At 45.1% G+C, this 63,086-nt stretch overlaps 1 protein-coding gene across 1 annotated transcript; it reads right to left on the bottom strand.

Moving 5' to 3' along the window:
- Nucleotides 1–17,138: 17,138 nt before the first annotated feature.
- On the bottom strand, nucleotides 17,139–61,122 carry LOC132247276 (hydrocephalus-inducing protein homolog; the record flags this gene model as incomplete). Its single annotated transcript, XM_059720156.1, has 9 exons — nucleotides 17,139–18,028; nucleotides 22,406–22,570; nucleotides 23,584–23,719; nucleotides 26,701–26,801; nucleotides 28,937–29,172; nucleotides 34,895–34,962; nucleotides 51,319–51,542; nucleotides 54,638–54,756; nucleotides 61,023–61,122. Coding segments are annotated over 9 exons (1,341 nt in total), but the record flags the coding sequence as incomplete, so codon positions are not given.
- Nucleotides 61,123–63,086: the final 1,964 nt, after the last annotated feature.

Raw genomic sequence — 63,086 nt, 5'->3', positions numbered from 1 at the left:
TCAAGAGACATTTGGATGTTTATCTTGCTGGGATTCTATGATCCCTGCTGACTTCCTGCCCCTGAGACAGGGGGCTAGACTCAATGATCTTCCGAGGCCCCTTCCAGCCCTAATGTCTATGAAATCTATGAAAATCTATGAAGATGCCAACATTAGTAAGTAAATACAAGAGCCCCAAGGTAGAAAGAGCAACAGACACAGAGCAAGTATTAAATGATCAAAGAAAGACTCCTTTGCTAATAAAACTACCCCTTTCTGTAGTGCAGGAGAATACACATTAATTAATCAATACAGTGTTTTGCAATTGTAAATATGGCAACATCATCAAACATTTAAGCGAAAAAAAGGGTTGATGATACAAAAAGGAAGAGAAATGGTCACCCTGCACAGTGGGCCTTATCTCCCTCCAGGCAAAGTCATATTGACTCTTTGACTCTGACCTATTTCTCTATCCTTTTTATCCAAAAAGTGGAACTCCATGCTGGATTCAAAGACTTTTGCAGCCTTTATCTTTAAAATTGCCATACTGTCAGCAGCTGTGGAAAAAGATGCTGTGACTAAAAAAAATGCACAATATACGTTTTGGCTTATGAGAGTAGTGAGGATGCACAGAACCATACATCATACACCACCAAACTTGGGTGACTTGGATTATGCAGTGGCCTACAAGCTCAGTTACACAGTGGTCAGATAATTTACTGATGAAGGCAGGGAATATTGCAATGGGTAGACTGACGGATAGAGTGCCACATTTTCTGGACATTCTGTCCTTATATTTGAATTCATACACATATTGCCCTAGTCATAGAAAGCCCCAAGATCACATCTATTTTATCCAGTGGAAGGAAGCACCTGCATTTACCAACTGTCCTTGTATCAACCCAAAGCCAACCATTCTGTGCCCCAATATTCATTGCCCTGGTTTTCTTTTGTGTTTTCATTTTCCATTTTCCTAACTAAATCAGCTGGATGTTGCCATCAAAAGAATCAAGAAATTAGAGATGAGGGGAAATCTATTCTTTCATGTAGTCCATCCTCTTTCCTCTATTAATACTGAACTGTCCTCAGATTTTCCAGGATCTTTGTTTTGTCATTGCCTTAAATATCTTAGCTCTGGGGTTTCAACCACTTCCCTGTGGTGCTATTTTTTATTATTGGGACAAATCATGGAGTCCTGACTCAGATAAAATACTTCTTGAAATTAATATGGTTTTGAAGTCAATGGGAAATTTTCCTGAGTTAACAACTCGGGATTTTTTATCAGAATAATTATTTTTGCTGACTGCCTATGGAGCTAACGAAGCTGGAGTAGTGGTAGATTGGGAAGTGGCAGCTCATAGATCTCAGTGTCATTTGGAGGTGGCAATATTGGTCTCACACTAGGCAGCTGTTCTGGATTTTTTGTTATGGGGAAGATATGCTGGGTTAATGGTTTTTTGCCTTCTCCATGGCCTGTCTGTGCTTCCCAGTGTCTCCTGTATTCAGATCAGTGAATGTGACATGTCTTTTGGAAACTCTACTAGAATTAAAAAAAACAAAACCAAAGCTTACTGTTGGCTCACACAGAAGGTGTTGGTTCCCTCTTCTTGACTCATACTACTCTCACTGATCTTATGCCTTTGTTATCAGGTTCCTTTGTTTTATTTATTATCTGTGTCAATGTTTTTAGGAGGTGCATGGAGACAGGAGAAGTGCCTGAGGGATCACAAAATTCTCTCTCAGCACACAGCAGGGATAGCCCTGGCTTATATAGAAGCAATTTGTTTGAAACACAACAAGCGTGTCAGCATCTGCCTCCTCTAGCACACAATCTGAAAGGGCTTTTGTTCCATGGTTGGCTCAGGAGTTCAAACCTAGGTGTGGCAGGCTACAGATAAAGGGTAGAGCTCAACTCAGCTGCACCATTCCTTCACAGAGGTGCTTCTGGGAAGAACCATTAATATGGCTGCTAGGGTAAAGGAAGAGAGGAGAGGAAGGAATGGCCAAGATGGGTCTGTATTACATCTGTGGCTGGAGAGTTTTCAGTTCTTTTTCTTCCTGTACTGACCTATTTGCTTGTGTGTAGTAAAAGAGTCTGCTGGCTGGCTTTCTGTATTCTTGAGTCACTGCTATATTTGGCAACTGTTGATCCATTGGATCATGGTGTACATGCAAGAGGTCTGTGACCATCACACCAGGACCTTCAATGCATATGCCTAGGCAAGAGTATGGAGGAGTGGAGGGTGCCCTAGACCCACCTTCCCCACTTTAGATCGAGACAGAGTCCAAAGACCCGACAGAGTCCAGACATTCAGTCCCTCATTGCTACTTATCGAGTTAAATGAAGGCCTACTGAAGTAGTAACACTTTATACAGACCCTCCTTCTTCTGAGTCACTGCTACTGACTATGTTAAATAGAAACCAGTTGGAGAAGTAACACAGTGCATTAAGTCTCCTCTTGCTCTGTCATTGCTACTGATCAAGTTAAAAGACTACCAGAGAAATGTATTGAGCCTCATACTGGATGCTTGGACATCTGCCATCAGGGACCCTGAGCTACAGAGTGAGAACAGGATCCCACAGAGGGACTCAAGACCTGGTGCCTCTGTTCCATGCCTTCTATGCAGGTCTGTGTTGAAGGAGGAAGAAGAATCTGAAGAATCAGTGGACTGTGCCTGCCACTTTAAGGGCTGAGCCAAGCAGCCGGCAGGTGCTTGATTGTGGGGGCCATTTTAAATCTCTGGGTGCCTACATGAACAGAACAGTTCACTTCTGGGAGGCAGGCAGTAACACTGCCTGGCTGCAAGGCTGCATGCAACATCCTGAAGGTAAGGGCAGGAGCTGTAGGGGATGGTTCGGAGGCTCCTGGTCCTGGGCATGACCTAAAACTGCACCCTGCTGGGAGCGGGTGGCCTGGTGGGGCTTCCAGTGACGCGGAAGTCTCCAGGAAATTCCAGGCCAGTTACCACCCTGGTGAAAGGTGGGTCGGGGCACCTTAATAACCCCAGCTCCCACAACCAGGTGGGTCACCCCATAACAGAGACAAGAAGGCGGACCCAGGTAAGAGAGTGGGCTATAGACTCAGAAGCCTGACTTAGAATACCCTCAACTGGTCAATGCTGGGGTCAGAACCAGAAGGGTCAAAAGGACCAGGGGCCCACTGCGAGGGGTGCCCAGAGCTGAGGGCCTGGGGTTTCTGACTGGCCTGGGAGGTAAGGCCAGGGCCTGTGTGGCCAGAGGTCCCGGGGGGACCACACCCGAGAAGGGAAGGAGTTCAGGGAGCTAGGCAGCCCAGAATGAGGGTGGAGGAGGCCGCCTGATTGGAGGGATCTAGTTGGGATCTGGATTGGAGGATTCTGGGGCCCAGTGTGGGGCCATGAGGTTAACATCTGTGGATGCCATCTACAAGGCTTGGGCTGCGGTGTAGGGGAGGAACGGAGCCACAGATAGCACCCCTCTGGCATCGGTGCAAGAAATGGGCAACCTCCTGCCTAATTAACATCCTAATTAGGTATCATCAAGGCATGGCAGGAAAGAAGGTGGGCAGTTGGCCCCGAAACAGGTGGGTGGGCCAATGGCAGATCAGCCCCAAGAAGGCCCCCGTTACAATCACCAAGGAAGGGAACATGCTTGTAAATACAGCAGTGCAAAGGAAGACACCCTCTACTTCCTGTGTGTGCAGGTACCTAATATTTATCGCTGGAACTGCTATACAGACACAAGGTAGAGCACCAGTCAGTGAAGGTCAGGGGCTGTCTCGCTGCAGAGAATCCTGAGCTTCCATTGCAGAGTTTGCTTCCACTGAGGTGCCTGTTCTTCTTCTGCTTGCCTGTTTGGCATGATTCCTTATGTTGATGGCTCCCCTGAGAGCATGGACTGAAATGGTGACCATTTAAATAGCGTACACAATGGAGGATGTTACTCACATACCGCCTCTCCCCCCTGCAGAAATCCTGACATTCCACCCCTTGCATAAGATGGAAGGATCTGTAAAAAGCCTACCCAGAGGACATGTGGAAACTGAGGACATTCAGTTATAAGGCTGAGGTTTTATATTTTCTCATGGTATGAAAAAGAGTTGCAAGTCAAGTATGCTAACACGCAAGGAATTTTTTGTAGTAATCCAAACATCCCAGCCACTTGATTCCAGTTATTTTTTAGGATGGCATTCTGTTGTTCACACTGACAGAATAAGGCTTCACTGACATAGCATCATTTATTTAATATTTAGTGTAACCCATTAACTGTAGTCCCTTAAGAAGGTGCTGATAATAACTCCATAGTTAAAACTGAGCAATAAATCTTGAGCTTTAAAACAAGTTTTCTTGTTTGTGATTTCACATACTGTTGCAGAATACACATGTTCAGAAACTAAATTAAACACATTATGCGTTTTGTGCTTTTAAACTGACATTTTTGGCACACAGGGGCTTTATCTCTTTACTGATCACAGCTAAGAAAAAAATGACTTCGCATCCTATGCCTTGCTTCAAACCTAAATGTGAATTGTTTGGACAACTGTTTAACTTACACACAAAATTATATTTGTATAACACTAACATTTCTACCCAAAATTTAGGGTTCCAGTGTTAAAAAGGAACTAAACTTGGAATCTAAATGTATTCTCCCAAGCCTAAATTTGCACATGTACACCATAACTGTATCACAGACTGTGTATAACCAGTCACCTGCTCTGAATATACAACCTTGAGGCCAGTTATAGAATTTGAACCAGATCCAACTCTTCCCCAAGCCCGTGTGGGGGGCAGCACCTGGTCAGCTTCCAGTGCGGGGGCTCAGAGAAGAGTTGGATCTGGTGGGTATTGTCTGCGAGCTGGGACAGCACCCACGCAGCTAGCACTCAGCCCGGGTGGCCCCAGGGGCCACGGCAGAGGGAAGGACTGCTGCCCCCCCCCACCCTGCAGCTCAGGGGCTACATAGCCCAGCGGCAGCTCACAAAGGCAGGCTCTGCTGAGAAGAAAAAAAAGTGGCAAGGGGCCTGATCCTTTTTTTTTTGTTTTGCTTCCTGAGGAGCCTGCCTACTTTTCTCATGGCCAGCAGGAAAGCCACTGGTAGGACCTGAGCTGCAGGGAGCCCCGGACCTTCCTTCCGCAGCGGCGGCACTCCTGGGGCCACCTGGTGGGTAGCTAGCGGGCAGGTGCTGCCTGAGCTTGTGGGTAACACCTAGTCAGACCCAACTGTTCCCTGAGCCCGAGGTAGGGCAGCACCCACCCCCTAGCAGCCCGCCTGGGCAGCCCCGGGGGGTGTCGCCACTGAGGAAGGAAGAACTGGGGCTCTCTGCAGCACTAGGGCTTCTCTGTGCACCAGCAGCTTGTCTCCCAGCTGTGGGAGAGGTGGGCAGGCTCCAAGAAAAAAAAAAAAAAAAAAAAGGATCAGGCCCCTCACTGCTTCTGCCTTCAACCTGTCTCTCTTGCAGCAGGGGGGTGAGCTGTCAAAGGCTGCAATCTAACAAATAAATACCTGAGTTGCAAACTAAACTACATGCGGACATAGTTTAGTTTGCAATATAGCAAAATCATTTAAATTGTAAAAAATACCCCCACACATTACAGCGTGACAATTAAATTGCAAAAAGGGCCAATTTTCATCACATGTACAAGTGCCCATAATGATTTCCCTCCCAATGAAGCAAGCAAGCATGCTTTCGGGAACCTCAGTAGTCAGGTGTAACAGGAATCACAATGTGCATATTCCAGATAAGAACAAAACTAGCAGGGTGAAGCTGGATGAACACAATAAGACATTTTCCTTTTACATCTTGAACGTGATCACCTGTCTTTTACTTCTCCTCTTGTTGCCACTAAATCTAATCTTATTCAATCAGTGGAGCTGCCTGTCTGAACCCAGCAAGGTCACTGACCCATCACTGTTCCAAAAACTTCAATCAATAGCTTTTTCTCCTAAAGTGTATGTTATAATCCTTAGGTATTACTGCAAAAATGCTGGGATTCATGATTAGTTACCAAATAGGTGAGAGGAAGTCACAACTCTTTTTTGCAGAAAAATCCAAACCAAATGGTATCACTTAGCATCCTCCAGCCACCAAAGGAAGCACTGGGTTACTTCACAAATTTTGAATGTTATTGGAGTGGGGAAGGCATTGCCAACTGCTCTTTGCCTATTTTTCTCCAAAGACTGGTCTCAATCACTATGTAGGTAACTATGAATCCCACCACATAAGATCTTTGTCCAGCAGGATAGGTGAACAAACAATGCTAAGGTCATCTAACAGCTAAGTTAACTAACAGTCTGTGCACGTTCTGCTCTCAGATACAAGTGTACAGTTCCATCTGACATCAAAATATATCAGAGAGCAGATTTTAGCTCTTTGGCTAACAGAGAGTCATTCAGTCATTTAACTCCTTCTATTCTATTACAGATATTTTGCATGATCTGCACAACAACCTGTCAACTCACCATGAGGTCCAACTTTTAGTCACTCATCATGAATCTTCCTCCTAATGCTACTATCAAAACAAACAACTACAATGTTTTCTGATCAACAAAATGCATACAGCCCAGATTATGTCCATGTGACACACTTACTGCACTCATAATGGCATCCTCAGCCATTCCATGCTGCTTTGCAAAGGCTGCCTTCTAAACTGGAATCACTGTGCTTGAGCACATAGTGCTGTGCACTGTAAATTTACCATGTTGACATGGGCAGAGAGAAGAGTTCCTATGGCTCAGTTCATTAATAGGGAACAAGCAACACTGGTTAAATGCAGTTATTCAAACAGCAGCAGTCATTAACTTTCAAATTGTAAAGCAGGGTGTGCCAAAGCCTACATGCTTGTCAAGGAAAGCTGAAACACACCCATAAGTCTCCAAAACAATGCTGAAGATGACTGCTACACAGTGCTAGAGCACAGCACGTCAAGCATGTCTTGTCACAGAATTATCACTGCAATTATATCTGTCAGGGGTAGCATGGGCAGCCTCTGCGTATGGCACATAGCAGATTGGGTAGGGAGCAGCAGATCAGGCAGGGGAGAGGAATCAGAGTGGCATTCAGGAAGGATGCGGGGCTTGCTTCAGGTCTGCCAGAAAGGTTGACCCCTGCTGACATGGGCAGATGTAGGACTTTGAAAATGTGGGTGCAGATAGTGTGCATCACCACATATGACATTTTCCTCCACTTAAAGAGAAACTAGAAGATTTACTAACATGCTAGGGGTTCGGTGCTATATTATTCAGTTTAAGCAAAAACAAATATAACTTTATGAGAATGTTCACCGATTTGCTAGATTCGATATTATCTTTAAAAACACAAGAAACTAGAGGCAAAAATGGTCAAAATAGTCATTAGTCCTGTAGTCATTATAGTTAAATGTACATCTCTTATTCAAATTTGTAAAGCAAAGTCTACTCTTCTTGAGAGTGTCGACAGTGCTTCCAATACTTCGCCGTCAATCATTTCTACACCTGAGTTAATGTTACTGCACCTGACTTAAGTTTTTTAGTTTGAGCATGAAACAATCTGCAGGGCTGTGAAATAGAAGAGATATTACCAGGAATCAAAGGAGGGTGAAACTGCACCACTTCATCCCACCTGGATCTACCCTTGCCCACTGGTATAAGTGAAATACCACAAAATTAGAGAATCCTTACACAGAGCTCCCACTGTAGAGGACAAACCTTTTGAAAATGTTTCCACAACTCCCTCAATGACACTTAAAGCTTTTTGAGACACTGAGCTGCTGCCTTTGCTGTCCATTGGACCTCTGATCGCAGGTAGCATTGTTCTTAGAGGTTCTAGGACAGTTTTGATACAAGGAATCACAGAGCTCAAACATGAGGGCTGTGCATTAGCAAAGCATGCCATCCATGCAGGGCAAAAAGACCATTGCTAATCACCCAATTTTATTGCTCTTATTGATTCTTCAAAATATTTGTAGGGATTGCTATGAATTGGACCTTATAAATCAGGGCAGCAAGTCACTGGAGAGGTTGAAGCAGGAGCACTGTTAGCCCACCTGGCACTAGCTTTAAAATCTGGCACCCATATTTCTACAGATAGCAAAAAGGCGACATAGGTAATAACATAGCAAATGAACTGCTTAGAGGGCTGTCAATCCCTAACTAGTTATAGGAACCTGGAAGAGACAGGTAAAAGCCAGAAAGTGCAGAGGATGGAGACTCTGGAAGTGAATTTCCCCTCCTTTAACCCTTTTGTAGCAGAAAGCCCCCTTTCCTCTTGCCTGCAGTTGCTCTCCCCTCCTTGGATATGTTTTTCCTCTTCTACCTTTTCTTCCTTCCTCTTTCTTTCACTTTAAGATAAGGAATTGTGTTTTAAAATTTGTATGTGTGCATTTTGTATCTCCCCGTGTATTTTGGTATTTTTATCTATTTGTGTGCCATGGCATTTGTAGCTTATATTTTATACCCCTCGCCTTTCAACTTTCAACTATAAATGTGTTTAGTAACAATGTTAACAAGGGCAGGAGTCAAACTGCCACTTCCCTGTATCAGGAGAGCCCCTGAAAGAGCCAGTAAATCAGTGATTGAATGTGTAACACTGTAGCAGCAGGCAGCAATTAACACCTAGGAAACTGCAGATCAACCAACAGAAGAACTCAATAGAAGACAATGTAGCAACCAGGATATCTCTAAACCTCACTGATTAAGGGCTAGAAGCCCTGGCCTGAGTTAATCAATGCCGGGGACCAACTTTTGGGCTGAATATCTCCAGATCGACTGCTCCCAGAGCGCTATTCAAAATTCATCAACGGACTCCCAAACCTGCACCTACATGCAGACGACCCCTGGGACTGACAGATGCCATCCAGTAGCCACCGAGGGGGGAAGTCCCACGAGGGTCAACAACCCCTGGATTGGGCAAACCTGAAAACTGGGGAGTCACCAAAGTCTGCCAAGGACAGATAAAAAGCAGTGAATAGTGACCCTCAGTGGCACCCTCTTGATCTTCAACTCGACCAGCACCCGACCTGTCCAGCCAGAAGGACCAGCCGGCGACCCCCTTTTGGAGGATAACACCACGCTGAAAGAAGCCTCGACTGGCCATCGACGGCAGACTCCAGCGCTTGTAGGACAGGTATGCCTGACTCTTGTAGCTTGCTACTGTGCGTGTGTGGGGGGGGCAGCCCCAAGGTTTATGATTTAACTTCATTACAGTGTTTCAATCCGCCTAATAAACCAGAATTTTAAGGATCCCAAGTTGGACATTTGTAGCCAACATTATTTGGTGGAGAACGCAGGCATTATTCTAGGATTATTAGCAGATTGGCAATTGGGGAGACTGTGTCTCCAGATAGAACCCACATCCACGGAGGTGGGTGGGCAATAGTCACCCAAGGGGGTGGACAGACTCAAGGAGGGTCTGGATTTAGAAGTCACCCAAGGGGGTGGACTAGGATTTAGAGTCACCCAAGGGGGTGGGCAGACCCAAGGAGGGTCTGGATTTATTAGTCACCCAAGGGGGTGGACATAACCCAAGGAAGGGATTTGGTTGTAGAACTGCAGGGGCAGGGCAGAGTTGTTTGGGAGCGCGAGGGCTCAAGGAAACTGACAGGCTTGAGGCATGTTGAGGAAAATGTCTTTGTTTAGGAAAAAAAACCCTAAGGTTGGAGCAGGAGGCCAAGAAGATAAGTGGGTACAGAGGGAGGAAATTTCCCCTCTCCATAGGGAGATTCTGAAGGCTGGACCCAGCCCATGGAGGGAGGATGTGTGCACCCCAGGCTTTTCCATAGGGGACAATGAATCCCAATTTGAAAGATTTTGCCTTTGTGAAAAACCCTCGGTTCAAAGGCAACACAGTGCCTTGGTCTGGCTGCTACGGCATGCTGTAAAAACAGCAGTTGAGGAAAAAGCTCAGCGAGCCTCTGAAATTGAGGAAAAGGAGGAGCTAATCCAAATTCTAAAAGATAGATGTGTCCAATTGGAAACCAGTAATCAGACTCTAAAGGGGTTGTCTCGGAACTTGGAAAATGAAAATGAGCAATTGAGAAAAATAAATCAAGACAATGCCCAACAATTGGAATTATTGGACCAAGAAAAGGCTAGCCAAGAAGCCTTGTAAAAATTGGTAAAGACAATGGCTAAATATCAAGACGAGAAGGGAGCCAAGGTCAACCATGGCCCCTGTCTAAATACCACTAACCGTTTGAAAAAGGAACTCCAGGAGCGCAGCTTGCAAGTAGCAGCTATCATCCGGGAAGACCAAGCCAGGGATCCAGACATCCCCTTCAATCCAGGAGAGATTTGGGGTGGGGAGATGTGGAAAGATCCAGAGGATACAGGGGAGCCCTCTCCTGAAGACCCCAAGTCTGATCAGGAAAGGACCCTGGTGCCTGAGGTGAGCGCAATCACGTGGACCTCACTCACTCGGGATGCTCAGAGAAAACCCACAGAAACCACACAGGTAACAGTCTCCCTCAGGGGAGCTGATCTAGCAGCCCTGGGCAAGACCCTGGGATCTGCTAACATTAGGAATTTGGGACAGTGGTTGCAGAAATCCCTGAATGTAGTGGACTGTGAAACCCTGAGTGTCCGGGAATGGCACCGCCTACTAAGGGCTTGCGCCACCCCAGAGATTCAGGCAGCTATGGATCAGGAGGACAGCTTTGGGGGAGACAATATTCTCTGGAGCATAGTGGGTTTGGGGATCAGTTTGGGGAGAAAGACATTTAAGGGACAGTTTGGGGCTAGCCACCAGACACCTGGGAAACCTGTTAGGGACTATGTGATCTGGTGTGTTATGTTGGGATTGCTGTCAGGGACGGTTCTTCCCCTAGACAAGGAGAACAAACGGACATTGGACATAAGAAGCATAGATTACCCTCCTGGGTTTTGGAAGGAGGTACAGGAAGGCATGCATCAGTCCATAATTGGACTGATGGGGCTGCTCCGAGAGACCGGGAGATATGTGCTGGGAGAAGTCCTAGCCTGGGCTCAGGATGCAGAGAGGTTAGTTGGACATCAAGGTGGGGCGATTGCAGCCACCCAGTTCAGAGAAAAGCTTAATGACACACCGAATTATATGGTTACTATGCTAATGAAAGTGCCTACCCCAAAACTGATAGGGGGGTTGGGGGTCCAAATTATTGCCCCAGCCCACACTGGGTTAACCCGAGGGTATCAAAGGAAAGAGAGGGGGAAAACGGGATTCGGTCAGCAGCGTGGAAGTTTTTAATGCAGCATGGGGAACCAAAAGGGAGATGGCATGGAAAGCCTGTAGCCGAGCTGCTTATCAGAATGGCAGAGCTGACTGGGGAGGGAGCAACACCTCCCCTTTCTAACAGGGTAGCAGCCTCAGCCCCGGTCTCCGAGGAGCACTGACGGAGCCCCCGTAATGGGAACCCTGAGCAAAGCCCTGGCTCATGGGAGAAATTGGGGACTCTCAGTTGGGATCCAGGAGGGAGACCCCGAATACCTGTTACGGTGGGAACTCAAGAGCATACCAGTGCACTCCTGGACACCGGAGCTGCGCTAAATGTATTTGGGAGGAAAATGGGACCTAAATCATGTGTCCCAACTGAAACTGCTTAAGGGGGCAGAACAGATTTAACCCTGAATCTAGCCTTGTTAATAGGATTCCTTGTGTCATGAGGAGAGCATCCCAGTGACTCAGCTTGGAAAAAAAAAAAAAAAGTGAGCCACCAACCACTTGACCCTCGAGAAACAGGGTAACCAATCTCTTAATCCTGCCGGCCACCCTTCTTGGCTAGCAGGAAGGAACGGCTCTGAGTTGTTGGAAAATACACATCGGATGGGCTGATCAGTGCCCACCCCGATGTTGAAGCAGGAAAAGGCCAAAAAAATCCTCAACTTAGGATGACCACCCTCCTGTAGGTAACTGCTCCACTTTTTCAGTATAAAAGAAAAGCACCCAAAGAATGGAAAATGCTGTGTGCACTGCCACTGCACATGTCAGCATTGCACTTTGTAAATATGAATAATCAGCCACTGCAAGGAGTTTTCCTTGGCAGGTTTGTGCGTGTTTGTTTTCTTTTGCAGAAACCAGGGTGTAGTCAAAGGTGACCGACAAACCACGAGGCTTCATTACCATCAGCAGCATCTTCCTCATCACAGCCATGGCAAAAATTGTCTTGTCTGTTTGTGTTGTCTTGTTATATGTTTTGTGTTTGTTTGTTTGGTTTAAGTTGTCACAGTTTAAATACATATGATATCATAAAAATATAATAAGAATAATTGGTAATACCCCCTCTAAAAATTAAACCTGTCTGTGGATCCCAGACCAGAACACTTCCATCCAGTTGGACTGGAAAGTTGTTCTGATATTTGAAACAAGGGCAGCAATTCTCAAAAGGTTTTATATTCCACTTGGTTAGCAAAACGATATTTATTAAAGGTCATGTGTACTTTGTTTTTTGGGTTTTGTTTTGTTCTTTCTCTGTACTTCTCTAAAGGATTTAAATGCTATTTAGAATATCAATATAACAAGATGTGTGTAAAAAACTGAGTTCAAAGTCATATTTTAATAAACAAAGAGACAACTATACCACTGTAACTGTTCAAATCAACCTTGTTATGTTATTTTCTCTCTCCCACCCCCCAAGGCTTTTCTCTTTCTATTTCTTTTAACTGCCTAAGTTTTGTTTTAACTTCAAACCAGCTGAAGATGACACACCTCCTGTCTATATAGCTGAACAATGGTGTTCAAACAGTATAGTGACATCGCACTTGTGTAACGCCGATGTCGGGGGGGGGAAATAATGTAGCAGAAAGCCCCCTTTTCCTCTTGCCTGCAGTTGCTCTCCCCTCCTTGGATATGTTTTTCCTCTTCTACCTTTTCTTTCTTCCTCTTTCATAAATTCATAGAGGTTAGGGTAGGAAGGGACCTCAATAGATCATCAAGTCCGACCCCCTGCATAGGCAGGAAAGTGCTGGGTTTAGATGACCCCAGCTAGATGCCTATCTAACCTCCTCTTGAAGACCCCCAGGGTACGGGAGAGCACCACGTCCCTTGGGAGCCTATTCCAGACCTTGGCCACTCGAACTGTGAAGAAGTTCTTCTTAATGTCTAGTCTAAATCTGCTCTCTGCTAGCTTATGGCCATTATTTCTTGTAAGCCCCAGGGGCGCCTTGGTTAGTAAAGCCTCACCAATTCCCTTCTGTGCCCCCATGATGAGCTTATAGGCAGCCACAAGGTCGCCTCTCAACCTCCTCTTGCAGAGGCTGAAGAGGTCCAGGTGCCCTAGTGTCTCCTCATAGGGCTTGGCCTGCAAGCCCTTAACCATACGAGTGACCCTTCTCTGGACCCTCTCCAGGTTATCCACATCCCTCTTGAAGTGCAGTGCCCAAAATTGCACGCAGTATTCCAACTGCAGTCTGACCAACGCCGGAAAGAGGGGAATTATCACCACCTTGGTTCTGTTCATCATGCATCTGCTGATGCACGATAAAGTGCCATTAGCTTTTCTGATGACTTTGTCACACTGATGACTCATGTTCATCTTGGAGTCCACTAGGACTCCAAGATCCCTTTCCACTTCCATGCCTCCAAGCAGGTCATTTCCTAGGCAGTAGGTATGCTGGACATTTCTCCTCCCTAGGTGCAGCACTTTGCATTTCTCCTTGTTGAATTGCATTCTGTTGTTTTCTGCCCATATGTCCAACCTGTCCAGGTCTGCTTGTAATTGTTCCCTGCCCTCCGGTGTGTCCACCTCTCCCCACAGTTGTGTCATCCACAAACTTGGACAGAGTACACTTCACTCCCTCGTCCAAGTCGCTGATGAAGACATTGAAGAGTATCGGTCCAAGGACCGAGCCCTGCGGGACCCCACTGCCCACACCCTTCCAGGTCGATACCGACCCATCCACTACGACTCTCTGGGTATGACCCTCTAGCCAATTCGCCACCCACCGGACTGTGTAGTCATCCAAGACACAGCCTCTTAACTTGCTCACCAGTATGGGGTGGGATACCGTATCAAAGGCCTTCCTGAAGTCTAAGTAAACAATGTCAACCCGTACTCCTGCATCCAGGTGTTTTGTAACCTGATCATAAAAAGAGACTAGATTAGTTAGGCATGATCTACCTGCTACGAACCCGTTCTGGTTTCCCCTCAGCATAATTTTTCCTGCCAGGGTCTCGCAAATGTGAGCCTTGATAATTTTTTCAAAGACTTTGCCTAGGATGAAGGTGAGACTGACTGACCTATAGTTGCCTGGGTCCTCCTTCCTCCCCTTCTTGAAAATGGGGACCACATTGGCCCTTTTCCAGTCCTCCGGGACCTGGCCCGTGTGCCACGAGCGTTCAAATATTCCCGCCAGTGGCTGCGCAATGATGTCAGCCAGTGCCTTCAGTACCCTCGGATGGAGCTCATCCGGGCCTGCTGACTTAAAGGCATCCAGTTCCTCCAAGTGCCTCTGCACCATCTCAGGGTCTATGCTTGGTAGTCTGGTGCCTTGCTGCTGCCTCTCTACAATCCCAGTGAGAGCCTTGTGTTGCCCCTTGCTTAGGAACACTGAGGCAAAGAACTCATTGAGGAGTTCAGCCTTGTCCCCCCTGTCCATCACCAATTGCTTATGCCCATTTAGTAGAGGTCCTATTCCACCCTGGGCCTTCCTTTTACTCCCTATATATCTAAAGAACAATTTTTTGTTTTCCTTAGCTTGGGATGCCATCCTCAGCTTCATGGTAGCTTTGGCCTGTCTAACTGCCTCCCTACAAGCGTGAGCAGCGGAGGTATACTCCTCTTTAGTAATCTATCCCTGTTTCCACTTTTTATATGCCCCCCTTTTAGCCTGTAGACTGCTCTGGATTTCTCTGGTCAGCCAAGGAAGCCTCTTGGCCCCTTTCCCCCTTTTTCCCTGCATCGGGATCATCTCCCTCTGTGCCCGAAGGATCATTTCCTTAAGGCACAGCCACCCTTCCTGGGCTCCCAACTCTTGAAAACTCTTACTCTGCAGTGCGTCCTTGACTAAACACCTGAGTTCATTGAAACCAGCTTTCCTAAAGTCTAGCACTTTCACCCTATTAGTTACATTACCCACTCGATGTCTTATGGTGAATTCTATTATTTGGTGATCACTGTCCCGCAGGTGACCACCGATCTGTAGGTCTCCTACCATGTCATCCCCCATTGCCAATACCAGGTCCAGTAAGGCATTCCCTCTAGTGGGACCATGTACCTCCTGCGTCAGGTGGAGGTCCTGTACACAGGATAGGAACTTGCATGAATGGTGGGACTTTGCTGTTTGCGTCTCCCAGCAGATGTCTGGGTAGTTTAGCTCCCCCATGACTACCGCCTCCTTAGTTTTTATGGTCTCCGAGAGCTGCCTCTGGAGCCCCAAATCTCTCTTTCACTTTAAGATAAGGAATTGTGTTTTAAAATTTGTAGGTGTGCATTTTGTATCTCCCCATGTATTTTGGTATTTTTATCTATTTGTGTGCCATGGCATTTGTAGCTTATATTTTATACTCACCTTTCAACTTTTAACTATAAATGTGTTTAGTAACAATGTTAACAAGGGCAGGAGTCAAACTGCCACTTCCCTGTATCAGGAGAGCCCCTGAAAGAGCCAGTAAATCAGTGATTGAATGTGTAACACTGTAGCAGCAGGCAGCAATTAACACCTAGGAAACTGCAGATCAACCAACAGAAGAACTCAATAGAAGACAATGTAGCAACCCGGACATCGCTAAACGTCACTGATCAAGGGCTAGAAGCCCTGGCCTGAGTTAATCAATGCCGGGGACCAACTTTTGGGCTGAATATCTCCAGATCGACTGCTCCCAGAGCGCTATTCAAAATTCATCAACGGACTCCCAAACCTGCACCTACATGCAGACGACCCCTGGGACTGACAGATGCCATCCAGTAGCCACCGAGGGGGGAAGTCCCACGAGGGTCAACAACCCCTGGATTGGGCAAACCTGAAAACTGGGGAGTCACCAAAGTCTGCCAAGAACAGATAAAAAGCAGTTAAAAGTGACCCTCAGTGGCACCCTCTTGATCTTCAACTCGACCAGCACCCGACCTGTCCAGCCAGAAGGACCAGCCGGCGACCCCCTTCTGGAGGATAACACCACGCTGAAAGAAGCCTCGGCTGGCCATCGACGGCAGACTCCAGCGCTTGTAGGACAGGTATACCTGACTCTTGTAGCTTGCTACTGTGCGTGTGTGTAGGGGGGCAGCCCCAAGGTTTATGATTTAACTTCATTACAGTGTTTCAATCCGCCTAATAAACCAGAATTTTAAGGATTCCGAGTTGGACATTTGTAGCCAACACTTTTAAACATGCTTGATGAGGCTTTAGTTTTGCACATGGTGTGGACAGACAAAATACATCAATGTAATCAGCATACTACGCATTTAACAAGTAGCAGACAGACGGAATACATCTCTAAACTGAGGTAACTTTACCCAGTCCAGAGAAGAATTAGCCCTGAAAGAATCAGGTGTTATTCTTTACTGATACAAGGTCAGGTTTCAGCTGTCTGATCCCATCCTAGGGTAACCTAGCTCACTGCATACAATTGAAACAGTGTAGTAGCACATACCACTTCAGGGCAGCTGCACAATCTATTCCTGATCCTGGTATATTTTTACATTAGATTGATATATTAGTGTAATTATCTTAGAGTATATGAATGTCTGCCCAAACCCAGTTGGACACAACTTCACAGATAGTGGGTCTAGTTAGGCTCTATCAAACTCCTCAGGCCATATCTAGTCTGGATTTGGGACTCTTTAGTATGGAGAAGAGAGGGCTCAGGGGGGACTTGGTGCTAGCCTGCAACTTCATAGGAGGGGTACATCGGGACTTGGGAGAGCATCTGTTCACCAGAGCTCCCCAAGGGATAACAAGGTCTAATGGCCATAAACTCCAAGAAGGCCAATTTAGACTGGATATTAGATAAAAGTTCTTTATGGTGTGTGTGTGTCCAGGGTATGGAACAAACTCCCCCCACAGGTGGTGCAAGCACCTACTTTGGATTCCTTCAAAAAACACCTGGATTTATTTCTTGCTGGGTTCACTTGATCCCAGCTGACTTGCCCTGAAGCCAGAGGGGTGCTAATCAATGTGACTATCTTTTTCTGATGATATTCCCCAAAGACATGGAGATACTCTGGGATACTAGATTCCTAGTCTTCCCCTTGGGTGCTTTGGTGAACAGATATTCTCCTAGCCCCTAATGTTTGCTCCTTATATACTTAGCTGCCACTAAGTCCCCCCAGAGTCTTCTCTTTTCCAGGCTGAACAGTCCCATGTCCTTCAGCCTCTCCTTGTATAACCTCTAATCATTTGTGTGGCCTTCCTTTGGGCCACTACAAAATACACAGACCCTGTATCAACTTCTTGGTTGTTCACTGTTTGTATAGTTTAATGTTTAAACACAAAGTAGCTTCTATTCAGTGACCCAGATGCCAAGACCCTCAGTACATGTAGAATCAGTATACATCCAGCTCATCTCCCCATCATTAATATGTGGCAGGTCTTTCATGTCCCATGTAGCTAAAGCTCTGTGCGCAAAGTTGGAGCACAAGCCAGAAGTCATGTGTATGGCCCCAACAAGAGAATCTATGTGGACAACCTTTTTAGGAACAAAGAGATAAGATGTCCTCTGACTTCATCATATAGGTACATACACACAAGTAGCACAGCTAAACTCCCTGAGCTACATCAAAGGCAAGAGCATGATTATAAAGATGGGCAATGGCCCAATTCTGCTCTTACATACTCTGTGACATTAATGGGGGTTGCCCAGGTACAAGCAAGAGCAGAACAAGAGCTGTTTTCTTGGTGTACAGTCATGCACATTTTGCTTTCTCTTTGAGATAATTTTGAGAAGTATGCATATAAAAATCAGGTCACAGGCTGTCACAATCAAAACATTCCAAGTCACAGTTTCATTTCAAAATAGCCCCACAGCACACTTACCATCTGTGCCCGAAACCATGCAGGAATAACAGTCTGATTAGAGAGGTGGAGTGTCCTGGAAATATCCTTTAAAACCTGGATGTTGCCGAAATCTATCTGAGCGGGATACACATAGATAACTGGGCCTTCTCCAGTACTCACTAAATGGATCTTCTGCTCCAGGAAACAGGGAAAAACAAAAATATGAAAGGTTGAAAAGGAACATTTCATTCACATTATATTTCTTGACTGTAGCTGTGTTTGCAGTCCCTCAACACAACAGATTGGCAGGGAAAGACAGAAACAGATCTAGAATTTTAAGTGATCTTAATGTGAAGGTTAGATTAGTAACAGCTGAAGACAAGGAAATCTATTGCCCTGTGTTTGCCTTACTCCACCATGCCATCCACATTTGTTCTCCAGCTTCTCTTCTCCACCTATTTGCCTCTTTCTCCTCTTTCTCTAGCCCATCTCCACCCATTCTTATTGCTCCTTCATGTTCTCCCAATACTTCCCTATAACTTAGCTTTTCACTTGTACAGCATATGTGTAACTTGGGAGTAACTCAGTTAAAGTTGATGGTTACACTAGTGTAAGCAAGGACTTTAAGTTCTCTGCTGTAAGAATCATGCCTCCTATTTGTCTCTGAAGTGTGCAAAAGCATGAGAAATTTAAATGGTACCACCTAACTTGTAGATTGCTCTTCTGTAAATCTGCTGTCCTGAAAATCTCAACCTTGATGTAACCAGGTTTGTGCTCCAGGGGTGGCTGCAACGCCCCCTTGTGGCCATGAGAACCTTAAGCTGCTCCAGCTCTATAGTGCCTTCCCTTCTTACTTTCCTGCCATACCTTGATGTAATTGTTTGATTGGAAGGGAGGCTGCCTAATGGGTCCTAAAGCAGGCCCCAGATGCCAGCTGGTTCTTCCTGGCTCCTGTTGGTCTCCACCCTGCCCTCATTAGGTGGACCCTGATGGCCTGTCAGTGCCCTTCCCCAGGGCACCTGTTAGCCTGAAGAGCAAATCATGGCCTCCAACCTCGCCAACAACCATGACCATGCCTCACAGGTGATGTCACTTAATAATTTTGGTGGGTACTGAACCCCAGTCTGATACCTGGACACCTCAGACCTTTACACCTTGATCGGAGCTTCACCCTTCCCAGCCTCAGCCCCTTTTCTCTCGCTGGTTTCCTTAACTTACGCCTACTGTGCTTAGCCTGGCTTCTGGATTCCAACCCTTGATTGCCTCATTTGGCTTTGTCTTTGCCCTGTCCTGGGAAATACACTTGCTGAGCCTGCTTGTGTTCCTGGTCCCCTGACCCTTGTCTGTCCTTTTGTGCACAGGATCCCCTGGCACTGGCTCTGCTCTTCCTGGGCACTAGGCCCCCTGGCCATTGTCTGGCTCCTGCCCAAGTTCGGCTTCAGCCTTTCTCGCTTTCTGTCTCTAGGCTCCAACTGCCCCCTCAGACCTAAGGTATGCCCTGAATGAAGGCCCCTAGCAAGGTCCTAAACATTGACATGACCCTGGCACTTTGTTGTAGATAAAATTACCATGTGCCCCTCAGATGCCTGGCTATGGCCCCCACACACTCCCCTTTCAGCCATGCCCAAACCGCTGGTTGAAACTGGCTACAACACAAACTAAATCCCTTCTTGGTTTGAACATAAACAATGGCCACCTGCCTGCAAAACAAGGCCTCCCCTTACCCTAGGTAGTATCCCTTTGTAGGGCAACAGCATTCTGCTTGCCTTCAAGATAGCCCCAGTGACAGCTAAGAGCTCTCCTGCATTGCTCCTGCTCTGGAGCTCTTGGCTGGAGGGCCAGACTGCCTCTCCTGACTCAGGGCCTGTGTTTATACATCTCCCTGGCCTGGCCTCCTTTTGGTCAGGGGACTCCCTGAGCTGTTGCAAGTGTTTCCTGATTTAACTTGCGCGCTCAACCCTAGGGTGACTTACTGCTGCTGGCCTCTACTGTAATGATACCTTGTCTCCCCTGCAGGGCTCTAGCCCAGCATGCTACTGTAGCACAGCTGGTTAGGCAGTATTTGTAGCAGGTAAATCCCTGATCCCTGACAGCTCATAATGAGCAGCTTTCCCTGCCTGAGGCTCTTCATGCTGCTCTTTCACCCCAGTGTAACAGGAGCCTTCTGCTCTTTGTTACACTTGGGTCAGACCAGTAGAACAGAGCGGTTGAGTGAAATGGTGATACATATTCCAAGTCATCTTCCCAGTGAATGAAAGGCAACTAATTATATCAATAGTCTTGTTGCACTAGGCTACAGAGTTCATGGGCTCAAAATATCCTCTTCCTAAATTAGAATAAAAATTTAAAAAGCCCAACTGCTGACAAGATGCCATGGAAATAAGAAAGCAAACAATATTGCTTAAATGCTAAGAGACAAGGGGCAGGATCCAGTTTTACTTTATGCACCCAAATAGCATTAACTTTGGCACCCCTGCCCAGATTGCAATGCTATTCCATGTGCAGTGTCAGTGCTCAAGTAGCTATTGAGCACAAGCAGTAGACTGCACTCTGGCATGACAAGTACATGGCTCTATACATACACATACCTCAGTGAGTACAAGCCCTGAAATTGTTTGCAGGTACAAATGCATGGCTAAGTGTTAGATGCCAGAGAAGGAGAGTGCACCATCCATGTTTCATCCCAACAGCCGAGCAGTTAGGGAACTCATCCAGGAACCGGGAGGCTTAGTTTAAGTGCAGCCAGAACTTGCATGTTTCCTACTTCCCAGCACAGTGTTCTAATCACTCTGCCATAGGTAAGACATTATCCACTAGGGCTGTGTGAAATTTCACCAGCAGTTTCATTTCAACGCTGTTTCGACTCATTTTGATTTCGAAACAGCCAAATTGAAATGAAACAGAGAGCTTCGAAACAGCCTCAAAACAAAACAAGGCAAGTTGAAACATTTAGAAAATTTCAAAACGTTTCGAGTTTCAATGCTCAAGCTGGGCTTGCCTGCAAGGAAACAGAAACTAATGTAAGGGAGGGGGAAGCGGGGGGAGGGGAAAGGACTGCTCTCATTATTGACTGTGTAGCTGGCCAGTGACTGTGATCCTTCCCTGAGGTCCCTTCCAATCCCAGTGCTCTGGCAGAGGGATGGAAAAACTGCATAAAAGGCAGCATTGTTTGAACTGCCCTGTTTTGTCTTGGTGTCAGTTGAGTGAGGGTGCACCTTAACACACACACGAGTTTTGCCTGTTAGCAGTCTGAGGTGCAGGGCCCCAGAACCCAGACTCCCCCTGCACCTATCTCCTTAACAGATGGCAGGCTTCATGGCCTCAGCAGGGCCTAGCAGGCCAGCAATTTTCACCCCCCTGTGCTCCAAGACGGACACAGTCCCACAAGCACCCATGTCATGAGTTTTGCCTGTCAGCAGCTAGAGGTGCAGGGCCCCGGAACCCAGAACCCCTACACCGATTTCCTCGACAGCTGGCAGGCTTTGTGGCCTCAGTAGGGGCTAGCAGGCCTGCAGCTTTCATCCTGCTGTGCCTTAACACACACAGTGTCATCCATGTCATGAGTTTTGCTTGTCCGCAGCTTGAGGTGCAGTTTTCCCCAAACCCCTGCACCTATCTTCTTGAAACTTGGCAGGCTTCATGCTGTGAGAAGGGGCTACCACTCCTGCAGGTTTCATCCAAATCAGGACAGAAGTGACAAAGTTATAGGCTGTTTCAAGCTTCTCCATTATAGCCTATGGGCAAAACATCAAAACAGCCTTGAAACAGCAAAACTGTTTTGACAAAACGAAACAGAACGGCAGTTTCAAATCTAAATGAAATTTGAAAAGAAATGTGGTTCCGTTGAAATGCAAGTCAAAATGGAACAGTGCTGTTTCACACAGCCCTATAATATCCACATCTCTTCTTGAAATGGAGCCATTGCATCTTGCCTTTGTTCATTTATTCAATGAATATTGGATTGCAGGAGAGAAGTTTCTGCCCCCCCTTGGAGCACCCACCCAGACTAGAACCTGTAGCAGTAAGGATGAACTCCCTGATGAATAAGCAGTACTAGAACCTGTAGCAGTAAGGATGAATACCACTGAATCCCCTTTTGGACTATAGAAAAGGGAATACCAAAAGACCCAATTTATCATCTCTGCACCATGCACTCCTTTATAGGAAATGATCTTGCAAGGACTCGAGCTTCCTCCACTCCTTTTGACTTCAACAGAAGTGAAGAGTCCTTGGCACTTCCAGGATTTGTCCCTTATTCATCTTTTCTGCAATCCAAGTAGTCTTGGTTTTTTCAGTCTATCCTCACTATTGATGGGGACAGTGCAAGTAACCTAAAATTACTTAAAGTGATATTGCAGTGGTATTTACATACTAATTATGCAAGTTGCTGTTACCCTAGCTTTTGATGTTGCTGGAAAATGCCTGGAAGTGCAAAGAACTTAAATGTTTCAATACAAATATATTTCATGCACCATAAGAACAACAATGGCTGCTCCCAGCAGAGACCTTCACACTCCTGAGGGAACATTAATTCAAACCAACAAAAGACATATTTCATTATGGTCTTACCAGTGGGGATTCTTTGCTCCCAAACACAGCTATGTATGCAGTAGTGTCCTGCTCTCCAGTCACCTGGGATTCTAGTGCTAAAGGGATTTCTACAGAGCTGTGAGGCTGAATAATACCACAAGGCACAGGACTGGAATACAAAACAGTGGGATTCTCCTCAAATTCCTGCACAAAGACATAACCAAAATTTGTCTTCATAATTACTTTTGTAGAAACTCTCAATTTCTGGATACTCTTTTGGTGAGCAAAGTCCATGCTAATGTTCAGTAGATTTAGTCTAATGTGTAGTAAGGAGCATCACCAAAAAAAAAGTTAATCTGTGCTAATGTGCACTAGGGCTGATTATGGCACATAAAATTAGTACCTGTCATTACAGGTACTAAACTTAATATGTGCTGTAATTACAGTGCATTAATGAACATGTAGATGAGCCCTAAGACCCATTTCAAGCATATGCAGGTTTCGTTAGAGAAGATTTGCTCAGTCAAAAGGAAGAGAAGACAGATAGTTGTATTTGCTGGTGCCTCAGAAGATACAGGACAGCATCAATGTGTGGAAACAGAAAAAAGAGTAAGGAAGTACATTTTTGTTTATGATCCTCTAAGACTGTGTCTGCATGGTAAAGTTACTGGGTTTTTTGTTAAGAATTGCTAATTAGCCCACCCAAAACACCACACAGTTGCATCTATGCTGCTTCCAGTTAAGGAGGCAACCTCCTCTTGGACAGGATCTAAAGAGGTATTACGAGCATCAGAGAGTAAGAAGCAAATGTTATGGGCTACATTCAATGGTATGGTATTGTACAGATAGTAAAAAACTGTTGTAAACAAAACTAAATAGATTATAGTATGAATTATTAGAGCATGCCAAGGCACACACCACCAGCTATGGGCTCAATTATCAGCTTTCATCCCTATTTCCCTATGACTTTTAACCTCTCACAGAAAGACACCCCTGCTGGAGATATAGCATTACATCTTTAAATTAATGACTCCTGATTTCCATGCTGTGAGATGCCCTTTCAAGTGACCATGTAAGCCCAAAGACCAAGGATGTTTGAGGCAGGAAACACATGGCACTCAGAGTTGCCTATCATTGTCTAATCCGGAAATCCTCCTCCCATGCTCTAACAGTCCCATGAAAATGGCCAGAGATAAGGGAAGGATGAGATGACAAACCTGAGGGAGAACTCCATAGCATGCTGAAAGGTCGTTGTCATTTATGAGTGTCACCATTTGCTGGTAGGGGTACTTCAGAAAACACCGCCCAAATTTCACAACAGGGTTAACCACATGGAGCGGTGGAACAACACATCTAGCCAAAAAAAAAAAGCATTATATATACCCAGAGAATAGAGAGTTTGTTTATTCCCAGAATATGGTGAACGAAGCATAACACATTTGTCATTGTCACATGGAAGCTTTACATCCATAAGGCCATTGATCATCTTAAAATTCTTTTTATTCACTTTTTAATCAACACCCTCTACTAAAGGACATACGAGGAATCAGCTATGGGTCTCTACACAACAGTGCTCCATCAGTGCCAGCAAGCATTCAGGCAGGGTATAATTTCTCCCCATGGCCTTGCTGGCATGCTGAGCTTCCTTACAGAAGGTCCCTTCACACAAGGCCTCTGAGGAATCTGGCAGTGCCAGCTCCTCCACAGCAATGCTTTCATGATGTATTCTGAGCCCTTATATAACAGTGCCCTGACAGTACCAGCTGGGGCTCCAACCATGTGAAATCCTTCCCAAAAGAAACAGACATAATGACATTAGATAGGACTTGGGGGGTGCAAGATTCCACACAGTATCTGTATAGAAGCAAATTGCTGTTCTCTTGCAGACTAGTGGCCTTTTCTATAAATCTGTCATAGTCACAGTTGAAAAGAACTGCCACATGATCTTACCACTGTAAATGATCACCCATTATCAGTTTCTATAGCTATCTTGATCTTTCACTTAAATAAGTTTGAATATTGGTCATTCATGTTTTCATCTATTTATTTCACTTTACAACAGTGCACCAGCCAGTGACAAGAAGTCTTTGCTGAGTGAGACAGTGAGTGCCATTACCAACCCCCTCATCTCTTAGTCTGTCTCTCAGCCCTCTTCAAATTCCTTGTCTGAAGCCATTTGTTATCCTCACTACTTCTAAGGTGCTAGCAGATTAACAAAAGCTAGCATGCCAAAATTCAAAAATGAAGGAAGGGAGCCAAATTAAGCCAGGCAGTAATTCAGCCTGTTGAGCTTCTGCTGTCCACTTTCAACAAATCTCCTGGGATCTCATCAAATCTTTTTTCCCCAACCAGCTCCCTAGAGTTTCGTGAAGCTAAGACCTCTAATCACCAAGTCATTTCTACAATCAGGTCCCATTAGCTCCTGTGGACCTGGAAGGCCTACATGTCTTTTGTACATGTCTTTATGCTCCATTTTAGCACTTTACCTCTTTCACCTGAACTAGCCTTTTCTTCTCTTTAGCAGAGCTCCACATTTCTAGCATACTGTGATAGACAGTTGGTGCTTCATGGAAGGGAACCCAATCAACTTCTGTACACTATGCCAGGAGTGCTTTTAAGAAAGGTTTCCTCTAAGCCAAGCAATGGCCTGGGAACTTGGTTAATGCCCAACCAGATTTCAACTTCCAGTTTAATGAAGCATTATTAGTTAATTAAGTATAGCCAAGCCTATCGAATCAAGATCTTAAAAGAAAGTGGTCACTCTCAGCGAGGAGAGACAGACAAGTTCTGCTGAGCCATTCTGCCCTACAGGGATCCTGAGACTGCTACTGAGAAACCAGCCCTACCTATTCACTCTTATTTTGCATGTGCTGTTTGCCAGAAGAAGTTGTGTAACCACTTATGGCATGTGCCCAAAGATGCTCTGCCAGGATCTCAGTCTCAGGCATGCCCCAGAGAGTGGTTCTAGGCATGCCTAGCCCTGCTCTAATAGGGACCACGTGACATTTTTTCAGCATCCAGTGCATGCAGAGGAGGCTTGTTTCTCAGAGGTGTCTCATGATTGCTGTGGAGACACTACAGAGATACCCCAGCAGTCAGGACCAAAAGCACAGGAACTACCCTGGCTTGCCGTACGGTTGAGGCTTTTTGCTGGCATCCATCTGAAATAACCTAGAGTTCCTACCATAAGATCTTGCTTGGAAAGGGTGGCCTTTGTTTCTTTCTGAGCTTTTTCTTGTCTTCTCATTCTGCCTGTGGCCCTGCATCGCCTACACATTATCTTCTGGATCATTACACCAAAACATGAATCAGGATTTAAGACTGATTTAATGACAGACAAGAAAATGCATTAATTAATAAATTGGGGCTCAGAGACCCCCAGGGTATTGAACATTATGTCCATTACTGTTCCTATATGACAATCTCAAAAATTATCTTACAGAACTAACTCCAGCTGGGACTTGCTAAAGCACTCAGTATTGGCTAAACTCCACTGTCATTGACAGCACTTATGGTAGCATTAAATCTGTAAATCACATACATGTACATATATAGATGTATGATGTATGTCTGTGCATATTTTTGGGTGTATAAATGATTAAACCAGACGGCCAAATACATCACTGCTGTAATTCAGGGAAGCTGACTGAGTTACAATGAGGCTGAATTTGCCCTACAGAATCTCCCTTGGAAAGAATGAACTCTCACTTAAATGTGCGATGCCAGAAGACCAAGAGGACTAGAGGAATGCTGTTGAACTTGAGCTCTTTCTTTAAAATGAACAATGATTTCCTTCTGTAATATCTTTAATTTGTTCTTTCTTAATAAAAATTCACAATTTGGGCCTAAGTCTCTTCTCTCATGCTTTGCATGCTAATCGACAAGTTAGCTTCATCTCTCATTTGGTTGCCATTCATGTCTCAAACAGCTTTTCCACTGCAGGGAACAAATGTACCACTTTTGTTGCCACCCCATTCAAGTATAATACTTGTGAAGAAATGGGATGGCTGTTGGTTGCTTGCACCTTAAATCTGTAATGCTGCATGTACTAAAAGTCAAGCCAACAATGAATATGATTACTCTTCTCGTTCTGAAAAATGTTCACGGTCCTTCCCTTATCTATAGGACAAGTGCTTTTTTGTGTGTGTTGTTTTCAATATTTTGTCATTCCCCTATCAGATTTAGCTTTAGTGCTCAACTATGCAGAATAATCTCATTAATTTATGCTTATTACTTAGGGATGAAAGGCTAAATCCTGCAAATTGTGTATATGGCAGCACATTGCAGGTAAAATGGGGACAAAGGGGGAACAGCTGCAAGCAAAGTACCAATACCTTGCTGTAATTAGGAGGGCTAGCACTTCCTCTCCAATGCCATCTATGTCTACCACCAGCGCCGTTTCATATTTCTTCACAGTGTTGGAACATAAGGTCACCTACCAAAGGAAAAGAGGAGCAAATATTTTATTTTCTGAAGTGCTCTCCCTCTTTCTGTCAGTGTGATAATTCAGTGAACTCTAGCATCCCCTGTTTGGGATTTCTGGAGATCAACCACTGGGTAACAATTTGTTGAATAAGGCTGCACTAGTTTACATTATCAGTGATTCCCAATGGTGACTCTTTGGACTATCAGTTACTTAGGTAGCATTTCCTGGGAGTCCATTGATGAAGCATTTTGCAACAAAAGTTGTAAAAATTTGGGAAATGTAAGAGCAGAATTGGGAGTCAAGGGATTTTTTCAATAAAAACACCCATGTAATAGAAAACTCCAGAAATTAAGGCTTTAACAACCCAAATTATTTACAGTATTTTTCTCTCCCTCAGGATGTTCATTTCAAATGACAATAGTCATTTACACCAACTTGAAAAGTTATACTACTGCAAGTATATTACTACAAGTATAAAAAGAAAGTTATATTACTGCAAGTATATTACTGTTTTTTCTGCAAGTTCTGCAGTTTGATACCAAGTATTGCAGGGCTGATCTAAGTTTGCTGTTATTTAAGCATGAAGCAGATCAAGGAATCAACCCTGGTCATTGTTGGTTGGTCAAGCATACTGCTTCTAAGTACCTTCCACACTGCAAGCACATCAAAGGTGATCTGTATTGCTACGGGGTTTAATTCATTTTTTTTAATTTGCTGTTCAGTGAAAAAAGTAGTGCATGTGTCTGCTTCACTTCTTTGGGAATGAGTTAAAATTCCCTGAAGAGCAGATTCAGTGTGAAATATTCAGTGAAGAAAAGAAAGTTCCTAAGCAAATGCACCCATTTGTTACTTTTTTTTTTTTGCTTTAGGCAGTAGAATGATGTAGCTGAAATGCTGTACACAAGACCCTGGCTGGTATTTGGCAGGTGGTGAAGATGTTTATAGGCAGGCTCCTCTGTTTTTATACAGCAGTGATTCCAGGCTAGAGTTCTACTTCTTACCAGGCTGCAACAATGGCTCACCACACTAGTATATGTTCTGTCTTGATAGGGCATGGTCATCTGGTTCATAGTCTCATCAGTCCCAAGTGCTCTCTGAGAAAATGCTATCGCTGTTTGCAAAGACAAGCTTGGGGACAAAGTGAACCTGCACGTTTATCTCCCCCAAAGTTTGAGCTAACCCATAAATAGACCCAAGACTCTCCCTAACCACACTGGTATCAGATTTTTGCTGAAACATCCTTCTGAAAAAAGATCCTGACTTTCCAGTTAATGTTACAGTTAGGGTAGAAATCCATTCCTGCTGTCATTCTACAATTAGTCTGTGTGCTGACACCATGGATAAATCTGGCTCATGAGTTTCATTTCACTATCCAATGAAGTAATTTCACAAGTCAAGAAGGACATGAATGAGACTTGTACCACATTTTGGCATTTGGCAGTTATACCCTAACACTACTCACTGCCATGAGACGGAGATAAAGTCTTTGTTTTCCATGTTATGTAATAACTGATCAGTTGCAAAAATGAATAAAACAAGAGGACTAAGCTTTTTTCAGGCTTCCATGGGATTTAACTATGCCACATTAAAACAAAGAAAATTCACATTAATATAATTACTCCAGATTTATAATGAGTTATTGACAGAAAAATTTGGCTTAAGAGCTGTCAGGAAAGCTGAGTGCCTTAGCTTTCATTGTCCCTGTTAGAAATCACTAGCTTTCATTAGCTTTCATTGTCCCTGTTAGAAATCACTGCTTTGATTAAGACACTATTCTGTGGTGAAAATTAAACTGAGAAAAAAAGCAATACATGTTTTTTAAACACAAGTATTCCTTTTTTCCAGTTACTACTTTTTGTCCTAATTCTTCTTCCTCCTACTTTAAATCAACGACCAGCTGCTCTCAGAAGTTCTGTAGACCTATATCTGAACACTCATTAAGAGTTTTTGTGGTTAAAATTCATGGATACCTCGCAGCTTTGGAAACCAAACTGGAAACAGTCAAGCTTCTTTTTATAACCGTGGTCAATGAAAACTGTTGTTTTACTCATATTATACTAAAACCTAACAGTGAAAAAGCCCTGTTTTGAATTTTATAAAGCTTTACCTCCACCTGCTGAACAGCGGTTTGATGTACATTGTACCTGGATGTCCAGGAATCCTTGAGGACGGATAGTCCCACTGCTAGGCAATATGGTAAATTCCTTTGACTTGACATTTCCTTGGGGTCCCTTCCTCCAGGATGGTCTTGTGATGTCTGAAATCTGAACAAAACTGGTAACACTTGGATCGCTGGGGCCATCTCCGGGGATACGAAGGTTAAAAGTCATTGGAACCAAGGATGTATTACAGAGGCAACATGATAATGTACGAGGAAATCCTATAAAGTAATGGCACCAAATATAAGTTTATGCATGAACTATCCCTTGCATCCTAGAGTATATTTATGATAAAAACTGTACTTGGAATTTAGCTCTTTTTTATTTTAATTACAGCTAACTGAGAAGCAAAGCAATCTTCAATCAATAATTAATCTTCAATCAGCTTCTTTTTACATTGCTCACAGAGGTTGCTTCTCTAGAAATACTACTTTCCCTGTTGCTGATCACCAAGGCCACTTGTACACATGACGGGGGTTCAGTCCTCTAAACTGAAATGGTGATTTTTTAATTGTGATGATTAAAAACCCACCATTTCAATTTAGGGGCTACCATCACTGTGACAGTGAGTGGCCCAATTCTTTTTTTTTTTTCTTCCCTTGTGGAGCCTACCTGCCTCTCCTGAAGTTGGGGGGAGATCTGCCGCCAGGCCACAGACCCTGAGCTGTGGGGGGCCCTGGTCTTTCCCTACACGCCAGCAGCACTTCCCGAGGCTGCCTGGGCAGGGTGCTATCTATTAGGGCTGGGCGAAATAGCACCATTTCATTTTGACTTCTGTTTCTTCATTTCAAAGGGACAGTGTTTCATTTTGCCATTTTGTTTCATTTCAAAACACTGTTCCATTTCATTCTGTCTAAACTGTTTCGCTGTTTCAACGCGTTTCACCCATAGGCTATAATGGGGAATCATGAAAATGCCTGTAACTTCGTTATTTCTTGCCTGATTCAGATGAAAATTGCAGGGATGGTAGCCCCTTCTAAGGGCATGAAGCCTGCTATGTTTCAAAGAAAAAGGTGTAGGGGTTTCTGGAGAACTGCACCTGAAACTGCTGAAAGCAAAATTGGTGTCACCTGCTGGCAGTGGCAGCCTGCCTCCTGTCATCCTGTGTGGAGATCTGGGGGCCCACACCCCCAGGAAGGCTGTGGCGCTGTGCCAGACTCCTCTGCACAGCCTGTCCCCAGCAACAGGAAGACTGGTGCTGCAGCTGGCCCCAGGCAGCAGTGACAGCCTCCTGTGACCCCAAGTGCAGATCTGGGGGCCTGCATCTCTGGGAGGAATCCAGCAGCCCTGGGAAGGTAGGTTGAGCTCTGTGGGGCTGGCAGAGCTGCTCGCAGTACAGTCCTGCTTCTCCCCACCTTCTACCACTGGGTTGCACTCCGAGCCTGGTGGTGGGAGGTGGCGGACAGCCAGTTTCAGGGTCACTTCCAGAGTGCAGCCCTGGCTCCAAGTGCAGCCCTGGCCAGTGGCTCTCCCCGACCTCCCGCCGCCAGGCTCAGCTCTGTGGGGCTGGCAGAGCCACTCAGACTGCAGGCCAGTGGCAGGAGGCAGTGGAGAGCCAGGGCTACTCTCCGAGTGGCTCCACCAGCCCCATGGAGCTCAGCCCAGAGGGAGGAGGTGGCAGTAGAGCCAGTGGTGGAGCCGCTTGGAGTGCAGCCCTGGCTCTGAGCGCAGCCCTGGCCAGTGGCTCTCCCCTGCTTCCCACTGCCAGGCTCAGCTCCATGGGGCTGTGGAGCCTCCAGACACTGGGCAGTGCTCACCAGGGCTGCGCTCAGAATCAGGGCTGTGCTCCAAGCAGCTCCGCCATCCCATGGAGCTGAGCCTAGTGGGGGGAGGCAGGGGAGAACCACTCACCAGGGCTGCACTCCAAGTAGCTCTGCCACTGGCTCTCTCACTGCCTCTCACTGCTGGGCTGAGCTCCATCAGGCTGGCAGAGCTACTTGGAACGCAGCCCTGGCTCTCCCCCGCCTCCTGCCACTGGGCTACTTTGAAACTTGAAATATTTAGAAACTTTTGAAAAATTTCAACTGCCCTCATTTAATTTCAAAGCTGTTTCAAAGCCTTTTGTTTTGTTTCAATTTTGCTGTTTTGAGATCGAAATGCGTCAAACCAGCTTTGAAACGAAATGCTCATCAAAATTTTGCGCAGCCCTACTATCCATGCGGGTGCTGCCCCAACTCATAGCCAGCACCTGCTGAATCCAACTCTTCCCTGAGGCCGCTCGAGAAGCAGTGCCTGATAGGCTTCTAGCATATGGGCTCAGGGAAGAGTTGGATCTAGCAAGGGGCCCAATCTTTTTTTTTCCCCACAAGGCCTGCCCGCCCCTCCTGTGGCTGCGGGGTGAGCTGCTGGTAGGCCCTGAGCTGCAGGGGGCCCTGGAACTTTCCTCCATGGTCGTGGTGCCCCCCAGGGCCACCCATTGGGCAACTAGTGGGCAAGTGCTGCTCTAGGTCACAGGCAGCATCCAACCATGTCCAACTGTTCCCAGAGCTCGAGCTTGGGCAGCACATGCCCACTAGCAGTCTGTCCAGGAAGCCCCAAGGGGTGCCGCCACTATGAAAGGCAGGACTGGGGCCCTCCACAGCTGGGGGCTGCTCAGACCACGGGCAGCTTGGCCCTGGCTGTGGGAGATGTGGGTAGGCTCCTTGGTGAAAAAGAAAAAGGATCAGGCTGCTCACTGCTTCTGCCTTTAGCCTGCCTCCCCTGCAGTGGGGGCGGGGGTCAAAGGTGGGCAAGGTGTCGAAGGCTGCAATGTTACAAATAGCTATGTTGCAAACTAAACTACATGTGGATGTGGTTTAGTTTGCAATATAGCAAACTCATTTAAATCATTAAATCTGAAGACTGTGCCTTCTGTTCTCTAGCCAGTAAACAATAGGAGTTGACCTATCCTGATTCTCACCTCTTCACATGAATTTTTAGATAGTAACAGCCTCCCAAAACACATTTTTTGCCTTCTATTAACCAATAATTTTCTCACATTCATCTCTCAAGCAGATCTCCACTTTGCCGTACAATAATTTCTTGTAGCATTCTTTATAGAGAGTGACCTTGAATTCCACTTAGAATTGAATACAGAGTACCGCTTGCTTGATAGATAAAACATGATGGTGAATGTATGTTATATTGATATATACATTGTGAATCCACTTCCAGGTGAAATTCTAGGCTCTTTTTACTATCTAAAACACTCTAAATACCTGTTACCTCAGATCCTGAATATCCTTTAGGCCTCAGTAATATAACTGTTCTTGGCAGAAATGTTCTGTCCCTCTATAGTTTATTGTGCAGGCATAATGCAGCGGAAGATGCATTAGCTTGCAAGATCAGAACCTAAGCTATTACAGAAGTCAGCTGCTTACTTCACTAGCTAATCCTATAGGAATGAAGATGGCACATCCTTCACTCTCCAACTACAAAGCATTAGATGATATCAAAGTAAAGAAAAACCAGCTGGAGATATAGGATGTTGTGTACATATGTTCTTCAACTGGAACACTTTCTCAGACAATTGCTACAGGAATTTAGTATTAGAAGGCATTTAGCAGGAAGGTGGGATGTCACTGTGAAGGACACATGTACACTGCATAGAAACTAAAAAATGAACAAAGTCACCAGACAATGACAATAATTAATGGTATATATTAAAAGCAGCAAGGATGAAAAAACCTTTGTTTGCTGCTGAATGGGCCTCATTAATGAAAACCTCCTTAAAGAAAATGAAGCTAGTGTTACATAACTGGTTTTGTTTTTTCCATGGAAGATGTCTGTTTTTTGGGTTTTTTTGGTTTTGTTTTTTGTTTTTATTCAAAAGGAAACAGAGAAATTAAAAGCCACAACAGTGGCATACAGAAAGGAGGATACTATTTAGGAAAGGTAAATGAGTCTTCTTAAAAAGTCTGTGGACAGCATGAAAACACAGAGATATCCCAGGCACAGAATGATAATGTGCCTTCAATCAATCCACAATTGATTTCACATTTAAACTTTCAACCGTCTCTGTAAAAAGCCTTTTGTTCAAGATGGGAGAATCAGAATCTGCATTTAAATAGAGATGTTCTGAATGCACAGACATGGGAATGTGTCAGCAATGCTGTGCTTTCAATGGAGGAAGAGAAGATGCCAGTGATGAGGAGGATATCAATTCCTACTGCAGAGCTGTTTCATGGCTATATTAACTAGTAAAAAATAATGAGATGTCCTCACAGAAGGAATTAACTTTTCACACAAAAAGGACAGGAGGATAGGTAATTTTATTGCCTTGCAATTCTAATAGCAGGACTTTTATCGACTAGTGACACAGCTAACTCTTCCTCTCTGTGCAATGCACAGACCCCCAGGGAGAAGTTAACTTAACACTCCCTTCCCTCTGTCCTTCGGGGGCAACCATGGACAGTCATGCTGGTGCCAAAGAGATTACAAGTCTTGAGTTAAACAAACTACTTACAGATACTAGATAACCTTAACACCAGCTAAATTGTTTACTTCCTCCTTGTATGAAATGAAATACAAAAAGCTCTCATTATTCCTTACTGTATATGGCTCACTTGTAAGGGTCTATAGTGCATATTATGATGCAGCTTTAACTACCTAGGGGACACGTTTACTAATATCCCGAGAACTCTTTTTTTCCCCATCTTCATTTAAAACTTTTCAAAGGCTTCAAATACCTCATCCCTTTTAGCTGCTGCTAGATGGTTTTGTTTTTTTTTTGTTTTTTTTTGGTTTTTTTGGGGGGGTAAATGAAAACTCAATAAATTCAGGCTTCTGTTCAACACAGTGTTCCATTAATACATGTGCATTTATGACTAAGGATTGGCCATGCTCTGTGAGGGAAATCTGGGCTCTTCCAACTGCAGTGATCAGGATTGCCGTTCTGGCACCATGATCCATAAGCAAAGAACTACCTGCATCTATATTGTAGGATTTCAACATATGTATCAGTCTTCTGGAAAGAATGTTTTATTATATATTAAGCATGAGCAAACATGCATTTGAACACTCCAAAGTTCACTTTAGTTTGGAGTTCTTCAAATTCAGTGATTTTCAAGGCCATGTAACTCCAGTCAGGAGGGGTGGAAGCAGGAATCCCTGCGTGCCTCTTGCCCTCTGGTCTCCAGAAGTTCCTGAAGACAGCCGAGCACACACACTGTCCACATTTGGCTGCTGCCAAATCTCTGAATCACCCAGGTCCATCCCCTGCCCCTCTCCCCACTGTCCCATGATGCATCAATCCTCCCCCCATGGTTGCCTTGCCCACCCCAGCTCTGGCCCTTTAAGGGAAAAAACCCCCCAAAACCCCTGGACTTACCGGGTTCCTGCCTAGGAACCCTGGACTTACCGGGATCCCCACTGCCCCTCACTGTGTGGGGTTCTTCCATGAGCCCTCCGAATCCCCAAGGCTGCTGCAGGAGTCAGTGAGCCTGGGGTTTTTTTCAGTTATTTTTTCCCTAAAGGGCAAGAGCTGGGGCAGGGAAGGCAGCCGGGGGGCTGGGGAAGCGGGAGGGGGTCAGGGGGCTGGGGGAGGAGGCAGGGGAAAGGGGCTGACGGAGGTCCTCCCATGGTCCCCTCCCCCCTCCCCCAGTCTCCCCTCCCCTGGCCCCTACATACCAGCTCCGAGTCTGGGTCCAGCTCCCTGCTGCAGCAGTTGGGGACTGCCCGGATCACTGAAGCTCTCCGAATCTTTTCCGAAGATATGGAGAGCTTCAAATCGATTCAGACCTTTTTACTGGTTTCCTGATTCGATTTGGATTTGGAGATTCGGCCACCGAATGGGGCTGAATCTCCTCTGAATCAAATCAGCACCCAAAGCTTTGCACAGACCTAATTTTTATACCCCAAAGTCTGTTGCAAAGTAACAAATGTAATAGATGCTCTTCCACTAAAATATTTTAATACCATTGTAGGTCTTACTTAACTTAGCAACTGGGGATGGTGTACACTCACCAAAAGAGACATCACCAAAATTTAGGTATGGTACACTGAAATGAAATGTGGGTCCAATAACACAGCCACTGGAAGGAAAAAGAAAAAGCTGTTTAGAAAGATAGAGTTCAAAGCTTTCAGTTGCTGCTACAATTAACTTCAACCTGGAAAAGGTTGGAATCACCAGGTAGTTTCAAAACAGTACATTACCACCCATGCTTAGCAGGGCTTCAGTGTGAGTGGTAGAGAGTCTATATGAAGACTAATGCAGAGTGATGCAAAATGAGAAAAGCCACCTCATAGTTTCATAGATGTTAGGGTTGGAAGGGACCTATTAGATCATCGAGTCCGACCCCCTGCCCTGGGCAGGAATGAGTGCTGCTGATGTCCAATCTGAATTCGCTCTCTTCCAGTTTGTGGCCATTATTTCTAGTTACCCCAACAGGCGCCCTGGTAAACATTGTATCCCCTATTTCTTGCTGGCCCCCCCCGATGAGTTTGTAGGCAGCCACGAGATCACCTCTCAGCCTCCTCTTGCAGAAACATAAGAAGTTTAGGTCTCCCAATAGGTCCACATAGGTTTTTTTCTGTAGGCCTTTAACAAGATTAGTGGCCCTCCTCTGAACCCTACCCTCTCCAGGCCATCCACATCCCTCCTGAAGTACAGTGCCCAAAATTGGACACAGTACTCCATCTGTGGCCTGACCAATGCCGCATAGAGGACAATTATCACCTCCCTAGAACTGTTTGTGATGCACCTACTTATACAAGAAAGGATGCGGTTGTAGCAAAACCCCCCATTTTTTATTTTTATTTTTTTAAATGCATTCCCCCTCCCCCAACCATTTCTGAATTTCCATCTCTATTCCCTATAGATAAGTATAAGTGAGCTAAGACATAGGATAAGCTTCAGCATTTTATTTTGGTAGCAAGCTGTATTTGTTTTGTTTTTTTCCCCTTCTTTATAATGTATAATTACGATGTTTATATTGATTTTTACTGTTCTATATTACTGTTTTACTGGTACTACATGATTTAGGCCTACGTATCTAAGTTAGCATAAGTCATGTCAAGTTTCCATTTTGTTTGTCAAGTCTCCATCCTGTCCCCAGGCCTGGTTGTGTAACCCATGACTCACACCTACCCTTCCTATGTAACTTGGTTCCTGAATGACTGGGGATGAATGAGGGTGCTTGAGAGACAATGGCAGTAGGTCTAAAAATAGCTCCCTCCGAATGACCAAACCATCAATACCAATACCTGGACCAACGACCCAGCCCTTGGAACCACCCTCAACATTCAAGAAACAAAAGATGAGGCAACCCACCATTGTGCCAAGCTGCACATGCTCAGTAAGAACACCTGGAGCCCTCTGGAACAGGACTAACATTGCCTGGACAGGCCCTCCCTATAGGAGATCAGAGGTAGTCTGCCCCATAAAAGGGGTAGTGAAGACTGACTCCTTGGGACGCCCTCTCCATCTGGACCAGCACCATGCCACACCACCTATTTCCCAAAGGCCCTGCCGGCAACCCCCTCTGGACAACACCTGCTGGACAAGGACCCCTTTCCAGCCTGGATACGTAGCTATCACCCCCCACCCTCTCTTCAACCAAGGAGTTGGACTCTGCTTCTCTTCCCTACCTGGACTCCAACCCTTCCACTGAGTCTTTTTTCCTGCTGCCATTTTGTGTGTGTGTGTGTGTACACCACTAACTTCATGGGGCTGTGTAGCATGTTGTCTGTTTAATAAACCTGTTATTTGGACCCCTGAGTTGGGTTTTGCTTTATTATAGTGCAGACCTGCTCCAATCTCTGCTCCTCGTCCCTCTAACTTCTGTCTCATTTCTCCCTCTCCTGCATCTGGCTCACTGCCACCTCCAACACCTGTCCTGAGCTCCTCTCTGCCTCCAAACCCCCCATTTCTTTGCCACTGTCTTATCCTTATGCCTTTTCCCCTGAGCAACCAGGTTTCTGCCTCAGTTTCTTTCCTGGCTGTCTCCTCCTTGCCACCACTTATCTGCCCCCTACTCCGATATCTCAGCTGTCTGCCTCAGTTTCCAGCCCCAAGCTCCCAGGTTCCTGCCTCTCTCTCTTTCCTGGCTGCCTCCTCCTTGCCTCCGGGCTTCTTCTTTTTTTTTTTTTTCTTCTCTTTTCCCTCCCATGCACCAGTGACCTCGAGTAACCCTGGGGCCACTTGATCTTAAATAAACCCAAGCCTCAGCTCCTCAGTCAGCTTCTCTCTAGTCCACCGGTTCTAATCCCAGTTCTGGCAACTTTCACTCCCTACACTTTAACTCTCTCTCTCTCTCTTTCACCTTAACCTTCCCCCAGGTGCCCCAAGCACACACATACATACCGTACCATCCAAGTTAGGAACTTACCTATGTGTAGGTGGGTTGTATGTGTGTGAACTGGTGAGTGTGTGTGTGTGTGTGTGTGTGTGTATATCGTGTGCATGATATACAAATTAGTGATCTGTGTATGTGTACTGAGTGTGCGGGTACTGACAATTGTTTTTTGTCTAATTTTTAGTGTGTAGTGTGTATGTGCTTGAATTGGTGATAGGTATGCACGTGCCTGGGCTGGTTTGGATGTGTATGTGCCAGAGCTGGTAGTGTGCATGTGTATGTGTGTGTATGCACCTAATTGATTTGTGTGTTTGTATATGTGCAATTGTGTCACACCCTCCTAACAGCGCAATATTGAGATCCTGAGAGTTGGCCTGACCCCACGGGGCAACACGGTTAGCTTTACTTATTACCTGATCACACTGGTGACTCATGTTCATTTTGGAGTTGACTATGACTGACATCCCTTTCCACAGTTGTGCTTAGAGTGGTACCTCCCAGACTATAGGAGTGTTGATGATTCTTCCTCCCCAGGTGCAACACATGATATTTATCCTTGTTAAACTGCATCCTATTATGTTTGGCCCATTTCCCCAGCCTGACCAAATCAGCCTGGATTCGCTCCCTGCCGTCTAGTTTGTGTACCTCCCCTCATAGTTTGATGTTGTCAGCAAATTTGGACAGGATGCTTTCTACTCCCTTGTCCAAGTTACTAATGAAGATATTGAATAGTACCGGTCCCAGGACAGAGCCTTGGGGGACTCCGCTGCCCACGTTCCTCCAGGTAGAAACTGACCCGTCCACCACATAAGCCAATTTTCTTAATAATCTACATTGCAACTGTTTAATTTATTTATAAGAATTGGGTGTGACACTGTGTCAAAGGCCTTTTTAAAATCTAAGTAAAAACATCTACCTCTATTCCTTCATCCATACATTTTGTGACCTGGTTGTAAAATGAAACCAGGTTAGTCAGGCAGGATCTGCCTGCTATGAACCCATGCTGATTGCCCTTAGCATCATTTTACCCACTGGTCCCCCACAAATGTGATCCTTAACAATTTTCTCAAAGGTCTAACCAAGGACAGAGGTGAGACTAACCGGCCTATAGTTACCCGGTTCCTCCTTCCTCCCCTTCTTGAAAATAGGGACCACATTGGCCCTTTTCCAATCCTCCAGGACCTGTCCTGAGCACCACGAGTGCTCAAACAGTTGTGCCAGTGGCTCCGCTATGACTCCAGCTAATTCCCTAATTACCCTAGGATTAAGATCATCAGGACCTGTTTGACTTAAATACATTCAACCCCTCCAGGTGCCCCTTTACTAGGTCAGCACAAACAGTTGATGGGTTGGTATCTATACTGGGCTTACCTAAGGTCCCAATGGAATGCATATTTGTATTTGTGTCCAGGAACACGGATGCAAAGAAATCATTTAGAAGCTCCACTTTGACCATCCTAACTGTTACCAGTTTCCCTAGTTCATCCTGAAGGGGCCCTAATTTGTGCTGGTATTCAATCTGACTGATTGAGTTAAATTTCTTCTGTGAGGTCAAGTAAATCTGGAAATAAAGATTCTGTTCCTCCCTTGTCAAGGATCTGTGGATACAACAGATTCACTTAGCATACATGGCCCCTAAAACCTGATCCAATAATGGAGCCAGTGGAAAGCCAATGAAGCCTAGAGTACTGGACTAGGACTCAAGGTTCTATTCCTGGCTCAGCCACTTGCCTAGGGTGACTTTGGGCCAGAAACTTCATTGCTCTGTGTCTCCCCATCTGTAAAACAGAGATCATGATAGTAACCTCCTTTGTATAATTTTAGATCTAATGATGAGAACTGCTATACTTATAGTTCTATATATAGGATCTACTGATGAAAAGAGCTAGGTGCCATTAATGTAACAAGGCTTCCAGATCATAGGTTCTAATTGTTAGCAATATTTCTCAGATAAATGGTGTTTATCTGGTGAACAAAGTAAGTCTTTCCCTTGATAAATATAGGCCCAAAGCAATTAAGTTGCAAGATCTTGAGACAGGAATTCAGGGAAGCTCAAGACACCTATCAACATCCCCCTGCAAGTGCAATAGCATTAATGTGATTGCTGTACAAGAGTTGTCAATAAGTCACTTGTACACTGGGTGATAATTAAACCAAAGCCCAATGTATACTAGGGCTGTGTGAAGCTTCGGGTGCTGATCTGATTTGAGGAGATTCGGCTGGATTTGGTGGCCAAATCTCTAAATCCAAATCGAATCGGGGATCAATAAAAAGGTCCAAATCAATTCAAAGCTCTCTAAATCAAATTCAGAAAAGATTTGGAGAGTTTTGATGGTTCAGACAGTCCCCACCCACTGCAGCAGGGAGCTGAACCCAGACTTGGAGTTGGTAAGTAGGGGGCGGGGAAGGTGGGGCTGGAAGAGGGGGGAGGGGACCATGGGGAGACCCCTACCAGGCCCCATCCCCTGCGTTCTCCCCCAGCACCCACCATGGCTGCCCTGCCCAGCCCCAGTTCCCCATGCTTTAAAAAAAAGCCTGGACTTACTGGGTGCTGCCAGGTGGGGGGGCGATCTCTGCTGCCCCCCACTGCCCCACGCAGCATGGGGGGCTCTGGTACAAGCTCCCCCTACCCCCACCCCCCCATGGCTGCCCCGCCCACCCCAGCTCCAGCCCTTTAAGAACCCCCCCAAATCCGACCCCCAAACTCACCAGTTCCTGCATCAGTCTTGGGGTTTTGGGGGGCTCGTGGAAGAGCCCTCCATGCAGTGCGGGGCAGTAGGGGGCAGCGGAGATCGCCCCCCGCCAGGCAGGAACTGGTGAGTGCAGGATTTTTTGTTTTTTCTTAAAGGGCCAGAGCTGGTGTAGGCGGGGCAGCCACAGGGGGGCTGAAACAGCAGGAGGGGGTTGCGGGACTCATGGCAGAGCCCCCCCCCCCATGTGGCATGGGGCACTGGGGGGCAGTGAGGATCACCCCCCTGCCTGGTGGCTTTTTTTCTCCAAAGTGCCAGGAGCTGGGTCGTATGGGACAGCCATTGCCAGGGCCAGGAGAGTGGGCAGGGGATGGGCTTGTGTGATTTGGCAGCAGACGAATCTCTGAATCAGATTTGGTCAAATCGATTTGGGACAGTGATTCAAATCACCAAATCGAATCACTGTCCCCCAAATTGGCCAAATCCGAATCTGAAGTGAATACTAGCCGCTTCGTAAAGGCCTAATGTATACCTGCATCAGCACTAGAAAACTGCACTGCTCTCAGGCTAGCTCACTTTTAAGTTCTCATTTTCTCTTTCATTCCTCCACTTTTTCACTGATAGAACTAGGACATTTGCGAACTCCATTGAAGCCCATGTGTGGGGTTAGAAAATGCTAACCAACCATTTATAGGTACAACCTGACAGGTTCAGTACGCTAAGATCCTTTTCTCTTAATGGAATTGAGAGACTATAATGAATTGTACCTCCAAGTTTTTTTCTTAGCACTGTGATGGCAGCCACACTTCCATTTTAAATGGATGATAAGGTATTTTCCAATAGTTTGTTGGGGGAACTTCACCTTGAGTTTGCATGCAGTGAGCACTGTTTCTACTTTTTCCAACACTATTGCCTCTTTTCTGGCAATGGTGTGAGTAAAAATATATCTTGATTTCTTCTGGTTGATTTCTCATTGAAAAAGAAATCAGCGACAAGGAATTGGGTATATTCTGATTTTAATTTTGTTTACATTTTATAAATGCATCACAAGTCCTGGAACAGAAATTGTCAAAGAGCACATGGAGCGCTCTTACCTTTAAGAAATTTCAACCCTACACTAATATTCAGTCAATTCTGCCCCAAGAGCTTTCTCTATTTAAATATGAAGGCAGAGATCAAAAGGTCTTCTGCTGGTCATACAGCTGCCTCCTTGCAGACCATGGACTCTATACAGAATATTTCAGGACAAAAATCTAACAACCATTGCATATCTTCCCAAGGCAGCCAGTGAGCCAGCAGACTATGGGCTAGTTCTTATTTCCTTTTACCTGCTCAAGTGGCACATACTCAGCAGCATTACCGCCATTTTCTGCCAGCAGTGCACAGTTTGAGACCCTATTCCACGTGCAGAATCTTGTGCATCCACACTGCATAAGTGTATGTCACAAGAATCCTTCCATGTTTTAGCCTAAAGGTTAATGAACTCAGAAAGGAGGAGACCCAGGTTCTAGGCCAGCGATAGGGAATTATCTTGGCTGGCAGGCCACTTAATGAGTTCTGGTGAGCTGTTGAGGGCCACATACATAAAAACTTTCAGGAGATGATATTTTAATAAATTATAGATAAAAACAAATCATACTAAAAATCAAATATCTATTATAACATTTTAATTTTTAAAATTATTTTGTCTTGATTTATGTGTTTTTGAGTAGTGTATATAGAGGTGATTGCATAATAGTTCAAAATAAAGTCCTACTCTTGTATATTCTGGGGGAGGTGGGGGGGGGCCGCATGTGTGTGGGGCGGCGGTGTGGGGGAGTAGGTGCGCACACGTGTGGAGGGCTGCTCATGTGCTAGGCCCCAGGAGCTGGCCAGGGATGGGGAGAGGGAGGGGGAGCAAGGGGCACATGCAGCAGAACTCACCTGGGCAGTGGGGTGCAGGTATAGTCCATACTCCCCTCCCCCCATCCAGCTTGTGGCTGCCCCTGCAGTGCTCAGCATGGTATTGAGCCCTTCCCACTCCTGTCTGGGGCAGCCTACATCATGCTCCTGTCTGTGCCCACCAATGGTTCTGGCTCTGCATGCACAGCTTCCCAGTGGGGCTCCTCCTGGTACACAGCTTCCCAGTGGGGCTGCAGCTGCCTGGGTAATGCTCGACTCCCGCCACTTCCAGCAGCTCCTCCTATTCCTTCTACTCTTGCCATTGCTGCACTGCTCTGGGCATCAGGTAGCATGGGAAAGTAACAGCAGGTATGAGGACATGTGCTAGACATGACACATCCAGCCAGGTGGAGGGCAAACTGCAGTTGGGTGGCTCCTGCCCCACTGCACAGAGCTCCAGCTCCCAGCTGCCTTCCACTCACTTAGCTGCCTGGCGTGATGAGCAACCACCTGCAGGTGGCCAAGTGGGTGGAAGGTGGCCAGGAGTTGGAGTTGGAGCCCCGTATACTGGAGCAAGATCTGCCCGGCTGCAGCTTCCCCCGTCTGGTTGGGAATGTGGTGCCCAGTATGCATCCCCATGGCTGCTGTTGCTTCCCCACACAACCTGCTGTCCAGAGCAGCAGAGCAGGGGCAGGAGGAGGAGAAGCTGCTGGAAGCAGGGAGAGCCAAGCAGTACCCAGGTGGCTACAGCCACACAGGAAGCAGCCCTGCCAGGAAGCTGTATGCACTGGCAAGGGCCTTGGGCAAGCACAGGTGGGAGCACGGCACGGGCTTCTCTGGGCAGGGCTCAGCCCCATGTGGAGTGCTGTAGGCTGGATCAGATCAATTGGCAGGCCAGATCAGCTTGTGGGCCATAATTTTGCCAACCCCTGTTCTACGCCCTTCCTGCTAACCCAAAGGAGTTTTGAACATGTATCTCCTGCTTCCTAGCACAGTGCACTAATCACCAGGCTACAGGCCCTGCTCCATCCCTCAGAGACAGAGATGGAGATGGAGACAGACACAGATGTGTGGTGAGGAGGGAAAGCAAAGCTAGAAGTTGTGTAACTAAGTAAGATGGTTGCTGCGGTGGATGGGCAGCCCCTCTGGTTCTAGTCCTGGCCCTTATCTGTGGCTGGGAAACACTATGCTGGGAAATAGGAGAAATACAAGTTCAAACCTGCTCTAGATAAGAGGCTGTAAATCTGGGTCTCCGGGTCTCCTACTTCCTGAGTGAGTTCCTAGACCTCTTCCTTCAGCATCTAATACCCACTGCCCATGGATTTTTACCTAGCCACCATTTGGGGACTGTTGTTCACCCACGTACATGGCACCATGTGCATAAACCTTCCTAGTCAGAGTGCAAACTACTGAGCATGCACAGTGGAGGAAGGTACTACACATGGAATATGATTACTAACTAGAGCTGACAAATGATTAAAAAAATTAGTCACAATTAATTGCGAGATTAAAAAAAAAAAGTCACAATTAATTGCAATTTGAATTGCACAGTTAAACAATAGTCAGCACCCTCCCCACCACCACCTAACAGCCCAGAGCCCATATGCGCTGTGGCTTCGCACTGCCAACACCACCAGTCCACAGCCCTAGCCCCACACCCGACCCCAGCCCGCTCTGGACTCACCCCAGCCAGGGCAGACCAGCTGGAACCCATACAAACAGCCCCAACCCTGGCCCACCCTGAGCTTGCTCCAAACTCATCTGCCCATGATAAGCAGTGTAGCAGCCAGGAAGAAGCTACTACTCAGTGTGGAGGAAAAGCAGGCTCTTCCCCTCACTGCTGCTGGGCCCTTCTTGCTGCAGCCACCCAGAGCCCCTGTGACTTCTCTACACTGCCACCAATGTCCCACTGAGCGGCCTGGAGTCACCGGTGATGGCAGCAGACAAGAGCCACAGGGCAGCCTGGGTGTGGGCTCTGGGCAGCTGCAGCAGGATGGGCCTGGCAGCAGTGAGGGAAAGGGGCCACTTTTCTCCCCATGCTGAGTAGCAGCTTCTGCCCAGCCACTGCTCAGCATGGGGCAGGCCAGGGTTGGGGTTGTTCTCGCAGGTTCCAGCTGGTCTGCAGCTGGTCTGTTCCGCTGGTCAAAACAATGTGTGTGATTAACACGATTATAAAAAATTAATGTGTTCATTTATTTTTGCGTTGATTAACTGACAGCCTTATTAGTAACTATGTGTAAGAGCCCAAAATGGCAGTTACATGGCTGGGAAATTGGGCATGTTAAATGAAAGATCCCTGTGTATAACAGTGGCAAACAAGCTTCTTTGTAGTGGGGTGCAAAGTGGACCCTATTCAATTCGGATTTGGATTCAGCCTGAATCCGAATCTGAAGATTTGATGCAGATTTGGAGAATCAGCGATTCGGACACAGATACAGCTTTAAAAGTTTTTTCTACCTACCTTGAGGTACCAGGCACAGGTCGTCATTGCTGCGATGCTGGGGTGCATGAAGCATCCCACAGGAATGCAGGGGGCACTCCACGAGCTTGGCGGTGAACCCAGAAGTGGACCAGAAGTACTTCTGGTCCACTTCAGGTCTGCCAGGGAGTGTGTTGGAGCCCCCCCACCAATGCTCTTGTGGAATGCTCCATGTGCCCCAGCATCGCAGCAATCACCAGCTACCTGGTGCCTGGAGGTACACAGAAAAAACATTTAAAGCTGTGTCTATGTCTGAATCTCTGAATCTCTCCAAAATCGATTCAGTTGCAATCACCACCTCACCAATCTTAAAAAGGCTTTCACATAACAAGGACACTCCTCCAGAGAGATAGATCAGACGTTTGAAAGAGCCACCCGGATACCATGTGAAGAATTGCTGCAGTACAGAAGAAAAACCCCACGAATCGCACACCACCGGTTATGATGTATCACCCCTCCCTCAAACCCATATGGAAAATCCTCAAACAACTGCAACCCATACTAGAAAGAGACCCTATTCTTAAAGAGATCTTCCCAGAACCATCCATCCTAGCCATCAAACAAGGACTGAACCTTGTTAACCTCATCACCAGAAGCAAATTTCCTACAGCCCAAAACACACCAAATGGATCCAGACCATGCCATGACAAGAAATGCAAAACCTGTCAACACATCTCCACCACCCCCACAATTACTACACCCCACAACCGAGCCATCAACATTCTCAAATATATTACGTTTCTGGAGCTGCAGCTGTAATATCTCATCCAATGCACCAAATTCCTGGATGGAAAATACGTAGGAGAGACCAAACAACAAATGCACACCAGAATGAATGCACACTGGAAATTTCTAAGACAAGAATACCCAATGACCTGTGGGGGCACATTTCTCATCGAAAACCACTCTCTCTCCAATCTCTCAGTTTTAATCCTCAAAGGAAACTTACAAAACACTTCTCAGAGACGCACCTAGGAACTTCACCTCATCAACCCCCTGGATACTAAAAATCATGGACTAAAAATCATGGACTAAATATAGACATTGGATTTATGACACATTACAACCTGCCCAACATCCGAGTCCCCAGGTACCTCTCCACTATTTAACTGCTACATTCATCCCCCTTCTCCCCCCAAACCTAGCCTGTCTCTCACCCACTGACTCCTCAATTTACATCTTCACTGATTGCCTATCTTGTATGCATACCAGCCCAGCCTCTGGCTTCTTTACTTTTCATCCCATCCAGGAAGAGCACACACCAACTGCAGAAGTGTCCTCAGCCTGACGAAAGGTTTTTAAACCCTAAAGCTTGCTTAAATAGTTGGAAAAAAATTATTAAGTTGGCCTAATAAAAGATATCAGATTCACCCGAAGAACCTTGTCTGCCTACATCCTTAGACCAACACAGCTACAACCTACACCCCTGTATGTATAACAGTACCACTTAGTGACACTTGCCATATCACAAAAGAAAGTTCCCTCTAAGACTGCCCTGATTATAGACTGTCCTAATGAAAAATACTGCTGTTTTTGCTCACTGGTTTGTGTCAGTGCTTGAATGAGTTAAACTCTTCAGTGTCTGCTTTGGAACTCTGCATACAGTGCTATCTCAGGACTCTGTGCACAACAGCTGATAACAGTGCAGTTTCCAGACAGCAAATTCTGAAACAGCTGAACCTTTTGAGCATGTTACAGCAAAAACACTTAATGCTTGGTCAGAGGGGAGGAGTGGGCAAGGGACCCACAGAGGGCTGGAGCAGTCTAAAGCGGTCTGATTTAATTTGGTGAACTCAAGGTCTCTCAAACACTTTGGGGAGGGGAAGGCACAAAAATTACTTTGTAGCAGAACTACTGCTTATCAGATGGCTTATTATTATTTATGTATTTTTATACCACAAACGTTGGAGTCTCAGTCAGGAGTCTATTATGCCAGTTATATGAAAACAGAAAAGAACCCCACAGTCCCTCAAAAGCCTGCAGCTGAAGTATAAGAGAAGAGACAGAAGGATGCAGACAGATGGCCAGAAGATAGCGAGAGTATATTGGTCAGCATGGTGGGCAGCGATCTCAGCGCATCAGTGGCCTAAATATTCATAAATGTTAGGGTCGGAAGGGACCTCAATAGATCAGAGTCCGACCCCCTGCATAGGCAGGAAAGAGCGCTGGGTTCAAATATTATCAAGTGTTCTGCAGGCTTCACAGCAAAGGAGAGTTTTCAGTTTGGACTGCAAGGAGAATTATTAAAAAAAAGCTTTGTGGATGTTTACAGGGAGCTTCTCCGACGCATGAGTGACAACATGGCACAAGCACAAAGGTGGTCCTTTGAGTATTTACTAAATAGGCAATGGAGGTTGTCATCATGATAGTCATGAGGCTGACACTTGCCTCTAAATACTGAATGAGATATAATAGGGAGGTAGAAGTGGGGCTACAAAGGGGGAAAGGCAAGACAAGTAGCTTTTGTCTGATATGATAAAGAAGTTGGGGGGAGGGGCAGTGGAGGGATGCAAAGAGAAAAGTGACATCCTCAAAGCAATGGCATAGAGAAAAGATCTTTGCAGCAACACTCTGAACAGATATGCACAAGGAAAGACTGAATTTGACAAGGTTAGAAAAAAAACCTAGTGCAGTAACTGAGATGTGAGATGCTAAGAGCCTGGATAAGAATTTCAGTTATAGAAGGATAGGAAAGGAAGTAGCTTAGAAGAGTGCAGAAAAATCTGCAAGATTTAGACAGCCTAGGTGTGAGGACTAAATGGATGTTCAGGTCAAAGGGAATGATTATGGCTGATTGGTAGGAGAGTCACAAGTTTCTCAGGTAAGAAAAAAGGAGGTAGTGGGATCACTTTAAGGGGAAGATAAAAAGGTCTCTTTTAGCCATTTTGAGCTTACTCAAAAGCTCAAGCTTCTCTCCATAAGGAAATGCCAGACAGGCCAAAATTTTAGTATGTGCAGAAATGACAGGTATAGAGTAGGCAACTAGGAGCCTGGGTTATAATCAGCTGTTATGGTGGATGTTAGCAATTTGAAGACATTTGTTTGGTCAATAGAGCACATGAGAGATGTGTAGAGAAGGCATGAATGCTTATGTGGCCAATTACCAGATCTGTTTTCAAAAGGAGCATGACCTATCTCCCTTCCTAATTTAAGTGTTATAACGCCAAATTAATATATACAAGATAACAGTTCTGCACCTAAGCTAGCATTCTCAGATTCTGCCAGCCAATGCTCAGCTGAAAGGACCTCTACATTTACTTCCAATTACAGATTTGTGGTGACTGGGCATCCAACCAAATCCAGAAGACATGCCCACTTTAATCAGGAGGAGGTCACAATGCTAATCAGCACAGTCAATGGAAAAGGTGATATCAGAATGATATCTCTGCTGATGAAGGGGTGCCTATGAGGAGATATGAATGGCAGTTCTGGATGGGATAAATGGTATGAGAAGGGAGTGGTGAAGAAAACACTAACAAGGAGGCATGATACATCACAGGATAATGCCAAGAAATAACGTGGCTGACAAAACACAAGCAAAAGAGTCTACAGCTCTGGCTAGAATGGGGTCAACTGGAACAGTCCCACTCTGAGGGGATAGTGGTGCTCCAGAGCATCTTTGCAGAGGCCATCCAGGGGTTAGTGGGATCGGAAACTCTCTTATGAGCTAACAGGTGAGGTTGCAGAAACCGCAATTAAATTTTTGCCTTGAAATTTAAGAGAGTTCCTACAGCTGGACAGCTCTATGCCGTTAGAGATGTCACCTCATGCAGAGACAACACATCCTTCCACCAATCTCCTCCAAGCTTCAGCTGGGACTCCTAGATGGGCTGATGTATACATTCAGTGCAGCAGTTTGTCTTCTTTAACTTGGAGTAGCCCAGTAGCTGATGCCCTGAAATCATACCCAGCCTGTCCCTCCTTACATAAGGGTGAGAGATTTCTGACAGTCTTTTTCCTTCTTAATCATCCAGGAACAGCCCCTCATGCCAGTGTCAGTCAAAAGAGGAGACCCTCCCAGAGATATATGCTTCCTTCCCAAGAAGTAGAAACCAAGGGAGCAGATGAGATCACAGAGAGACTAAGAGGAGAAAGGGACTAAAAACAGAACCCTGAGGGGCAATGAGAGGAGAGTGAAGAGCCTTTAAAGGATCCTATGGAACAGCATTCCCAATAGGAGGTGAACACAGGAGTGCAAACTCATGAAAGAAAGGGAATGGAGAAGAAGATCATTAGTGACCTGGTTCTCTCAGAAAAGGCAGAAGCTACAATGAAGGAGAAGGAGTCTAGAAAACAGGAAACAACAAGCAGGTTCCATTATTCTTGAGACAAAGGAAGTTGAGCTGGCAGTTGGAGGGGAAAGTGAGATAAAGTGTAGAGTCAAATGAAAAGATGACTGTCCACTTCAACCTGCCTGTTCAACATGTCCTGTAATTACATAGCCACACACTGTTAGAGTGGATGTAATTACAGGTATCTCAATTCAGGAGGCATCTGGTGACTGCTCTGTACAATCAATGTGAGGGATATATTAAAAATCATGTCTTGGTAGAAGGCAAAAACCACTCCATGCAAAAACATACCAAAACCAATTTGGGGAAGGAAAAGCATTATGACAAAACATTCCCTGTTGGTTGCCAAATAGAAAAGCTGGGTACTTTCAACCACCAAACCAACACCATGTTTGACTTGTTAATTTCTAGATGGTACAGTAATCAATTTTGGCTTAATTTGTTATTTAACTCCATCACCTCAACTGGATGTCATTTTACTTGCTCATCACTCTAAAATAATAACTTCATTTGATTCTTAACTCTGATTCCGAAGTTCAAACCTGTACTACCCCCAGCTCTGGTCTATTCAACAGCTTAAAGTAGATCATGGAGCTTAGTAACATCTCTGTTAATGTAACTGATGCAATCATACCATCTTTTACTCATCTCTACAGGCTAAATATCCCCAGTTTTGTCATCCTCTCTTCATGTATGGTCTCTTCCGTTCCATTTATAGTCTGTGTTCCTATATGTTGTACACACGTCATACTATGTCTCTTTTCAAATAAGACGCTTTAAGCAGGATTCTAAATGTGCCTGGACCAGTATTTATACAGTAGCAGCACAATAACTTGGGATATAGGCAATATACTGCTCGGATACAAGCCTCCTTTATTGCTGTTTCTGACTGGACCAAGAAGACAAATGTATAACAATAAAATACCTACCAGACAGCCTTTTCCTCTTCCACGTTAACCAGTCCAATGCCTAGCATGGGCATTACTTAGCTTTTAGGACTAGAGAACTGATATGTGGCATGTCTTGACTCCTGCAACCCAGGGCAAATGCAGACTGTGACATACAGGAATGTCCTGAATATGCATATGAGAATCTGAAGATACTTTTTGTTGACTCTATTAACAGTAATACATGCATAGCCTTACTTTATGTTCACAATATAATTGATGCTTACCAGCATGGTAGCACTCTCCTACACTTGTGGTTGGAGTAATTTTATTTCAGAATGCCCTTGGACAAATATAAGAAGGACCTTCCAAGGGCTGCCTGTAAACTGCACCCCAGCCCAGTATCTCCAAAGTGATGAGCAACTGCTCCACCAGCCTCAATACATCCCATCCTTCAGGCTTATAAGAGGGAGCAACTGTGATAGCATAAGGTAGCTCTATGTTTCTCCAGCACTGAAAGAGTCTTCTCTCATCACTTGGAGCTCAGTGGCAGCCTCTCTACATCATTAGGGTGCCCAACAAAGGTTGGAGAAGGCAGCAGGATTGGCCCTTCAATTCTGTACTCTGCCCCCACATTAATTCAAATTGTGAAGATCATCCTTTAAACCAGATGCAGTTTAATCTTCACTATTCTTTTTCCTTTAGTTGTATCTGTAAAATTAATGATCTTGTGAATCAACATTTATCTCATGAGATGTATGAACTACCACAACACTTGCTGTTGCTAAGAATAGGAAATGCCTAGTCAAGTACAATATGCTACTAGCTGCTGCTGTGCTGCCTGCTCTATCTTTGGATGAAAATGTGAGGTTCCAGTTAGACAACCAAGCTGAACCCACTTTACAACATTGATAGGTTCCAGAATCTCACTGTCAACAATGATCTGGTGTTCCCTGCTTTGGGGCCAGTTTCTCAAGATGATCCCAACTAATTTTCAATGGGAGCTACAACACTCAGTACATCACAGAATGAGGCTATTTATTAATTTCCCTAGTGTACTATGTATAGCAAAACTTAGGATGCTCCAGCACCAGAAAGTTACCCATCTAATGCTCAAGCAGGTTTCAGATGACACGATGACTGCTAAGGTACAAATGGCCAACTGTTACCATGAACTTAAAACATTTAAGAATGAGTTCTTCCACCTTCTAAATCCTCCAGACACTGAGCACTTCCAAAGTGCCCTTAAAACAACCAGAAGTATCAGAGCTCACTAGCTAGGGCAGTCCTTCCTATGTAGCTGCCTTTCTGTACAATCCTCATTCAAATATTTCTCCAGAAGAGACTCTTTCTTTTAGAATGAGCAATGACACAGAAAACACTACATTAGTACCCATGACAATTTTTTGCATGTGGATACAAATGGGCCTCAGAAGATTGCCACTGCATGCAGAAGTTGATGCAAATGGATTATCCCGAAGTGTTCAACTGGCCTGATTTGAATGGTTGCCCAGTTATTGCCACTCATTGAGGGACAGGAGATCTCCAAGGTAAATTAGTTTGCAGAAACTTCCTCCCTTCAAAGAACCTTACACTTCACCATATAAATGTGGTAACACCTAAGAGACAGTGGATAGATTATGGTTATTGTTGAGGACAAGGAACCATGATCCTGGCTTCTAGTCTTGGCTCTGGTGCGACTCTGGACAAAATTTCTTACCTTCTCTGTGCCTCCATATGTCCATTTGTAAAATGAGATGGGAATACTCAGTACATAGGAGCCCTGGGAGAGTAAAAACTATCTAAAACCAGAGGTGTTGTGAAAATGCAAATGATCTAAGAATAAGTACTATAATCCATCTTACCTAATAGTCAGGTTCACAGACTTGGGTGATCCATTTATGTTGAACCTAAACTCCTCCGTGAACTCTCCTAAGATGGTGGAACTGAACGAGATTTGGATGGTTTGAAGCCCACCTGGCAGAATGATGCCTTCCTTAGGATCAAAGGTGAAACAAGAGCCAAGAGCAGTAGATGCAGGGATCAAGTTAAACAGGGCATCAATGGCTCCTTTGTTAGACAGAATTGCCTGCAACAGGAAAAAGGATAGAAAGAAAACATACAAGAAACCTTCCTCGCTCACATATTGAATTGATTTGTTTTCTAATTAAATGATTGACATCTGTAAAGTGGAAAGGCGGGGAAGGGGGATGAGTGACTTGGCACTGCCAGCTGGAAGCCAAGGAAGATACAATGGGTCAAATGCTGCACTCCCTTACACTCATGTACAGCTGCAGTAATTCCAAATAAATAAAAAGCGTTACTCTGGATTTACACCAGTGACATTGAAAAGAGAAAACAGTCCTCTATGCTGAACATGCAATGCAAGACAGACACTCAGGAAGACCCTTCTGGGTTAGCTCCATTGCCAAAGAGCAGCCAAGAACAATCCCACCACTACTGATGAATCATTCTATGACCATGTTGCTCGTGATGGGCCCTCATCTTGCAGGGTGCTGAAAGAATTTGATTCCTATTCCAGCACTAAGCCGAGGGCACTGGCTCTGTGGTATTATCACACTGACAGTACACATTTCTTGTTTAGAGCTGGGAACATAAACCACTGCAAACAGAAATGTTATAGCTTTGTGTTTTATAGATAGGTAGATTAAACAAAAACAGATATAAATTTAAATGCAGGCAATATAATAGCAAAACCTCCCAGTTTCATGTGCAAATGATGTGATAAAACATATTATACAGATACCCAGTCACACCCTTCCCCAGGAGTATCCTTATATTTATTACTCAGTTGCTTATCCTATCCTTGAAAAGTGCTTTGGGATCATCAGATGATAGGTGTAATGATACTGAAGTGCAATTTTTATTAATCCACTTCTCGTTTTATTGACCACTATTCTTTGTATGTAACAAGCTCACCTGCTGTTCATTGCACTTTAAAATATTCTTGCTATTTCCAGAGGCATCCACAATACCAGTTCAATACAGCGCCTTTTCATTTTTCTTTAATTTGCTGGTTATCTTGACTAAACTCTATAGGCCAGCTGAGAAACAGGGTGCATGCTACCCCTCAACCTCCCATTCAAACAACTGTCATCTCACAAAGATTCAGAAGCATAATCTATGAATTTTATAATTACTCACACACAAATGTGATTTGGGACTAGATTCAGAAAGTTCCTAAGCACCCACAAAGCCCGCTGACCAGAACAAGAGCCAGAGGAGGCTCAACTTCTCTCAAGATCAGACCCTTTATGTTGGTCAAAATGTCACCACTTCTTTCAGCAAATGTTGGCAGTGTGTCTCTGACAAATTTTGCTTAAGGCAAAGTTGTAAATTTCCTGACTGCTACAGGGCAAAATCCTGCCACTTCCATAGACACATTTAATCTATTTTAGGGTCTGGGCTTTTTTTTTTTTTTTTTTTTTTCTTTACTACTTTTTGTCCTTGCAGAATCTGGCAAAGGAATTGCATCAGAAGCAAGAAAATGTGGCTGCTGCGTGTAGTTCACACTGCCCTATTCCTCAATGAAGGAAATAAAAATAAGCATAAAACTACATGGGCCTCTCACACACCTTGCTTCTCAGTCACACTAGATACTAACAGAGGCTGCACCATGATAAATTTTACTCACTGCATAGCTGCCAAGAAAAACATTTGACTAAGGGCAACATCCAGTTATTCAAATTTTCTCAAGTACGGAAAATAATAAATGGATAGAGAAAGAAGCAATAAGGCATCGGCATTAAAAATTCAGAGAGCAAAATATTTTTGTAAGGAAACACCTTGACATGTCCTTTCCTGCCATACCCATGCTTTCAAAAACGTCCAGTATGATGCATTGCCTCATTTAATACCTCTTTAGGTTGCTGTGTTTTCCATTTGTGCTAATATTTGATGCCTTTGTAGGGGGTAAATGATTAGGACGTTCCTTTGCAGAAACTCTGTTTCTTAACGATTCTTAAAGTCCTTGCTGCAAACAGTGTGAAGGCTGGGGAGGGATTCATGGGCAGTGAGATGTATTAGGAATCATTTGCAAAGAACAATTTTGAAACAACAGAGGAAATGGTATTCCCTTCATCTTAGGAATTACAGGATATAGTGAACAAGAGGGTTGTTTGCAGCAAGCTTCTGGGAAGCGGAGTTCAAATGCAGCAACCTTGTTGCAGCTATGGTGTCGTCTTAATAATCACAGCACAGTGGGACATGAACCAAGTCAAGAGCTGTCTTTTATATGCAGAGTAGTGGCTGCATATTAGGGCTGTGTGAAATTTTGCTGGCTGTTTCGTTTTGACAGTGTTTCGACTCATTTTGAGGTCAAAACAGCAAAATTGAAACAAAAAAAGGGCTGCAAAACAGCCTTGAAACAAAACAAGGCTAGTTGAAACGTTTTGACCATAGTGCTGGGGAAATGAACTCAGCCCACCTGGGCTGACTTCCCATCCCCCGGCACTAGATCACGCTGGGGGTGGGAAGTCAGCCCAGCTGGGTTGACTCTCCATCCCCCACACTAGATCACACTGGGGCTGGGCTGACTCCCTCCCCCAGTGCAATCTAGCACGGGGGATGGGGAGTCAGCCCGCTTGGGCTGACACGCCGCCCCAGCACGCTCTAGCACTGGGGATGGGGGAGTCAACCCAGCTGGGCTCACTTCCCATCCTCAGCAGAATGTCGAAACAGCCTTTCTGTTTTGAAAAAATAGAACAGCTGTTTCGAATTGAAATGAAATTCGATATGGAATGCTGTTCCGTCGAAACATTGAAACTCAAGGCGAAACGGAATGGTGCCATTTTGCACAGCTCTACTGTGTATGCATACTGTTTTAATGTTAAAAGTGCTTCTTATTCCACTAAACATACCTGATCTAGAAATCCTATAAGAAGGATGTGGCAAGAAAAAGTGCCTTCCTAGAAGCAAGCTGCAATCACCACTTCACAAAGGAATACACACCTTCCAAAGGCACGATTTTCAGAGCCATTCAGAAAGCCCTGAATGTCTCATTTGGAGGTTATACTGAAGACACCAGCTGCACTAGCTTGAGTTACCTGAAGCTGTGGAGTGCAAGAAGCTCCCTGATCTGCAGAGTTACTTCCCTTGACTGCAAGGCTGTTCAGTAAGGAGTTAGGATATCTGGTGTACATACGCCATGGGCCAAGTGCTCACCTCATAACTGTGTGTTGACCCAACGAAGATCTTCCCAATATCTAGCTGGTCAAAACTGAAGATGAGCTTGGGACCCATTCCTTCCCCTCTGATACGCAGGGGGAGCCGGGTCTCACGGCCTATGAAGAAGATCAGATTTTCAGTAACAAGACTCAAGGGCAAGAACTGTCAGATGGAAATGGCCCATCCAGTCCAGGATCTTGTCTCTGACAAGGGCCAGAACCAGCTGCTTTGGGAAAGTACGGGAACCTCCAGAAGATGCAGGTGGGATAATTTGTCCTCATGTTGGTCTCATGCTAGTCTTTTATGTTTAGAGGTTGGTTAAAGCCCTGAAAGTTACAACCTAGAAATTACTTAAGAACCATGAAGCATTGGCCATTTCTTTAGGGTGTGATATGTACCACAATAATTTTGGCTATGTAAGTCAGATCTTCCAAGGAACTGAGGGGCAGAATCTCAAGTGTTGAGCTCCTATTTAGACTCCTAAATAAGAACCTAATCTTCAGAGATGTGCAGCACTCAGTTACGGCCATTGTGAATGTCAGTGATTAGAACTTAGCGTTCAGTGCACTGAGCCTTGGCAAAGTCTTTCCTCGGTTACAGGTGGTATGCTTTTAAGTACAAAAGACCCACGCACAAGTCCAGGATTCACTACAAGGGGGCATGGCATGCTGCCCCTTCAGCAATGGAGGGGGGGAGCAAGGCATGGCTGGAGCCACTCCTGCCCTCCTCCAGCTGGGGGCTCCAGGGAATAGCTATATGGGGAGCCAGACTCAGCTAGGTACAGTGGCACTAGCACACAACTTTCTTCTTCTAGCCCCTACTCCCTTCCTGCCCTCCTCCCTCCCTCCCCGCCTCTGTGTTCCATACTGGCTATGAGCAGGCTCTGGAAGGAGGAACCTGCATGATGCTGCTGATGTTCCCTGCTAAACCTAGCACCCTGCACAGCTGCAGGTGTGGCTCTGGGGCTCCTCCTGGATTTGAATCAGCCAGGGACAGTAGTGGTAGGGGCAGAAGGGAGTGTATCCATATTGGCACAACCCCTGTGGATCCATCCCTGAAGAGACCAGATTGGACATATACCATTAGTGTCCCCTCACCCCATAAATATAAGCCATCTATCCTGTATTTGTGCCTATAGTTTATAAGTTGCTAATTTTCCCATATTGGCCTGTTAAAGATCTCAAAACAGAGCCTTTGTGTTTTTAGGCTATTTTGAACCACTGGAATAGCACAAAGCATGTGAATCACAGCCTAAGATCAGTCCTTGCAGTACAAGTGACATTGTAAAGCTCCAGAGAAAAATCATCTTCCTATTTTTTTAACAAGTTACTTTTGTTTCAAGCTCACAATTTATTACAAATCTGGGATTAAAGGAAATAACATTTTAGATTCTTCTTTAACCCTCCTGTGTGATGATTTAAGACCATCCTGGATTACTTATTATTGAAAGAAAGGATTGTGATAGTAGAGGTTGATTGTATATATGACTATAAAATCTGCCCTGTGATAGTCACCTCTCAAGGCTTTGAGACCATAAAAAAAACAAGTTCTCATGTGAAAGATCTAAGGCTATCTGATTACCTCCCAGCTAGGAAATATGAGTTGTGAAGCCTTTGTTTTATACATTAAATATAAAGATATAATGTTGAAATAGATATAGCAAAAGTCCAATTGCCCACTGGCAGAGAAGAGACTTATATTTCACAGGCCTGATATTAATTAGAGGGCTGAGTATCTATATTTCATAGATACTGCAGAACTGGCTATATCAGGAACTCAATGTTGGACGTTGTCAGAATATATCTCCATATTGCATCAGTAACAGTATAAACATCATAAAAGAAAGCTGAGGCTCCACTGAAGCCCATGGGAGCTCTGTCACAGATTTCAGTATGTCCAGCATTCAAGTTTTAGCAGGTTGTGGAAGGTTAGCTGTATCAAGGGTACAGATGGGAGATGAATGCCTTGAAGGGCACTGCAGTAAAGTACATTCATAGCATTCTTCCCCTTCAGATGCACTTTCCAGTTCTCTCCTGAAGTCCCAAGAAGACCCTCCTTTTATTCTCTCTGTAACAGGAGGGATGTCAGGGTCACCATGCTCTCCCCTGCCGCCTCCTTTACCGTGCCAAGCTGTCGGCTCACACCCTCCTATTCTCGCCCGCCACGATTTCGATTGTATATATTTTTATAGGGAGGCTGCCTTCCTTCTTCTTGGCCACGGTTGTCCTGTTACTTCGAGTTCTTCTCCGGTAGTGTGTTTTCCATACTCCTCAGCCTTATGGGCTATGCATGGCTCCTACCACCCCAATACCATGCCCCAAGCCTCGCAGATGTATTAGACGTTGTTAGGCCTCTCTGTTCGCGCCCTCTCTAGCGCTCGGGCTCTCCAGTCCCATCTTTCTCTCTCTCTCTCTCTTTCTGTGCCCTTCTCTCTGGGGGCCTTCTCAACAGTGCTGCCCTTTTCTGGGGTTCACCACAATGCTGCCCCCTTTTCCGAGGCTCACCACGCCCGCACTGGGGCTTCTCAACAACGCCCCCTTCTCTGGGGCTTCTCAACTGCCCCTCTCTGGGGCTGGGGTCTATGTACCCTGTATGCAGCGCCCTCACTGATGCTGGGGTCCCCACACTATTGTGAGTCCCCTATGAGGCCTCCTCCATCCCCTAATAGCCTCGCCCAAACCACCAGTGTAACCAATAGCAAACACAAACAGTAACATAAACACCAGCCTCTTGGCTACAACATAAATATAAGCCACTAGCTATAACTATGCCCAGGCCTACCGGGTTCTCTATCCTACCGCGGTGACCAATGCTTCTCCGGCATTCAGGCTTGGCTTCTCTTTTCTGGTGGAGAGCTCCTTCTTCCTTAGCTGCTAGTAGGGACCTGCCTCTGGCCTCCTCTCTGTGCTTTATATAGGAACCAGGGCCTGCCCCCTTCAGCTGGCTAGGCAGGTGCGGGTCATTATCCCACTAGTTGCCTCAGCACCCAGCACCTGAGGAGTCTTCCCTGCTCTCTCAGTAGCAGGCACCTTAGTGCCCTGCTACACTCTCAGAAGTTTCCTGAAGCCCCAGGAAATTATTTATCTTATTCCTTCTATTTTGAAACTCACACAAAGCTGGCCTTCCCCTCAGATACAAAAGATAGTTATGTTCAGAATCTCTAGGCACTGCCTCTCATCATGTCTACCTACAGTGGGACATGGGAAGCAAACAAAGACAGACCCATTCTTCCTCTTTCCAGGGAGCTGAGAGTTTTCAGCAGCTCCAATGTTCTAGCCTCTGATGACCAAATCAGAGACCTGAACCTGGATACTGTCCTTAGTAGTGAACTGTACTATGGCTATTGGGACTAGTTAGGTATGTTGTGTAGACATCCAATGTGATAAATGTAATATTTATGGTGGCCTTACATAAAAAATTCTGAACCAGAGTACTGCATCACCCTGGGGTGCCTTGAGATCCTGTCAAGGATGCCGTGGGGTGCCCCACCATGTTAGCACTATTAAGCACAATGTTAGCAAACACAAGTCACAAGATAAACTTAGAGATTTCAAATAGGAATCCATAGTGTCAAGAACATTCTGCCCTGCTGTGGTCTTTCCGAGTTCTCTGCACCAGAAGAATTGTTCTATAATTTTTCTATAGTCAAAAGCAAGTGATAACTAAGAGATGGTATTTTCTGACACATGTCTTGAGTCTATCATGGGGTTCCTTGACGCTAAAAAGGTTAAAAGCCATTGTCACTTCCTTGCTTTTACATGCTTAAACTTCATAATAAATAATGTGATACACAAAGATCTCATCATCACTTAATAACTTTCACTATTTTTTAAAACAAAGCTTTATAGAATCTGCTGTGGTTTGTGGTCCCCCCCTCCTTTTTTAACTACCGTGACCACAAATAAATGTCCACTTTACAATTTAAGAAAACAGGCTAGACAAGTCATGAGATCATGAAGTTAGAAAAGTGAGTATTATTAAACTTTGGAATCTAAAAAAGCTTTTTCATCTCTAGAACTAAGGATTTAATTTAGAGTCCAAACCTGTAAGGGCTCCTATGGTAGTACTTTACAACAGAAATTGGTCATAACCCTAGATGTAGAGCGGTTACTGCATTTTGTTAATACCTCCCTCCCTAGGTACAGAATTCTGAAATGTGCTGTGTGGAGCTGCTGGGAAAGTAAAAGTTTCCATGTTTATCCAGAAAAATCTAAAAATGAATGTGTATTATAGTGTTCCCAGCCTTTTCATGTTTGCTTACTACAAACACTGATGAGTCAAGCTTTACTTGTATGAATATCTAGAAACGCTTATTCTGAGTTCAAATATTTGCTGGAAGCAAACTTCAAGTCATCTACCTACTAATCTGTCAAATTTACAGGTTAAATACTTTGTTCATTAGTTCAGTAAGTCAACAGATCCAGGGACATTAATTAGTAATTAACTAAGGCACCTGCAACTATTGGCCTCCTACACTCATTCATGTGGGTGCAGGAATCAGGGCCAGGTGTAGCAAGAGATGCAATTACTCATAGCAAGCCAATTGCAAGCGACTGTGAGCCATGCACTGAAGAAATTTGTGGAGATATATATATATATATATAATACAAAGAGCAGGAAAAAGAAAGTATTGTTATCATGGATTTTTTCAGGCAAACAGCTTTGCCACAGAACGATTAAGTTACTTGCTTGAGGTCACACAGGGGGTCTGCAAAGATCTGCTGGATTCAACCCTGGAACCTTACCCACACGACTTCTCCTTTTGTTAACTACAAACTATTTATCCTGATGTAGATTTGTCATTATAAAGCGGGGCAAGATGCTGCAGGACAAACAGGCAGAGCTGAGCATCCCACAGCACAAAATCATGCAGGATGCGGAGACTTGGTGGAACTTCACATACCTGATGCTGGAAAGGCTGGTCAAGCAACAGAAGGCCATCCATGAGATGGCCTTGCTTGGGGAGATTGGGTTCAGTGGTCCCCTTAATAAAACAGGGTGGGATACCATCTTGCAGATTTTGGTGGTCCTCAAGCCATTCCTTGAGGCCACAGAGAGGCTCAGTGCTGGCGATATCCTCCTGAGCCAGGTGATCCCTGTAGTGAAGGAGCTTGAGAAATGACATGGAGAAGTTCCAGGGGATCAATGTTTCTGGCTGGGGCAAGCTGCTTTCACCAGAGGAGCAGACACTGGTGAAGCAGTTGAAGGAGGGCATCAAAAAACGGCTGGATCCATTACAGTCCAGTATGGTCCACGGGCTGGCGGGCATGTTTGACCCGAGGGTGAAGGGGAGCGTCTGTAGTAGCAAAACCCTCAATCACTGGACAGAGGTGCTGGTGAACCGAGTCAGGGAGGCAGAAGGGCAGAGGCAAGGGGAAGTGGAAGAGGGGGATCCATTTTTCTGTGCCAGTACTCCAACCACAAGCCAATCTCCTCCACCACAGCTGCTGCTAATGTGGGTCAAGGGCATGGCTTCAGTGTTGGGGTCCTGAGGCACAAGACCCCACCATCAGGCAGGTAGCATGAAGGCCTCGGTGGCTACATATCTCACTGAGGATGTGGAGCCACTGCACTGTGACCTCTTGGCCTATTGGGCAACCCGCAGTCAGATGTGGCAGGATCTGGTCATGGTTGCCTAGGAACACCTGTCCTATTCACTGACCACTATTCCAAGTGAGAGGGTGTTCAGCATTGCTGGTGATGTTGTGACACCCCACCATACCTCTTTGGATCCTGGTTTGGTGGAGCAGCTGGTGCTCCTGAAGGTTATCGTCCCACTGCTGGGGTTCCCCAAGCTCCACGTGCAGACAGAGTGCCACCCTCCTCACTCTGTACCTATCTGCTTTTTTAACTTGCTTTCAGAACCTTGAGGTACACTTTCACAGAAACCCCTGCACCACTCTGCCCAAGACCTGGCAGACCTCATGCCCGTATGAGGGGCTACCATCCTGGCTGTTTTCATCCTGCTCTGCCTTAACACACACAAGTGATACGAGTTTTGCTTTCAACAGTTTGAGGCATACTTTCAGACACCCCTGTACCTATCTCCTTGAAGCTTGGCAGGGTTCATGCCCTCAGAAGGGGCTACCATCCCTGCTTTTTTTCATCCACATCTGCAAAAAAATGACAGTTATAGGGTATTTTAGTGGTTCCCCATTATAGTCTATGGCCGAATCTTCAAATTGGTGCCGGATCTCTGAATCCAAATACGCCAGATCGAATCTGGACAGTGATTCAAATCACTGAATCGAATCACTGTCCCTCTGAATCAGCTGAATCCAAATCCAAAGTGAATACCTGCTGCTTCACACAGGCCTAATAACTGGGTGCCTTGTACTAGGCAGTATTCCTTTTCCTTATTGTGCAAGTAGGAATGCTGTACCTGAGATATCACAGTAGACTGTTTGCTGATAGACTCTGGCTTCTCGTGGTTTAAAAATCACATTAATTTCAGCTGTAGAATTAGGCCAAACATCTCCTTCCTAAAACAAATGAAAGACACAAACAGTTATTGTAGCATTTAAATTACCTTAGAACAGTAAGGTCTTATTTTGGTGTTCACAAAACTGAATGCAAAACCAGAGGCAGATGCAAAATCTGCATGTACAAATCCTGAAGCCTATTTGAGGCTAGGCTAAGATCTCTGTGCCTTACCTTACATTAGGTAAGTTGGCTGTGAGCATGCATTTTATCAGAGAGTCTGATCAGCAATCTAGTATATGTTTTCCATCTCCCACTACTATGGTCCTAATTTAGGGCACTTAACACATTGTAGGAACATCATTTATACCTGAGGATAAGCATATCAACAAAAATCTCTTTCTACTAATGGCTGCTGTTACTATTACAGTTGTCTTTTTTGGCCCGAATGGCTAGCTAACAATCGGGGTCATGAGATGTTTTAGTTAAGAGGAAAACCTGATGATGGAGTCACATATCTTTGATACAAAGCTGTTATAAAGAATTTACTGAGTTATTTTCCTTAAACATAGGAGATGGTTTCTTCGCTCACAGTTCCAAGCTTCTTTCAGCATCACTCAGCCAAGGAAGACAGTGTAGGAGCTTTTACTCAAGGCCAAGCTACCAGGCCTTCTGTAACTGTCTCTGATATTCCTCTCTGGGTGTGTCTAGTCTACACGTGTCCCTAACTGCGCAGTTGTTACTGTGCAGCCATTTAGTACTTGCATTAGCTCCAGGTCTAAAGAAGTTTAACCTAACCCACAACCTTACAAATTGTTGTTCAGTGTTGAGCACCACAACAAAAATCTCTGAAAACTGAAAGTTCTCAGTTATATATGAGAGAGAGAGGGAGAGGGAGAGGGAGAATTGAAATATTTTTATTAGCAAACTTTGGCCTGATACTGGGTAGTTCAAGTCTTTAAGTAGAACAGGAAGGCCTCAAACACTGTTGAAGCCTCAAGAACTCCTGCAGTATAAATTTTAAATAATCAGAATAATTCCCATGAACTTAAATGGGAGAGCATGCAGCATCTCATAGAATTGCCCCTGTAGAAATTAAAGAAATATGACATGGTGAGTTATTAGGCTGCAGTTTCAAGTAATTCCCTGAAGCATACTATGCTTTTAGCCTGGCTAGAAGTGAACAGATTGGAAAGAGCAAAGAACAGAATATGGATAAAGTCATTTCAAATACAGAAACAAAATTATGAAAAATGGAACAACACAAAGCCACTTGGATTCATTTATAAACCTACTGCAAATATCAGCTTAATCAAGTGTACTTCCCAATGCAGGTTTCTACCCAGCAAAATGAATAGCATGAAACACTATTACATCTCCACCCTGCTGCCCGATGCCACGTTAGAGATATTTAAGAGACCAGCTTTGGAAACCAGCCATCATTTCAGCCCATTATAAAGCTACTGGGCTCAATTTTGATATCACACTACTTCAATAGCTTCCATGGAATTACCTTAGGTTTCTATACGTTTAACTAAAAGCTTTTCCACTGTCACTAAACAAAACAAAACTCAGGCCAAGGTCTTTGAGAGTTTATTGTAGCTCAGGAGTTCAAAGCAGAGACAAATGATAGATGTCCCTGGTTTAGTTAATGAAAGTCTAATAATTCATGAGTGTTCTTCATTCTACTCCTCATCCAGTTTAATATTATTAATTCTATCATTTCATATCTCAGCAATCTATTTCCAGAGAAGGTGTGAGTATATACAATTAATTTTATTTCCCCACACTGTCTACTGTACAGATGTGCATCTTAACTATCTGGCTTTATAATCTCTCTTTAAAATGGCACTGTATAGGCTAAGTGGACCACTAGTAACATTTGATGCTCTATCCTGGTCTGGTTGCTGTGATCCTCAGAGAAGAAAGCTACAGAGACTATTCATTCCCCGAGGAGCACAAGGAGTACTCTGCATTGCTTGCTATCAGCACATCAGTGGAATAAGAACTCAGACACTGCCGCTTT

This window comes from Alligator mississippiensis, unplaced genomic scaffold (assembly GCF_030867095.1).
Source record: "Alligator mississippiensis isolate rAllMis1 unplaced genomic scaffold, rAllMis1 scaffold_120, whole genome shotgun sequence".
NCBI lineage: Eukaryota > Metazoa > Chordata > Crocodylia > Alligatoridae > Alligator > Alligator mississippiensis.
The sequence above is the reverse complement of the archived record's forward strand: the minus strand, read 5'-3'. Positions and strand labels throughout refer to the sequence as shown.